The 68,208-nt window shown below is 40.4% G+C and overlaps 3 protein-coding genes across 7 annotated transcripts; 1 reads left to right on the forward strand and 2 right to left on the reverse strand.

Annotated features, from left to right (window-relative positions):
* Nucleotides 1-19,836: 19,836 nt before the first annotated feature.
* Nucleotides 19,837-22,642, forward strand: LOC111232885 (delta-type opioid receptor-like). Of its 2 annotated transcripts, none has more exons than XM_022760570.1 (3): nt 19,837-20,084; nt 21,595-21,950; nt 22,113-22,642. In XM_022760570.1, exons 1-3 carry the CDS (start codon nt 19,837-19,839, stop codon nt 22,640-22,642), a joined length of 1,134 nt encoding a protein of 377 aa, XP_022616291.1. The 2 variants fall into 2 exon arrangements, with proteins under 2 accessions (XP_022616291.1, XP_022616292.1); XM_022760571.1 differs by having other exon boundaries at nt 20,038-20,069.
* A 10,132-nt stretch (nt 22,643-32,774) lies between these two features.
* Nucleotides 32,775-40,892, reverse strand: rcc1 (regulator of chromosome condensation 1). The gene is made up of 10 exons (XM_022760579.1): nt 40,808-40,892; nt 39,433-39,533; nt 38,886-39,073; nt 38,595-38,774; nt 35,706-35,802; nt 35,504-35,626; nt 35,211-35,351; nt 34,912-35,031; nt 34,099-34,251; nt 32,775-33,552 (listed from the first exon to the last, which is right to left on the reverse strand). The coding sequence occupies exons 2-10, from the start codon at nt 39,509-39,511 to the stop codon at nt 33,377-33,379; spliced, it is 1,257 nt and encodes a 418-aa protein (XP_022616300.1). The 5' UTR covers nt 39,512-39,533; nt 40,808-40,892; the 3' UTR covers nt 32,775-33,376.
* Nucleotides 40,893-43,248: 2,356 nt separating this feature from the next.
* phactr4 (phosphatase and actin regulator 4) lies at nt 43,249-60,505 on the reverse strand. 4 transcript variants are annotated; one of them, XM_022760607.1, is made up of 15 exons: nt 60,444-60,505; nt 59,739-59,783; nt 53,441-53,611; nt 53,013-53,093; nt 51,567-52,100; nt 49,822-50,163; nt 48,403-48,534; nt 46,847-47,378; nt 46,088-46,404; nt 45,789-45,987; nt 45,538-45,593; nt 45,090-45,151; nt 44,858-44,995; nt 44,614-44,690; nt 43,249-44,004 (listed from the first exon to the last, which is right to left on the reverse strand). In XM_022760607.1, the coding sequence occupies exons 2-15, from the start codon at nt 59,749-59,751 to the stop codon at nt 43,989-43,991; spliced, it is 2,670 nt and encodes an 889-aa protein (XP_022616328.1). In that variant the 5' UTR covers nt 59,752-59,783; nt 60,444-60,505; the 3' UTR covers nt 43,249-43,988. The 4 variants fall into 4 exon arrangements, with proteins under 4 accessions (XP_022616328.1, XP_022616326.1, XP_022616327.1 ...); XM_022760605.1 differs by lacking the exons at nt 59,739-59,783; nt 60,444-60,505 and adding an exon at nt 56,927-57,049; XM_022760606.1 differs by lacking the exons at nt 59,739-59,783; nt 60,444-60,505 and adding an exon at nt 54,867-55,119.
* Between the last annotated feature and the right edge of the window lie 7,703 nt (nt 60,506-68,208).

Here is a 68,208-nt window from a genome sequence, read left to right on the forward strand (position 1 = left end):
TTATGACCTTTTATACCTTTATATATTATAATGTTTTTGGACATTTTATGCCATACTATACTATGACATTTTTTGACATCTTCATGTCATACTATACTATGATGTTTTTTGGCATTTTTACGCCGCACATGACTTTTTCGTTTGATGCCTTACCTTATTGTGACGTTTTTATGACCTTTTATGCCTTAATATACTATAATGTTTTTTTGACGTTTAATGCCATACTATACTATGACGTTTTTCTTGACATTTTTATGACTTACATTACTATGATGATTTTTGACATTTTTGTGCCTTACTATACTATGTTGTTTGATCCCTTACCATACTGTGACGTTTCTATGACCTTTTCTGCCTTAATATACTATGATGTTTTTTTGATATTTTATGCCATATTACACTATGACGTTTTTTGGCATTTTTATGCCTTACATTACTATTTTATTTGATTCCTTACCATACTGTGACGTTTTTATGACCTTTCATGCCTTAACATACTTTGATATTTTTTTTGAAGTTTTATGAAATACTATACTATGATGTTATTTGACATTTTTATGCCATACCACACTATGATGTTTTTTATAATTTCATGCCTTACATTACTATTTTATTTGATGCCTTACCATACTATGACGTTTTTATGACCTTTTATGCCTTAATATACTATAATGTTTTTTGACATTTTCATGTCATACTATACTATGATGTTTTTTGGCATTTTTTTGCCTCACATTAGTGTTTCGTTTGATGCCTTACCTTATTATGACGTTTTTATGACCTTTAATGCCTTAATATAATGTAATGTTTTTTTGACATTTTATGCCATACTATACTATAACGTTTTTTGACATTTTTATGCCATATTACACTATGACGTTTTTTGGCATTTTTCTGCCTTACATTACTATTTTATTTGATGCTTTACGATACTATGACGTTTTTATGACCTTTAATGCCTTAATATAATGTAATGTTTTTTTGACATTTTATGCCATACTATACTATAACGTTTTTTGACATTTTTATGCCATATTACACTATGACGTTTTTTGGCATTTTTATGCCTCACATTACTATTTTATGTGATGCCTGATCATACTATGACGTTTTTATGACATTTTATGCCTTAACATACTATGATAATTTTTTGACATTTAATGCTATACTATACTATGACGTTTTTTGACATTTTCATGACATACTATATTATGACGTTTTTGTCATTTTTAGGCCTTACATATGATTTCATTTGGTATTTTACCATACTATGATGTTTTTATGACATTTTATGCCTAAATATACTATGATATTTTTTTGACATTTTTATGCCATACTATACTATGACGTTTTTTTGCATTTTTATGCCTCACATTACTATTTCATTTGATGCCTTTCCATACAATGACGTTTTTATGACCTTTTATGCCTTAATATACTATGATGACTTTTTGACGTTTCATGCCATACTATACTATGACGTTTTTTGACATTTTTATGATTTACATTACTATGATGTTTTTTGGCATTTTTGTGCCTTACTATACTATGTTGTTTGATTCCTTACCATACTGTGACGTTTTTATGACCTTTTATGCCTAAATATACTATGACGTTTTTTGGCATTTTTTTTCTATACTATGCTATGATGTTTTTTGGCATTTTTGTGCCTTACCATACTATGTTGTTTGATTCCTTCCCATACTATGACTTTTTTATGACCTTTTATGCCTTAATATAACTTAATGTTTTTTTGACGTTTTATGCCATACTATACTATGACGTTTTTTGACATTTTTATGCCATACTACACTATTACGTTTTTTGGCATTTTTATGCCTCACATTACTGTTTCGTTTGATGCCTTACCTTATTATGACGTTTTTATGATCTTTTATGCCTTAATATACTATGATGTTTTTTTGACGTTTTATGCCATACTATACTATGACGTTTTTTGACATTTTTATGCCACATTACACTATGACATTTTTTGGCATTTTTATGACTTACATTACTATTTCATTTACGGCCTTACATTACTATGATGTTTTATGACCTTCTATGCCTTAATATACTATAATTTTTTTTTTGACATTTTATGCCATACTATACTATGATGTTTTTTGACATTTTTATGCTATACTACACTATGACGTTTTTGTAATTTTATGCCTTAAATTACTATTTCATTTTTATGCCATACTACACTATGACGTTTTTGTAATTTTAAGCCTTAAATTACTATTTCATTTGATGCCTTAACACACTATGACGTTTTTGGGACATTTTATGCCTTAATATACTATGATAAATTTTTGACATTTCTATGCCATACTATAGTATGACATTTTTTTGTCATTTTTATGCCATACTATACTATGACGTTTTTTGGAATTTTTATTTCTCACATTACTATTTCATTTGATGCCTTACCATACTATGACGTTTTTATTACCTTTTATGGCTTAATATCCTATGATGTTTTTTTGACGTTTTATGCCATACTATACTATGACGTTTTTTAAAATTTTCATGCCATACTACATTATGACGTTTTTTGTAATTTTATGCCTTACATTACTATTTTATTTGATGCCTTACCATACAATCACGTTTTTATGACATTTTATGCCTTAATATACTATGATATTTTTTTGACATTTTTATGCCATACTATACTATGATTTTTTTTGTCATTTTTATGCCTTACTATACTATGATGTTTTTTGGCATTTTTGTGCCTTACCATACTATGTTGTTTGATTCCTTACCATACTGTGACTTTTCTACGACCTTTTATGCCTTAATATACTATGATATTTATTTGACATTTTTATGCCATACTATACTATCATGTTTTTTGGCATTTTTCTGCATTACTATACTATGTTGTTTGATTCCTTACCATACTGTGACTTTTCTACGACCTTTTATGCCTTAATATACTATGACGTTTTTTGGCATTTTTATGCCTTACATTTCTAATTTATTTGATGCCTTTCTATACTATGACGTTTTTACGACGTTTTTATGCCTTAATGTACTGATAGTTTTTTGACATTTTATGCCTTAATATACTATGATGTTTTTTGTCATCTGGAAAAATAACTTAAAATGCATTGGAGCAAGTAACTGACAACAGACAAAGGACAAAAGTTTATTTCAGGCAAGCAGTGCTTCCGTTTATCCTCCAAGTGTGTGAGAGAACTCATCTCATATGTCAGTCTTCTTCTTTTGTGTGTCAGCCTTCCTGTGCTCTCTCTGGATGGACAGTTCCTGGACTTTCTGCTGGGCCAGCAACTGGCAGGCCACTGACAGAGTTTCTACCAGATGCTTTACTGTGTATGTGCCCCTCCCTGCGTGCCTTACAATAATATGTGAGTTGATGCCATACTATACCATGACGTATTTTGTCATTTTTATGCCTTACAATAATATATCATTCGATGTCATACCATACTCTGATGTTTTTATGACCTTTTATGCTTTACTATACTATGTTGTTTCATTCCTTACCATACTATTTATACCATATGCCATTATGCCACTATGATGTTTTTTTTGACATTTTTATGCCATACTATACTATGATGTTTTTTTTGGCATTTTTATGCCATACTATTCTATGTTGTTTTATTCCTTACCATACAATGCAATTTTTATGCCATACTATACGATGACATTTTTTGGCATTTTTATGACTTACTATTCTATGTGGTATTATTCATTCCCATACTATGACGTTTCTTTTTTACCTTTTGTGCTTTAATATACTATGTTGTTTTTTTTATGTTTTATGCCATACTATAACTATAACCTTTTTTTGACACTTTTATACCTTACATTACTATTTAATTTGATGCCTTACCATACTATGACGATTTTATGACCTTTTATGCCTCAATATACTATGATGTTTTTTTGACGTTTTATGCCATACTATGACGTTTTATGCCAATTTCATGCCTTATTATAAAATAACATTTCTTTATGTTTTTATGCCTTACTATACTTTGAATTTTTTCTGTCTTAATCCCTCCTATACTATGACTTTTTTTTACTTTTTATGCCTTTCTATATTATGATGTTTTCTTTTTCATTTTCATTCCTTACTATACCATGATGTTTTTTTGTATTTTCATTGCTTTATATACTATGAAATTTTTTTGCATTTGTATGCCTTGCCGTACTATGATGTTTTTTCCCATTTTTATGCCTTACTATACTATAACGTTATTTGATGTTTTATGCCTTTCTATACTATGACGTTTTTTTTTGCATTTTTATGCCCTACTATACTTTGACATTTTATGCCATTTTAATGCCTTCCTATACTCTTAGGTTTTTTTACTATAGTTTGATGGGTTTTTTTACAGTTCTATTACATTTACATTTACTTAGTATCTTATACATTTTTATGACATTTCATGCGTTTCTACACTGTATAGTTTGTATGACTTTTTATGCCTTACTATAGTATGAAGTTTTCTGCCATAATATAGTTTGACTTATTTATGTTTTTATGCCTTACTATACTATGATTTTATCATGACATTTTTATGACATTTTTATGCATTCCTATACAATGACTCTTTTCATGACTTACTACACTAAGATGGAGATGGAGATGTGTGAATTTGTACCTTCTTTGCAGGAACATCCACATTTTAAGCATTGTCTACTGTCATGGCTACAACTTTATGTTCTGTCAGAATCAGCTTTAATGGCCAAGCATGTGAAGTCAAGTCAAATCTGTTTTGTTTACCATGCATTCAGAAAGTATTTCAGTTTTCCCTTCTTAATAAATTTGCAAAAATGTCTAAAATTCTGTTTCTGCTTTTTCATAATGGGGTATTGGGTGTAGATTGATGAGGTAAAAGATGAATTTAAACAATTTTAGCATAAGGCTGCAACATAAAAAAAGTGAAGGGGCCTGAATACTTTCTGAATCCTCTGTATGAATCACAAATAAAAAAAATACACCTTGTACCTTTATTCATATTCCTCAAAAGTCTTCACTACATATATTAAATGAGTCTGAACAAACCTAGATGTAAACTGCAATTTCACTGGCAGAGGCATGCATGGTAAGGGGGTAATTTAATCTGCCTCTGCAATGTATCTTAAAAGCGGTGGTGTCATGCTGACCTGCTGAAAAGAAACATTATCTCCGTATGAAACTTTTCAGTTTAGAAGCAGCCTCCAAAGGATTCAGACTGTCTCACCCCTTTAAATTGTGCACTCCAGCAACCTGCTGGAGTCTTTCAGCCTCTGCTACTGTCTCATTCCCTGAAAGCTCATAATGCTCTAAAATTAAACTTTCAAAAACTCCATTAATGTTAGATATAATGGCCTATTCAAATATGGTGAATCCTATGTTAAAAATGCCATTGCATCACTTCCATCACCTCTTTTAAAAACTAAACCTAAATCTGCTAATTTCTTGGAATTTATTTTATCAGTCTCGCAATCAATATTGCATTGTAGCAATAGAAGCAGGACAATTTCTTTTGAATGTCATCATTTTGAATGTTTCGAGTCGTCTTTGATAACTCTGCATGGGAGGGGGCGTAAAATGTTAAATTTTCACCTTAACTGCTGCTGTGGCTGATGAAAGTGTCACGGTTCTTAAATTGCAAAGAACATGCACTGAGGAAGAGAGGGAAGGGATCATCCATAACTCAGGACTCCTGTGGATCTGCCTCACTCTCAGCCTCCTGCCTTTTGCTCTCAAATAAGCAAATTCTACTTCACTGCATTTGCTCATGAGAAGTGGAACAAAATGCATATGATGTTGATAGCTGTTAGACTTTTGGGAATATTCCCATCCTGGATATACACATGCCTCTTTACTTTAGAAGTTATTTATTTAGGAAAAGCAAGGTTCCCAAGCCAAGAAACTGCCATCTGATCCAAAGCTATAACGGGTGAATAATCTTACACCCTGTAGGGATGAAACTTTGATGGTAATTACCCAGGGGCTGCGATTGCTCTTAAATCTGTTGAGAAACTCCTCTCAGGAGATTGGTGTCAGGGAGATTTTGAACGTGGTACGACAGATGTATGTTTGGTCTGCCCTCACACTCACAGTCCTTTTTGTCAGACTGTCCAGTTTCTCTGTCTTTGCTTGTGACTACAAATGAACAGTTGGTGGACTGAAGATGTCTAAGCAGCAGGAGTGTCTGGACCTGCACCTTGTAAGATGTTTGGAGCAAGTCATGTTTCTCAGGTTCAGGGAGCCAGGGAAGTGGCGTTCAAATAGTACCAGATATAATATGCATGGATGTGCAATGCTGGGTGAAATGACCTGGACCAGACGGGGGCACAGTGCTCTGCTAAAGAGCATTTGAGGACAAGCTGCGGGACTCCATTTGGATGGTGCTGGACTTCACCTAACCTGGCTTTTATTTGCCTTTAGGGTTGTATTAAGACTCACTTCTAAGTACTACAAAATATTTTTTTGTCATTATTGGTTGTTTTACACACTGAACCCACAGACAGAACAACTAAAAATTAGTTATATTTGCAGCTTACAGAACACGCTTATCTGTCTTTTTTCTCTACAACTGTGCTGGCAGGATGTGGGAAAAACTAATTTCCACCCCATCAAAAAGATCCAAGCCTTTAGGCGAGCTGTCTGTGGTCGTACCAAATGTAAACGCTGGATCTGCAGAGCTTAGTGCTGGTAATACAGAGATATCTGACGACTGAAGATTTAAAACGCAAATGCGATCAGCCACTGTCTGAACGGAACATGTAAAGAAGTAAAACATTCTAGAGACTTCCTTACCAAGAAAACAATAACACCTGACGTGTTACAGGATGCAATGAGCTTGACAACAAACCCTATGTCTATAGACATTGGGTTTAATGAAAGAAGCAATGTAAGGCTGGACATCAACCAACAAGACTAAGAGTGTGCTGATGTTTAGCAGGTTCAATGTTCACCATGTTCACTGCTGTTGTTTAGCATATTAGGATGCTAACATTTGCTAATTAGCGCTGAACACAAAGTGCAACTCAGGATGGTAGAAATCCCATTAATTTCGGAGGTGTGTGTGTGTGTGTAGAAAATTCAAACGGAAGGTTATTACAATTTATCCTAAAAGGATCATGAGTGTGTGACCAAATTTCATGGCAATCCAACCAATAGTTGTTGAGATCTGTTTGGACCAAAGTGCTGGAATGAAAGACTGATGTTTGCAGTCATATAGCCACACTGCTAGCATGGCTAAAAATCCAATTTAAAAAAGTCTAATTTAAGAGTACTAGATAAGAGATAAACCTTGGTCAGCCTGTCAGAAGAGAAGTCGTCTCTTCCAGGTGCAGCTGTTTGATTCGAATTTTAAATCAAACCAACAAAATAAACAACCTTTATATGAATATGCAAATGTTCCTGCATGATGTTCAAAATGTCATGTCCATTTCAGATGGTTCTTATCAACACCATTATCATGTGTAATGAGGCTGAAGCCATTCTCATGGAAATTTTACTCCCTTCTCCTCTTCTGCTGAAAATTATTCAATGAGCCTTGTAGAGCCTTGAGAGGGTAAAAAACTGAGACAGAGTGGTGACCAAATGCTGCCTTCTTAACTCAAGCAGGAGGAAGGATGTGAGGCCAATAAAAAGCTTATGTTTTTGTTATTTAAAATTTTGTAGAAGTACAAATGTGATGCACACAGGAACATCTTTATACAACTGGCAACTCTTTTTACAACCTGTGTCAACTGGAAACTGGAAGTGTTTACTTGTTCACATTCAAATAACAACAAGTGCCTCCCTTTTGTGTGTCTCTCCTTTTATCTTGCTCTTTGAGAAACTAACTGCAACAGTTTTTGAATTAGTAATAGTGCCATGGTGGACTTAAAGGTCATGTCAGAAGTACAAATAAGATGTTCACAATAATATCAATAAAATATGCTCGCAGCCATATGTGGCTAGCATTATAATATCAGGTTTCCTCAGAAGTTCAGAAAATCAGTCCACAATCCTATTTTCCTTTTCCTCATGAATTTTCAGCTAGGGGATAAATATAGTATCTATCTCTATCTATCTAAGTCACATTCATCAGAAACCTTGGGATGCCCTTCTCTCCTTTGCTTTTCACAGCTCATCGAGGCCAAGAAGAAACCAAACTCTCAATGAGATGTAGTTTCTAATGATACTGTACTGAAGACTGTAAAAGTGTACTCTATTTTAAAAGACTTCCTCTTGGCAATAGTATAGTGGTGATACAGTCTTGTTTACAACACCATGATGTACCTCGCCCATATTGAGCCAACAAAACTGTGATCTGTTTAAAGGTCGATTAAAGCCCTGGTGGAACCTGGGAAAACACTGTTCCTCGCTGTCCTCTGTTATTGCGGGGACCAACAGGGAAAGGGGAACAGTGTTGACAGGAGCCAGCTACAGCATTCATCTTCACTTCTGTTTTCATGCCTGACTAATCTCACTGCAGTGTGATTTCTGGCTAACAACCCTCTGTCTCTCAGCAAGGACCTAATGAGGGCTTGGGTTTGCAGACGGCCTTTCGCCATTGAACGCTTCGCCTCCAACATTAGCGTTTGAAGGAAAACAGGAAGCTTAGATTGCAATTAGCCGCTCTATTGCCTGCTTTTAAATCTTGCCTTGGAGTCCTGCATTCAACAGTTTTCTTACATGCGCTGCTACAATGTGGGCCTTCTTTGGACTTAATAAATAAAATGGATATAATGCAAAATGTTTGCGCAAACTCGATAACATCCTCTCTCTCTCTCTCTCTGTTTACATATATATATATATATATATATATATATATATATATATATCAGTATAAATGTTCATTTATTTCATGCTGCCTTTTTGTTGTTATATTTTGTTGTACTTTTTGTTGCAGAATCTTTTGTTGTTATATTTTGCTCTCAGGTATCTCATTGTCAGTTCATTTTGTTTGGTGCTACATGTTTTGCTGTTGAAATTTTTGAAATGAAATATTCATTTTCTGTCCCTCCTTTCTGTATCATGTCACTGTTTGATGCTGCAACAACCCAGTCTCTCCACATTCATCATCAAAGTTTCATCTTATCATCTTATGTTTAGTGCCCTGGGAGTTTCTGTCAATCCTAGATGTGCAGAAACTTGATAATATAATCCCTTCTCTTCTCTCCAGAGTGTAACCCGGCTATATGTCACTGCAGTCCTGGGGATTGCTTCCTGCATCAGACATTCATTAAATCTAATCCCCTCCTCTTGCTTTGCAGAGCCTGAAGACTCTTCATAATCCTACAGGCTCTCTGACTGAGAGACAGATGACTCTTGAACAAGACTTATTCTACACAGTTCAAAATGATCTTAAAAATGGCTGAATTATTAAAGTTGGCGCTGAGCACTTAAGATGGAGACAGAATGGGACTGCTGCCAAACCTATGCAGCACCTGTCAGCACACTACCTGTTAGTACATAGGCACTGAGCCAAGTGATACATCTTCAGGTTATTGCCTTGTCCGTCTTAAAAAGGAGACATTGTCAAGGCTGAATGGCGCCATGGCCTTTAGACAGCTGCAAATGTCAGTAGCCACCAGAAGCTTCTAACTCAAATGCTATCATCCAGTGACAATCATACGGTAAGGAACTGGAGCTTTCTGCATGAGCAATGACGACCTGAATGGCATTTACTCTCTAAAATCGATTTTATTTGTAGTACGTGGGCTCCAAACTCCTGCCTCCCCATTTCCTTCTCCTTCAGTCTCCACCTTTTTCTACTCCTCTGCTTCCTTACATCCTTCAAAGTGCCCTCCTGACTACTTAAGGTCACTGCTTCCACTTCAGCTCATTAGCTCGGTTTTAGTCAATCACAGGAGTGAGCAGTGACTCCATTTCAGCTCTGTCGTGGTTTTCACACCTGGAAATATTATTAACATATATCCAGAGGAGCTGCTGTAACACCCTGTCAGACCGTCCTCCTGACATTATCAATGCCACAGTGACTCGGCACCATCTTTTATTTTCTTTTTCTTGTTCAAAACATCTTGAATCATCATTATCATGAAAAACAGTAGGTTTTGTACTGACAAGTTATTGAAACTATTGCCAGATCATGAAGTCAGTTAATTTTAGTCACACCATGTTCATTTAGATTTTTTTTTTTTTGACCCGACGCCCGTGAACCAACCATTAACCATTAATTGACCAGATTAAAATACACTATTTAGAATAGACACACACACACGCGTGCACACACACACACACACAGGCAGGAAAGAAGATTTCATTATAAAGATCAGCTCTACGTGTGATTAAAAAAGAGCGGAGGGGCAGAATCGCTTCTTGACCAGTGCAAAGAAGTGGTCAGAACAGCCAGGCTACTGCTCACAGAATGCAGAGTTGGACTGGCATAAACACTATAAAATAAACAGGCAAGGCCTACCTCAGTCTTCAGCTTAGTGGACAGCGTGTGTACTGTTTTTTATTTAGAAATAGCAACATTATTGTCGGTAAACAGTTGAGTGGTTAATTATGAGCAATCCTAGTCACACCATTTCTCTAGAGATACCAACATTAAAATAATTCTTTCAATTCAGTGCTGTGGTTCTAGTTTTTATTTACTGTAAACACTACATGAGGTAGAACTTTCTAGCATCCTTCAAAAAAAAGGGTTCAATAGTTGTTACTATTAAAGAAATTAATTACCGTACTTGTTAAATCGCAACATCACAATTGAACTAATTGCAGATTACTTACTAACCTTTGCTGATGAGAAAGTTCAAGAAAAAAACTATGACCTGTTATATAATAACTTCATAACCCAAAAGTTGTTCTTATTAATGGCTTGCAACTGATCTTTAAAGCATTAGTGAATGATTTATTCACCACTTACATACAACATTAGATACAGTGCATTGAAACTTCTGAAGTAAGTGCGCCTGATTAAAAAGTTAAAAGCTTATTCAATTCTTACTTTCCAGTACAGCTGCCAACAGGAGCAGAGGTTCATTTGCAAAACTCCTTTTGTAAAACAACACAAAATGTCATTTTCATTTGTAGGTGGGAACAAATCACCAGAAAGTAATTTACTAAAAATATAGCTAACATTAAGAAATTTCACAGAGAGCAGGTAAATACATAAAATTGCAGGGAATGTGAAAAATAGCATTTTTATTTTGTAACCTGGCTTTGTACAGAAAATAGAGAATCAAATAAAGGGCAGAAAAAAAGCATAGACACCATTCAATATTTATGTTTTACATGAAATTTACATCATACTCTGCACCTCATCTCTCATCACTAAAGGTATTAAACACACTTTAATTCATTTTAAATTGAGGGTCAACAGTCTAGCTAGAGAGCGAGTCGCAGGTAGATTCTGACACTCAGTGATATCAGCATTGATCCTCACAGGCACTTCTCTTTTCAGCAAAACTGCAGTTAAAATCCTTTCATATTCACCATGCAGTGTCCTTGTTGGCTGAATGCTGATGTAAACGTCTCAGCAGGTGTCACCGTCCTCCAGGCGTTACAGTGAGGGCAGCAGTCCTCTCAGAGGAAGGCAAAAAGCAGAATTAGAGAAGCAGTCTCCTCTGCTCTTTCAGGGAGAATTCGTATGGAGATTGGGGCCACTGTTTCCTTGACAACCACATTTTACCAACTTACATTTTTTTATATTTGTCACACTGATCAGTGAGGTCCTCTCACTTTTTATTCTCTTTTCCAGCTGCTGAGCATGCATTTTTTTCTCAATCTTCTTCAGACATCTGCTCTCCAACTCATCTTTGCTGTTTTTCATCTCTTCTTGTTCCTTTTCGTCTCTTAGCCTTTTGTCGCCCTGTTACTCATTGAGTCCGTCTTTCTGTTCTTCAGTTGGACCATACTTTTCATTTGCTGCCTTGATTCATATTTCACTCCTCTCAGATCAGTAGCACCGACGTGTATGTTGTCACATTGATCTGTTAGCTTAGCTGTACACCTATTCAAGCGGTGCGAGTACAAATCTAAACTTGACAAAACCTACTGACACAAAGAGACCAAACCTAAAATGGACAATTCCAGGAGCCGTTGGTCTTTTACAATAAAAGAAAATAGCAGTATCCACTGTTTCTATTTATGTTGAAAATCCATTAAAACCTGACATGGTGTTGGAGGATTGAAACCACTGGCCTAGACCTTGACCTAAGGTTGTACAGAGTCCTGGACACTTTGAAAATAAAAATTTGGTGCCGGAGTGCAGGCATCAGGGGATTTTTCAGAGATGGAAGTCAAATCCATTTTCACTCTTTTAGCAGGTTTCTTTTTAGCGAGTCACAGGGAGCGCTGATGATCATCTGCCACTCCAACGGTCATGTGTATAATTAGATGTGATCTGTGCCTCTTTGCAGTGTTGCGTAAGCCTTTCCCCCCCTTGTTTTCTAATGCGAGTAGCATTTTTCTGTTTAGGTAATAACTGTGTTTGTACATTTTTGTGATTTGCTTCTCTTTCTCTCTCTCTGTGCATATGTATGAGTGTGTGTTTGAGAATTAGCATCTAGCGCTGCTGTTCTCTTGTATGTTGTACTCTTTTCCATCTCATTTCACACCTTTCTGACACCCACCCCCATATTGTACCTTCACTGTGAATTAGTGCAGATATCCGGTGACCCTGAAGAAGATTGTGCAGTGAGAGTAACAACAATAAGGGCTGCTACTGCATCAGTGAAATTAAGTTTGTGTGTGTGTATGTTTTCATGTGTGTGTGTGTGTGTGTGTGTGTGTGTGTGTGTGTGTGTGTGTGTGGAGGCCAGCATGTCGAGGACAAACATGCTGTAAAAACCTGTGATTCAGTTGAAAATATCACACAGTCGACAGGAAATTAGAGGAGAATTATGCAGATATCTTCTTTCTGTATTTGCAAACCTGTACACCTAGCCTAAATGTCTGGAAATGTGCTGGAGTATATAATCAATACTAAGATATTTGACCTGTTAGACAACCAGCTTTCACACCAGATTTCAAACTCCTCCATTGACAGTCTAGACTTTGTGTACGTGCTTCAGTCAGTTTGGGTTTTAACCTTCTCTTGTGCAAAAAGCAGTTTAAATCAATATAAGAAGCAGATTGAATATGAATACTGGCTTCTGCATCACCACTCGGCTCTGCACAGTTCTTTTCACAACATTGTTCTAATTTATAACTAGCGTCCTTGGCAGTAACAGAGAGCATACAGTATGACAACACATGAATTGGCTTTGTGTGGGTCAAGGACAGAAGCGCTGCCATCACACATAACCCCCAGTGGATGACTGCGATGGCTAACACTTGCTCTTTCAAAAGAAAAGATGCCTCAGACAGTGACGTGAAGAAGAACTAGATGTAGATGTCTCTCCATACTGAAGACTGTAACCTGTCTCTGCCCCTTTCTGCTTTCTTATGTTGCCATTACTCAGCCACATCACTTTCCCTCAAACAGAGACAATGAATAAGTCACGTTAGCCCTACCTGCCTCACTTCGCCAACCTGCTCTGCTCTGCCACAAAATGGTCAACAAAGTCCATGTATATTCAATAACTGATAGAATTTGTGTTACAGTTACAAACATTTTCAATTAGTGCATGCTGCCTCTGTCTTGTCATATCTAAACTGTGATGACTGCCTCCGCAAGACGGAAATCAGAAAACTAATCAAGTCCCAGACCCAGACAAATCACTGTTGCATAACTAATTGTCAGCTGAAACTGCTGAACCTCTGCCTGTTATTCCCGAATACTGCTGTGAAAGAAAAAGAAAAAAGGTAATTGTGAGATGGAGAGATTCTAATTCAGCAGGTGTACAGAGCTGTACAGAGTGTAAATAATGTATCCGTCAATCACAGCTATCATGTCGGGGGAGGTCTCCTGTTTAAAATTAGTAGCACTTCAATCAGGGAGAACTCATCACATTTTACATTAGGAATGATTTATTACCTCACTAATGATGATAAGAAAAAAGAAACACTAAATGGATTTGTTGAGCATCAGTAACTTTGCAATCGAGGCACTGACATAACGAGTACGATTTGAAGTGATAAACTGTTAGTGTGACTAATTATTTTCTCATAAACCAGCCAACCAATTCTAAATAAATTGTATATTTATAAGATAATATTTTCGTATCAGTCAGGTTCCACGTCTTTATTTAAATTTTTTTTTGTATCTTTCCAATTGTATAGAAAAAGATCACAAACATGAAGCTCATGAAACTTAAGCCTCTCTAAGGCACTACAAATTTAACAATATTCCAATTTCCTCTGAGTGATTGCACAGTTGTGCTGACAACTCAGTAGTTTACAGACTCCTACAGGTTCTCCTAAGAAAAACCTAAGTACATTATTTTCTTTCAGGGTTGCTCATTTAACATTTCACACTCTCTATCCTTCCTCTGACCAAACTAAAAATCCTTAGATGGAGGCAAAAAGAAGAAAAAAGACAAGAACGTACCAGAAGTATATAATCATCATCCTCAACTAAGGGACTGTATGAAAATGATTAGGGTGGGGGCAGAAACTTATATTTCATTTCATAAAAAAGAAAGACTGCGATATCCTCAGTCCAAGATGTCCTCCACACTGAGTTACCATGTAGGTCATTTGTCCCTACCCTCTCATAAGACCCACAGTAGTGTCTAATGAATTAGTGCCCAAACAGTGGCCGAAGGTATACCACAGATACACTGTTAACAATTGTTGAAAAATAAATAACTTACCCTTTAAATTGTGACAATGCTACAGTAAAGGTTTGGCTAGGTTTAGTCACAAAAACGTCTTGGTTAGGTTTATAAAAAAAGATTGTAGTTTGTCTTAAAAGAAGTACTTGGTAGAGGTTAAACCTTCATCTCCTGCTGCAACACCCAGAGGGTTAGGGTTAGGGATTGCCAAGTTGCAAGGAAGTTGATAATGAACGTACAGTATCAGTAAAATAAAACTATGCTAAAACTGCAATAAAACTGTAATTACTGCAGCATTATTAAACTTTTTATGGTTATGTTTAGGCACTCACAGCACTTGGTTAAGGTGAGAGGAAGATTGCGGGCTGGTTTATCACAGAGAAAGTCCACAGTGACTTGAAACACAAACTGTTTAACAAAACTACCATCTAATCTGATTTTGTTGCTTTGGATACAAAACAGTCTTTGGTGTAATAGTCCTCCAAATATCTAGGAAAGGGGTTGATAAACTATACTAGATAGATAGATAGATATTGATACTCATGATTTAAAAAGCACTCCACATTATCCACATGCTTCATGTTCCTCAAGCTTTAAGATACTTTCAAATATTCTGTTTAGATGTGTAAATATCTTGGGTGTGACACAGATTTGCAGGTCACAGCATGCTCCATTTTGTTCTGCACCAGGACTGCATAAATGCCCAGCAGGACATCTTCTGTACACATAAATGTACACGATGCACTGTCACATTTTATACAAGCTGACAGTTGTTTAAAAAAAAACAAAACAAACCTACAACAACGTGATGTTTCAAAGCCTGCATGTGCTCTTGTTTATTTGTGTCACTACGGTACAGTTAATGGCTGTGCTCTATTGATATTAACCAAAAGCACATGCACGTGCACGCTCGCGCACACACACACACACACACACACACACACACACAAACATTTAACTATATGACACAGACTGAAAATGAATCAGATTGCTGGCTGCGCAGTCACACAGTGGTGTTAAGGAAAGGGGGCCTGCTGATTTCTTCTTCTCTGGTCTTTTCCTGATAATTACTATTTTTCTCTGTTTTATTTTTGCTGCTCCTTCAGTCCAAAAGATACGTACAGGACATATTGATCCTACAAAGATACATCTTGTGCATTAATGGGGAATGTGACGTGTAAATAATACAGATGCCCTGTCCCAATTGACAAATACAGCTTCAGGTTTTCAGATTTCTCATGGTTTCTTGCTGTCACAGTGACACTTCCTTTGTCTGTTTCTCAGTGTGTTTAAATTAACTAATAAAGGTCACCTTCACACAGCTATTGACCCTACAAGATGGTAACATTTTGAACGTGTGATGGCACCATTACATGACCACATCGCAAAGAATTCACACAAATTTTTTAATGTAATTATGGCAACCACTGATAGTCCTCGCGTATCTCCCAGTCAAAAGATAACACGAGTTCACACTTGACAGTTGAAAAGGTGATGTGCGATTGTTAGATAACGATGCAATGTGACAGCAGAGGCTCAGCTTTCCTGTGCGCTTCCACACTGACAGCTGCAGAACAAACAAACTTAATACATTACAAAGCCTCAGCAAGTGCAGTTTCTCTCACATCTAATACTGTCTGCGCAGAAAGATACTGGCAATGCGGAGAAATTAAATGTCAGGATATAATATGGTATGTATTCCTTTTCTCTCTGACCTTTCAGATGTTCTGAAGTATATCCAGCGTATATCATAAATGCAGACGTGCATGATATTGCGACCGGATAGCAGATATGAAACATATCCAGTGCAACAAGTATGATTATTCAATTGATAGAAGTGTGTCAGTGTATTAAAAGTCATCAATTAAGAATGAATGAACCACGAGCAGAGTCTTCTTATCTCATTAGAAAATTGATCGTGCATCATCATCACTCAATCCTCGTGCAAAAACCGAACATCAAGTGTGTGCACTCTGTATTCCCTGCCAGGAACATGATGGTTTTGGAGAGGCAGCGTAATGCTTCCCAAGGTTTCCATTGGGCTGATGAGTGATGCGAGTAATCATGCTGCCTGTACAGACTAATCATGAGTGATTCTCCCTGAGGCGAGAAGTGAAAACATAAACACAACAACAGCAACAGCAGCATTTTGTTTCTGTCAGCTACTGTATGTCCAGACCCATTTCAATGTCTTTTATGACACATTTCCTCTGGATCTCAAAATTGTGTGCAGAGAGAGAGAAAGGCTCTTCATACACACTCAGCCTGCTGCCATTACAGAGTGCACCTCTCCTACACTCATACATTATAGTATTTTTAGTCCTCTTCATTAGGACAGATAGATAACCCATCATAGCTCCTGCAGCAGAAGCAGGTATCATATACAGCTGTAGCAGAAATTAAACTTGGTGGATGTTCTTTCTGAACTGCTGTGTAAGTCATTTCACGCTGGTGGGGTAAGCAGTCTCACTTGGACTATTTTTGTTGAGATTGAGTGCTGTGGTCAGAGTTGTGTAGGTATACAGGCCAGAATTTACCGCCGAGGCCTCTGGAGGTTTCGTGGGCTGATCTCAATGAAATATATGTGCAGGGTCTGTCCAATAACTACCGTGACTTCTCCGCCTCCTCTGCATTCCTCCCCTCTTCCTTAACTCACTGAAAACTTACCCTCACATTTTACAACAGACTGTTTCTTGTAAGCACCTTTCAGACTTTCCCCAATTGAAAAGTTGATATAGCACTACCATAACCATACTTTACACTGTGAACTTTTTAAGATGTTAGTCACTGCTCTGCTTCTCTTTCTCTGTCATTGTTTGATGTCATCTTTAGAAAAACTGAAGGAACTCAGACTGAAATTACACCCTTGTGCTGTATTCTTCTTTATTATCTATCAATACACTCGTCCTTTACTCCCACGCATCTGTGGTGCTTTTCACAATCAAATCTTTACAAACACAACTAACAGCCTATAGCCCGGCATCTCCGTGAGCCTGTACTTAGGTACAACAGTGCTTTGAGCTAAATGTTACAAGTTACTATTAACATGCTCACAATGACAGTGCTAACATGCTGATGTTTAGCACATGTAATGTTTGCCATGTTCACCATCTTAGTTAGCATGGTAACATTTGCTAATTGGCACTAAATGGAAAGTAGCCTGCAGCCGATGGGATGTTAATTTTGTATTTGGTCATAAACCAGAATACTTTACAAAGTAAGATTTTTACCTGATGATGGCGCTACATGAAAAGTCTGGAGATCACAAAAGTCATTAAGATACATAGTCTGGGAACCATGAATGTCTGTACTAAATTTAGTGGTAATCCATCTTGTACATCTTTGCATATTTTTTAGGATAAATATAAACTTTGACCTGCTCATGGAACTACAGGAGTAGTCAGAGGATCACCAAAGCCATTTGGATTCATCCTCTGGGGAACATGGATACATGTAGAAAATTTAATAGGAATACTTCCAACAGCTGTCAAAACGTATCAATAAAAATAAAACATGTCAATGTCACAATGGCTTTAGAGGAAAAGGAAAGGATCCCCAGCATCATTAGGATCCATCCTCTGGGGACCATGAGTATTTGTATGAAATTTCATAGCGATCGATTCAAGATTTGTTGAGATATTCCAGTTTGGACCAAAGTAGTGAACCAGCTGAGCAACCAACAGACCAACATTGCCATTCACAGTTTGGCTGAAAATCATTTTGAGAATCATGCTCACCTGTGGATGGCCCGAAATCTAACCGGAAGCTTGCAACAAATATCCTCCAGTAATGATATAGAAATGAGCTCACTGAACTCCCACAGCATGAGCCAGATCATTTTAATTACTGCTCTTCATCTTAGGAAGACGCACATGGTCTATCTTTAGAAGGAACAGTAAAGAGGGAGGCTTCAGAGCTTTTGTTCAGCAAACTGGCCCTATTCTTCTGATTGTCCCCTGCTTTGTACGCCGCTGATGGTGGTTGCTTAAAGGCGGATTTTGTAAAGGTCACTTCGCAGAGTGCATGAAGACTGTTGCAGTTACGAACACTATGCAGCCACAGGAGGATGTTAATCTGTGTTCAAATAAACAATTACCCCTGAGAAATGCTCTCAAACAGGCCTCAAACTTGCATATGCATGCGGCAATTTCAGCAGACCCACACAATCACTTGCAGCTGCATGATCCTAATGGTTTCTGATGTTCACAGTAATGGGCTATGGACGAAAGGCAGCTACAGATAAATAAGTGCTGTGGTGAAAATTGTAAAAAGGCACACCTGCTTGGCATTAAAGTCAAACATTTGTTTAATCAACAATTTGTGCAACATGTTGTGAACTGAACAGGTCGAACATATTGGAATAAACACTGAATGCTTCAACATTTTTACTGCCCAAAAAGCATACTCAACATGATGACAGTGAAACTTTTATCCAGGGATGAGAAATGTTCCAGATGTATTAAAAATCATCTGAGACAGGAAAATAAATATCTTAAATATTTCATCAGCCTTGCTACTGGCAAGTAATTGCATCACTACCATGGTTTAGTAAGGTAATTTCATGGCGGTGACTGTCTGGTGAGAACAGTCAGTCCACTAATGGAGCTCTGCTAACACAGGCCACAGGCCATGGAGAGCAGGAGAAGAAGTACCACAAAGGTGAAAGCTGGCAGACAATGAGAGGAGCTGCTCAATAAAGACGTCTAATTGAGCTGTAAAGCCACAATATGAGAGATTCTTGGGCAGAGATGTTAGGAGCTGTTGGGTGGCAGGTGGAGCAAGAGGCTGTTAATTTTGGATGACAGCCATTAATGAGAATCACAAAAGGGATGTGATGAAGCATTAATCTATGCTCCAATTAAAGCACTTGGACAAACGGCATCCCTTTAGGATAAGAAATAGGCAGGAAAACAGTCCTCATATATTGCCTTGCTTTGTGCGCTTTGCCAAAAGGAGCGCGCGGAAAGGCAGACACACTCTCACACACACACAGCGCAGAGAGAGATAGAGAGAGGGGGGGGGGGGGAGAGAGAGAGAGAGAGAGAGAGAGAGAGAGAGAGAGAGAGAGAAAATGCGACCAAACCTCTTCTGGGCGCCGCGTCACTAATTTGCCGTCCAGTTTCCGTGCGCTCCTGTGCACCTGCCTGACTTCTTAGTAACAAAATCTCACCTGAATTTTAGAGAATGGAGCCTACCACTCTTCCTTCCCTTCTTGGTGATTTTAACGAGCGCTACTCGGTCTCCGTAACTCCTTTCAATGTTACATTCTCCGAGGATCTGCTGCTTCTGCCTTCAAAAAGCAACGACACCATCAGGGCTACAAACAGGGACACTATAAGGCTCATCATCGCCGTGTGTATCACGGCTCTCTACTCTCTCATCTGTGTGGTGGGACTACTAGGAAACGTGCTTGTAATGTACGGGGTGATCAGGTAAGACTAATTAGTAAATGAAAAAAATATTTAAAAGGAGGACAAGTTATTTGTGACTAGTTTAATATTAACTATAATTTGCTGCTGGCTACTTGCTGAACAGTGAAAACCGACACACGCACACACTTAATAGCATAAGATCCAGTATGGAAATTGTAAAAAGCCTATATCTTTCATGAAATGTTTCAAATTGCATTTAAGTGCCCTGCAAACTCACTTATGGCAATATTTGATATTCTAGGATTATAATAATACATTTTAATGATGGGCTATGTCTAAAAATATATTTTTTTAATTGCCCACAGTTCCAGTTGGTGTGAGAGCCACTTTCTAACACACCCACAGGAGCACACACACCTCCTCCTACACATAGGAGAGGAGAGAGGGGATAGAGGGCGGTGTGAGCTACAGCTTAGCCTTGAAATTACTTCATTGCACCTCTCAGGAATGATGTTGTAAACACAGGTGATTAATTTGCATTGGGAATAAGCAGCATGTTGAATCCTTACCTCTAAATCAAAAGCAATGACTGCGCTTCTGTGTGTGTGTGTGTGTGTGTGTGTGTGTGTGTGTGTGTGTGTGTGTGTGTGTGTGTGTGTGTGTGTGTGTGCGTGGCAATTTGTGTCATGTTGATTTGATGCTGAAATAATGCAGCTTAAATGAGAGAGCACTGATGTGGTGGTTCCTCCACTGTCAATCAATCCACTCACTCAACAGCCTGCTAAATCCTGGAGAAATGCGTGGAAGATGAAATGTGACAGGTGTTTTGTTTTGTTTTTTTTTTGTTTTTTTTAAATGTTTTTCACAGTAATCAAAGTGAATATAAAAGGCATTGTTCTCACTCTCTCCCTGGCAAAGGAATGACATACAGAGTGAGATCAGTACATGGTGTGTAATGCAATAAATCTCTTCATGTGGTGGATTAAGAGAAAAGGTAAGGCATCCCTCTGTCTTCCTCCATCCTTTCACAGCCTGTTGCTGCAATTTAATTAAATGTGACCAATTACTGTCACACTGTGGACTCGTGGAGGAATCCATCTTTAACCAGCCAGACAACTGTGCAGCTGGCATTCAGACAAAGCTGGTCACTGGCAAAAGAAAAAAAAAACTACTTTGTGAATCGGAACTCAAGGAGGGAAGTTTTGAAGGATTTCTCAGCTGGAACTGACTCATTACATAGAAGTGCAGTTTAATGGAGGCTTACAGTCACTGTGGCAGAGCATAGAAGCTCTCATGCATTTAGTGTTTGCCATAAAAACATTATACATCTGAAAGGCTCTATTATTTTTCAAGGGGAAAGAGCAGATAATTGGTTTGAAAGTGGAAACAGATTAGATCCAACAATAAATTTGTTTCTAACCTTGAAACGTTTCAATCGAAATCACGAGTCTACCACACAAGGTATTTTCTCTGCCACACAGCAGTAGGCAGACCTTGAAAAAACAGCTGTCGCCACATGTGAGACCGAATCAATTAAAACCGCTCAGTGCTTTTTCTTCCAAACAACCAGGTACACCAAGATGAAGACCGCCACCAACATCTACATCTTCAACCTTGCTCTTGCTGATGCTCTCGCCACCAGCACCCTCCCCTTCCAGAGCGCCAAGTACCTGATGAGAACATGGCCCTTTGGGGAGCTGTTGTGTAAAGTGGTTATTGCCATCGACTACTACAACATGTTCACCAGCATCTTCACTCTCACCATGATGAGCGTGGACCGCTACATTGCTGTATGTCATCCTGTGAGGGCCCTGGACTTCCGCACGCCTGCCAAAGCCAAACTCATCAACGTCTGCATCTGGATCCTCTCCTCTGCTGTCGGAGTACCTGTGATGATCATAGCTGTTACCAAGGTGATGGATAAAGGTGAGGGACTTTTATTGTTGCAAGAGAAATGCTGGAAATTACCATAATTTCTCCTCACAGGCTTATTTAGCAAGTGTTGATTTCAGGGAGCTTTAAAAGAGAAAACATTTGAGCTTCTCCACATGGCCCTCTATTAAAATTGTAATTGTTGTAACTCCTCAGGAAACACTGTCTGCACACTCGGATTTCCCGAACCTGACTGGTACTGGGACACAGTGATGAAAATCTGCGTGTTCATCTTTGCCTTTGTGGTACCTGTCCTGGTCATCACTGTCTGCTATGGTCTGATGATCCTGCGACTCAAGAGCGTCCGTCTGCTCTCTGGCTCTAAAGAGAAAGACAGGAACCTGCGGCGCATCACCCGCATGGTCCTGGTGGTCGTGGCAGCCTTCATCATCTGCTGGACTCCCATCCACATCTTCATCATTGTCAAGACCATGGTGAAAATTGACAACAAGGACCTCCTTGTAATGGCCAGCTGGCATCTGTGCATTGCACTGGGCTACACCAACAGCAGTCTCAACCCTGTGCTGTACGCCTTCTTGGATGAGAACTTCAAGAGGTGCTTCAGGGATTTCTGCCTGCCCTATCGCTCCCGCCAGGACCAGAGCAGCTTCTCCAGAGCGCGCAACAGCACGCGAGAGCCTGTGTCTGTTTGTGCTCCTGCGACGAGAGAGAGACAGCCGGCCTGACTAGGCATGGATCAGTGCGGCGGGGGAACAGTTCAGGATGACCTCCAGAGCGAGGTCACACAGTTGTCCACCACAGGAGTCTGAGTCTGCAGACATAAAGTGGGCTTTTGACTTGCTGCATAAATTGTTCAGTTGTGTTTTTGAATTCATGTAATGAAATGAAACTGTATAACCTGTGCATAAGGAAATGGATACAATCTTGGAGTGTATACACACACTCACACACACACATCCACACACCCATTTAAACTTGCAGGGTCCTGCAATTTGGTCCCCACAAAGCTGTTGGACCCTGCAAGTATAGTGCGCTCCTGGTTTTTGGACTGCATAAATATAGTAAAACAAAGCCACCAACACACACAGACCAAACTACAGAGAGAATTCCAAGAGTTATATGTTTTTTACTGTTTTGGCTCGACTTCAGCAGAATACAAGATAAATACAAGGTTAAAATGCTGACTCTCTAAGCTTTAAAAATCATTGTGGGTCTTCACATCCATATAAGGTGAACAATGGAGGACTCATTGCCACGTTTATACATAGTCTCACCATGATCACTTTGCCAAGCAGGACATTGATCCTAAACACACAGACAAGGCCACCAAAGAGTCTTTTTATGGCCAAACACTGGCCAGTGTATGATTGGACGAGTCAGTCACCTGACCTCATCCCCACAGACAATTTGTTGCACTTGAAGGAGACCAGACTGACTGAGAAAATCCTCTGTAGCAGCAAGAAGTGAAGACAGCTGCAGTCCAGGCTTGGCCTCGCGTCAGCAGTGAAGATACTTCTGGGAATCAGACACTTCAGCCTGTCATTGATTTACAGCTAGATATTACACATGATGACTTTATTTAACTTTAGACTGGCTTGTGAAATTAATTTCTATTCCCTAAAACTGGGGGACTGCTATGGCTGAAAACAAAGCTATGCGAGTAGTGAGAGAGAACCCAAAACCAAACCAATGAGCCGACAGACACTGTAATGCTCTGTAGAGCTGAGAGGAACTGCAGAGTTAAGTGATAATTATCTGTGGTTTTATGACTACAAGCTGCTCCTTTCACATTACACATAGTCACTGAATCCATTGTTAATATAAAGTATTATAGAGCAGCTTTAAAGCTGAATTTGCTTTAACCTGAGGGTTCAAGTTCACATCCAGTGCACTGGAGTATAGAGCCAACACAGTGAAACACGTCTCTGCACTTATTCTTTCTGACTACATCTCGACTGGTAATAGTATTTTCATTCAACCTCACTGGGGAGGTAAATGAGAATCCAATAATGTGAATGTTTAGCTGAGACTGTTTTCATTGTCTCTCTGTGATGTTTAGATTAGAGGATGTATCCAATTTCATGCACTTCCTTGCAGCAGTAGGAGGAGAAATAATAAGAGACGAAGGCCACACATATAATTGAGGAAGATTTTAAAAGAGGTGAAATTCAAAATGACCACTGCGCCATGTTTCAGTGTCATTTTTCCACTTTTACTGAACCAATACATTATGAAAGACGCTTGTAAAAGACACCTTAAATAAAATGAAAACTAAAATATGGCCTTCATGATTAAGCAGGGATGACGAGTGCTTCGGGCATATATTCACAATGAACATCAGTGCTCAGCTGACTCACCGTTTCCACTCCTCTAGCAGTTAGGCTGCTCTATTTCTTTTTGTGCAAACAAAATATTCAGCTCACAGTAAACTGAGGAGCTGAGGAGGAAGAAACTGGCACTGCAGTTCAGTTTCAACTCATAGAGAGGTGAGTGAATGATCCCAAACTGGCATGGAGGCAAGTCTGAATCGGATCCAATGCATTAGCATGCCACAAGAATCTTCCCATACATACTACAGCTAATGGACAATTTTCCACTGATCGTTGGACACTTGCTGCGGTAGATATGGACTTTTTTTTTTGCACATTTTGAGAGAACAGTCAAATTGTTGTCGGTCATCTTTCCACTGCAGCAATGCAGCTTTGTTAGAAAGGCAGGCATCTACAGTATATACTGTATCAAGTGTAAAATTAGTATCGTTATGTAACAGCATATTAGGTGATAATGTGATTTTTTTTTCTCTTTTGTTTTAATGTGCCGTCAAACTGTTGTACCATTAAGCTTCACTTGTAACCTATTAGTTAAGTCAAATATTATATAACTATGTATTTACACCAAGTGCTATAAGTAATAAGTGAAGCATTTGAAATTTTAAAAAAAAAAGAAGAAAAAGTTCCTGTCTGCAGTCTGAATTGTCTCTAACTTTTTTTTTTTTTTTTTAATACAGCCATCACTGTAAGAAAAGCATTTATAAATGTTTTCTGCAATGTGGTCGACAATATGTTCAGCTGAATGAAAATCTGTACCATAATGCCTTATTCAGCGTTATGTTTAGTTCTCGTTGCAACAAGTGAATTGTTGTGTAGAAAAAAAGTGCTTGATCTTTATAAATTTCTCACATTTTTTTCTTTCATCAAATGTAATATATAAAGTAATTTATTATATAAATGTAATTAATTTTGTCTTTTGAAAACATTGATACAACTATTATATGGAATAGCATAAGTTGTATCTTGTAAGTGCTTTTATTTTGAAATATTGTTGTTGATAACTTTTAGTTTGAATCCAGTAATTTGTTTTCCGTGGTTGTTATTACAAATGTTGTTTACACTTCTACTCTGTAAATGCCAGTGAGGCCTCATGGGAGTTACACATGTAATTAGTTGGTACAATGATGTATGGATTACTGATTGGGATATGTGGACGGGGGCCCAGGGGGCCTTTGACCTGGAAGCCCCTTGTGGTCACAGGTCACGGGGTGAATAAGATGCTTCTAAAATGCGTGTGTAAATGTGACTGAACAAATGAAAGCACAATGTGAAATAAGTCAGGGATGATATCGGGGTGTCTGGACTCCAGATGCCCTGAAGAAATAACTCATATTACAGTGTAACAATTAAAGGATAAGGCTGGTGATATATTATATTTCTGTTATTGTCAACAAATCCTATGAACCTCCACAACCTGTCTGTGGCTCTCACCATGAGCACATTCACTCCTACTGAAGACATATATCTTTATATCTTTACAAATGAGACACAAATATATATTTAATAAAAAAAAAAAAAAAAAGTTACACAGTGTATTTCTTATGGGCGATTTGCTCTATTAAGTATTTACAACAGCAGCACAGTGTATGAGGGATTCACTCAAAATAAATTACAGTTCCCATGTTCTTGATAATGAAGGAACATAACGCCCAGTACACAGTGTGGCTCACTCATGTGCTTTTAATATTTTTTGGACCGTAACGGAGCTCTATGGCACAGAGGAGTATGTTACATCAGGCTTTGGCTACATAGACACGAACAATTTATTATTGTTTCTTGTCCTTCTACACAATTTATTGACACTAAGGCAAATGTAGAATAACACAAGCCTTATCATTTAAATTACACAGGCCCAAAGCCCACGACTGACACGAAGTCAGACTACCACTTTATTCACACTTTTTGTACACTCATTGTGGAAAAATAAATAATAAAATAAACCACTGTACAATCTTTTTAAAAGAATTAATTTTCATTGAGTGGAGACTGTGCACACTCAACTGGACGGGTCACATTGGAGTGCAAGTCGAGTACAAACAGCCATGACTGGTTGATAAGGACTGTGACATTATTGCAGATGCAGTTAACACTTGAATGAGACATTCTTACTGTAAATGCCAGTGAGGCTCACAGAAGATGTGCTGAAAATCACAAACCTTGGCTATTTTTATGTCATGGTCCATAGATGACATGTGTGAGTGGTATTTCACTGAAATTCTTACACACATTAAAGGGCTGAAATCACTCTCTGCTGAAAGACTGATGATGTGTCGGAGAACAGACACTGTTTAGATGGCATCGCTCTCCCGCATTCCTCTTTCAGAGTCTTGTGGATGTTGAAATATCCCACTCAAATGACGGTAAACTCAGAAGCTCTTATACAAAGCTGGTATCAGGCAGAGCAGACAGAAAGTGACATTTGTGATGATGGCGTAGGGGGTAGGGGGGGCTACGGGACTTGCTGAAGATTTCCTCTCTGCTACAGAGCAGAACATACAGCATGTTCCCTATGAAATATACATGCCTATATGTTCGCTGTGTAAAAGACAAATGAAAAAACAAAATGAATAATTTAGTCAAACACTATGAGTGGGCTGAGGTGTTCTGGGAGCCTGAATGCACATGCAACAGGCATTTTTAAAAAAAATAATAATTTGCACAGATCACACACATATGTCCTGTAGACCAGTTCCAGAGTGACAAGAAGAAATTGAAAGCTTTCATCTTCTGACCCTTACTAATGGTCGCACATGCACTTAAACAAATCAACAGAGGGAAACGAGAACAGAGAGTGGATCTTGCTGCAGCTTTAATAACAGCTCTTACTGCTGCGATGCTAGTATTTCCTTACTAACATCAAAAGCTTGGAACAGCCAATAGTTTTGAAGTAAGATTTTCTTTTCTGTTTCATCTAGGTGACATTTGTTATGTGACTTCCCCTTTTCATTTGTCGGTGAGGGGAACTTTGCGAGGAGATCTAAGTGAGTGAGGGAGATGTCTTGCTCCTCACTAACACTGCAAAGGCAGATTTGCTGCTTGGCCTGATGGAACACAATTATCTTGTTTGGCAGCTTGAACAGAAGCACGACTTGAGCTCCATTACACCAAAGCATTGCAGCCATGTAATTCTTTCATCATAACAGCAGACATCTACATAGTGAAAGTGAGGCTTTTCACACAACAGAGGATCTTGGTAAGCAGTGCACAACCTGCCAGCGCTGAGTCAAAACCACATAACCCAAAATTACAGACATACCCATAAGGAATCAGTTAATGAGCTGATGATTATGCAGAGATTTGGATAATGCATTTGATGAGCTGTCCTGCTGTTCTGTATGATAGACTGACAGATCATCAAACTTTCAAGTTCCCTGAGGTGTTTACAAAATGCCAGAAGTACAAAACATTCTGGAGCAAGTTTTTCTTGATGTTTTACAAGGCGCCAAATACTCGGGTAATCCCTGCTGAGGAGCTGTGACGGGGATTCAAACTGGGTGCCATCTGCCAGCTGAGAGCCGTAAGGGACTGGATGAGAATTATTGGGATGAGGGTGGGGGGGCTGAACCTAAGACCTCACTTTCTAAAAGAGCAAGCCTCACCCCATGGTTAAAAATGTCTTCTTTTAACCCTGCTCTTGATTTGTCAAAATGTGATATAATAAATAAATATATGTAAATATAATAATGTTAAATTGGTACATTTATAAATCATATAACCCAGTTTAAATCTTAATACCTTAATGGAACTTCTAATGTGTGCGATTAGTGTACACTTTAAAGGGCAACTCCCCTAATTTTACTCCTCAAATACTGTTTACAGGTGTTGGGGAGTACGACTGCGTGTGTGAACAAAGTTATGAACTTTTTTGTGGCCTTTTGGTTGGGGCTGAGGACTACAAGACTGTATGGAGTAAGTAAGATGAAAGTATTCCAGACCTGTGAAGCCTGTTCCTCATCTTTGCTTGAGGCTCGCGGCGCCCACCAGGATTTGTCCTGGTGCTCCTGATGGCCAGTGTGACTCTGGTATCTGGAACTGATTGGGCAGTGTCAAGGTGCTGTAGCTGTAAACAAAACAAAACTGTCATCACAAATAAAGCATTATTTATTTACATTTAATAATCAGAGCATTCACAAAATCAGCATAGGGAGACATGTAGCAACAGTTGTTTATGGCTTGCAGCTCTCTCTCTCTCTATATCTCTCGATGACTGGCCCTTCACTTCCTTGTCATTTCCTTCTGCGGACTGCCGATGGGGGGAAATGGAATTAGGGCTGAAAGCTCTATTTACAACCCAGAGAATCAAGCAGGTTAAGGAACCAAACTAATTGGCATGTTTACATCTGTCTGACTATCAATCTCCTCTGCCAGAGATCCATCAAATATGTGTCAGTCCCAATCTGGGATCCCATTCTGGCAAGTTTTGGCACAAATTAAGCCCTGTATTTATGTAGCTATTTTGCAAAAGAGGGCTGAAATAAAATATAAATTGAGAGCATCCTCTGGTCCCCCAAAAATTTAGACTGCCCCTACTTCTACCCAAAAAAATAATCTCAGTACCATCCCCTACAAGTCTGGACAGGCAAACTCCTTCACTGGACCCATCCCTTTGTAACAGCTGCATCTCTCCTCAGCTTCCATCCATAAAGGTGTTTAATAAGATCATAGTTTACGTGGGCGTCTCTAAGTCATTAGCACACAATCAATATGACACAGACGTCAAGTAAATAACAAGAAAAGTCCATTAAAGGGATGAGTCACACACTGCGGTGCTTCATTAACAGGGTTTAATGCCCAGTGTCATCCGGTGAACATAACAAATGTGTAAATATGCATCACATCAAGCAATTGGCTCTTCTTACCAGCTCCTGCACAGCTGTTGGTCCTCCGCTGTGGGGCTCAAGTGAAGCCCTCAACCCACCGGACGAGGAGTCCAATCTATCAAGGCAATCTCCAGTAATTATAAGTATGGTCCACAGGCAATGGAGTACCAGCAGCTTAACAGCAAGAGAGATATTCATTTGCTAATAATACCCTGTTTAGTTTCCTGTGCACACGCTCACAGAAATGCATGTTTTCTCACAGTAGACTGTTCTCTTATTAGAGCTTTCAAAAAGCTGAAGCAAAACAACATCTCCTCTGCCATGGAAACATTTGAGTTTTTCATTTAGTATTTCATACATTAATTAATGCATCAGCCACAGGTATTCATTGTTGTTGTTGTTGTTGTTGTGTGGCACAAGACACAGGATGGGTGAGGGAATTGGACAGAATTGTGTGCTTGTTTAAAGATAACATTTACAAATGTTTTTGAGGGGTTTGGAGAATTCCCTGAAGGTACAGAGCAGCATTCCTCTTGTGTTTTAATCTCCAATTGCAAAATGTAACCTATTAAACGGTATTAAATGGATGTTAAGCCTTTTAAAACTGTTTTGCAGGTAATGCATTGATGTGGTTGAGGCTACATTTGCTCTCTATCGATCAAATCACTCAATGTTAAACTTTCCACATACACACATACATTTAAACTTTATATTTTCTCCAGAATAAGTTATTTCCCTGTGTGTAACAGAGAGACTGTGAAGAAAGTATGAAGGAAATTATTTGGACAGGAGCTTCCCGCTGCATCATATTCAACAGGTTGCCACCATGATGGACCACTTGATGAAAACAACGCTGAGTAAAGCCCCTCCAGAGCATTCAAATCATCATAAAACTTTGGATGTCTTGATTAAGACATACTTGAGAAAAAGCACTCAATGCTATCTGAAATGACAAGTTAATTAAAAAAAACAGCAGGGTGACTCAAAGGCCGCCACATCCCAATCAAGGCAGCGCTAAATGGTGAAGGATGTGTTTCATTGTAAAGGTTAGAATTTTAATAGTGTGACACTATCGTTCATGAATGCACCATGCAGCCTTTCACGAGTCTGTTTCAGGCTGTACTGTGTACTGTAAAGTGCACACAAAGGCAATGTTATCAAAACAAAAGCTCATGAAAGCCCTGTGCACAGCTCTGAATGGAGCAGCCAATAGCTGTGATTAATTTGGCTCTCTTCATTATTAGAGTGAATGTGTGGCAGTGCAGGTGCCTGAGACTCTTTCGGTCTCCTGTGTGATTAGTTCAACAAGAGGAAGATTAGAGCCGAGGTGCATTATGAAAAATCCTGTTATACTTTCTATGAGTGAAAGGAATTAATCACAGGATGTCTGAATTCCTGCATGAATCTCTCTCGTTCTGCTCGGAATGTATGAGGTGTCTGTGGATCTTTGACATCTGTGAAGCTGTTAACGGATGTCATAGACAACCATCTTTACCCCGCGCCTTATATCAGTCCCATTTAACTTTCAGTATGTTTACGCAGAGAATGGTTTTGTTTGGAGGTCTGAGGTCTTGGAGGTTTTTAAGGTGCAGAACCAAAGAGAGGTAACACAACAACTACATTTTATAACAGGTTTAAAACATCTAATGTGGTTTGGAGGTTTCAGGAAATTATCCAAAAACAAAATGTGACTTAAAATTCACACGCTGAGTTAAAAAAAAAAATGATGCATGTCTAAAGGTCATTTAAACGGTTTCATTACTTCCAAGTATTTGCATGCATCATAATATGACTGAATGTTTTCCTCAGCTTGGTGTTTGGCACTAGAGCAGCTCATTACTGAACTGAGGCAAAATTTCAAGCAAGATAATGTTAATGTCTAAAAAATATTAAGGGGTTGGTTGACTCATCAGTGAAAGTATCCAAAACTGCAGTCACAGTACACAGAGTGAAATGTCAAATTATCTTTTTGGTTGAGTTATTTCCAAAGCAGACTATATGGCTTTCGTTCAGTTAAAAATGTTTAAGACAATATCTTTTTGTGAGGTATTATAGTGGGTCTTTAGTAGTTACTATGATAGAAAAAGAAAAAAAATGTATGATGATGACCTCGAACCTCTTAAAACATTTGCAGAATACATTCCAGCTGTGATATAGAAAGCTGACTTTCCTTCAGTATCCAGAATCATTTCAGATTCAAGTGTTTACACCGAAACGAAACAGAAGCCTCGGAAACAGTTAAGCACAATCATCGATCTTGTTTTAAAAACAGCCACTGTACAAGATCCATCGCCGGGCAGAGAAACAAACAAGGGAAGAGATTCACTCTGATCAATTAACTGCTTATGAAAAACACTTTAGCATTTCAAAGCTTTTTGAGAAGCTTTTTGCCACAAGGGCTTTTCACAGAACTCAGCCCTTGTACTTCATCATCGGCTCTTTTGGTCAGATGAAAGCAAGATGAGACAAACAAGGACCCTGTGCATTTCACCCCAGATAAAACACAAAGGCATGTAGCTTTGATGTATGTACTTGTACCATCATTTGCATCCTTAAGTGTTTCTGATTTACATTCATGACTCCACGCGTATGGAATGCGGTGTTTCCATCCATAATAGACTTAAAGCAACTAGGGTGCAACTGCTGGGCAGCTGTGCCCATACGCAAGCAAAGCAGATGTTTTTTCCAGTGGCTGAAAATTGACATGTCTGTAGAACTGATGATAATGCCCTGTACTAATGAACATATAATTGTCTAAATTAAATTAGCTCTGTTGCAAAGATGAAAGGCACTGATAATCAGATCGGACTGAAACGCAACTGTGTTTCGCTCCTTCCCTGCAGCGGTGGTTTCAGCAATAAGGTCAGACCTAACTTTAAAGTTTTTTTCTTTAAAGGAGCTATTTGTATATTTTGCTATTGGTATATTTTGCTATTGGTACATAGCCAAGCTAAGCTTTAATAGCTGTTTACTTACCAGTCTTGCCAAGAGCTTCAGCCATCCTTGCATTCACAAGACAAGAGGTCATAAAACACCCTCTGAGAGGTGCTACTTCTTCAGTGCAGACTGGATGGCACAGTGACTCAGTATCTAAAAGTGACAACGCTTACCGAGTGGCCCTGGGATAGCTGGTTAGCTTGTTTACTTCAGTAGAAGAAAAGAGACAGAAATAGATGCAAAACAAGAGGGTTGCTCTCCACCGCTGGAGACAGCTCTAGGCAAGTAAAGGAATGAAGTTTGATGCTTCATGTTTCTTCAAGACTGGTAAGAAAATAGATGTTAATGCTAATGTTGGCTATGTAGCAATAGTCAAACAGCTCCTCTAAGGTAGTAAAGATGTGAACAACAAACTGTGCCCGCATCCTCAAACTGGAGATATTAAAAGTTACTATGGATACTATGGATTAGTCAACTTACTGTTGTCAACATGTCAGAAACTGGTTCAAAATGTCCATCACATTTTCCCAGAGTTGAAAATACACTTCTTGTCCAACCAATGGTCTAAACCTAAAGACATCCTGCATATTGTCATATAAGTCAAGGAAAAGCAGCAAATCCTCACATCTGATAAGCTGGAACCAGTGAATTTTTGGTATTTTAGATTGGAAAATAACTATCATTACTACTACTACAATTAAAAATATCACGTAATTGATTACGAAAATAGTCACAACATAGTTGATGCATAGGCTAAGAAAAGGCTTAAAAACTTAAAATGTTATCTTTATTTTCAGACAGGGAAACCAACAAAATGCAGGATACACGTTACCAAATGTCCAAATAGCCACAACAATTTCGTGTGCCCTAGGTAGAATAACAGTAGTCTCACATATTAAACTCACCGAGTATAAATGTCCTGTCTGAACCAAGGTCAATGAAATTATTGCTTTAAAGAAAAGGAAAAAAACACATTAAAAAGACTATTGTTTGGGGAAGTCATTAAAAGGCTTGCGCTCTCTTTTCCTTTACGTACATGCAGTCACATTCACAAACACGTCACATATGCCATCTTACAGTCATACTGGTGAATTTTAATGAGATTAATTCAAAGGGAACATCAAAAACTAGATTTAAAAAAATAGTCTCTCATTTGTCATGATCTACCGAACATCCACAAAAATTTTCCCCACTAGGAAGAACAGAGTTCTTGTAAAAGGGGCTGAACCTCTCCCCTCGCCCTGCACCTCTCACACTCCCTCGGCTCAGCACAGGAAGTCACGTACAGATTAACCCCCTCCCTACATATAGGCAAGGCCCCACCTTGAAAAAGATCAAAAGCTCCCCCGTCATTCTCTGCCAGAGATGGACATCAGCTCTCCTGCTTGTCTTTAACCAAAAGGACTGTGTGCTGCCCTCCACTGGAGGCCATCATTACTGCACGGTTCTCCAGCTGTTTGCCTGTCATCTTCACGGGGCTCCACTCGTCGTCCTCCTCTCCCGTGCCAAGCTGCATGTTGGTGCCCATGCCCCAGGCATACACAGATCCTGGAAGCACAGCCAACATTAAGAGGACTGAGCATCCTTTTTTGTTTACCCACATAGCTCAAATATTGCACAAATACAGCTGACACACAGCTGGAAAAATCCAATTCATATCAGCTAGCAGTACAGAGAATTTGCAGTAATAACGGATATTTGCTTTACATCGAACTATACTTGAAACGGATGTTTGTTTTCCTGACAAAGAACAGCTTGCTATCGAGTGATTAATGATGGGCCTATGTAAATAACAAAGGCAGAAGAAGCAGGCTGCTATTTTACTGTTGTAAAACCTGTCAGAGAGTAGTTCATTGGGAATGGTTGTGCGTAGAAAAAGTGTGACTGACACAAGAGGCTGTTTGTCTGTGCTGTATTTTGCTGTACTGAAAGAATGGTGACCGTTTCCTCACCTGAACTGTAGAAATGACAAATCTAATTTTTAAAGTATGAGGACTTGTTGCAGTTCGCCACCTTAAAAGCAAGCAGTAAACACTCACACAGACTCAGAAAGCAGTCACTCAGCTCCCTGCTGCACTTTGCTTTGTTTCTCACCTTCTCTGGTGACAGCGTAGCTGACTGATGCCCCACATGTCACACCACTAGCCAGCTCCATCCCCATCACAGGTGTGGGCTCACTCTTCTCTTCAGCCCCTTGGCCAAGACCAAGACGACCATACTCTGCTCTGCCCAGGCTATATACCTGTCCTGAGAGATGAGGAAGAGAGAATCATTTCAACATGGTCCAATTTTTACTTGTGTTTTTATATAATTTTGAAACTTTCAACGTGACTTATGCCTCATGTTTTGTTTGTATATTGCCTTTTTTCCAACCATTCTGTTTGGGTTATATTGTTGAATCACAAACTAGAATTACCGCCTCATGGTTCTATGCCTCTGCCGACCAGCCAAGTTGCAGGAAATTTAGTTACTGCATTAATTAGTGGCCATTTATTAATGGCCAGAAGAGTATGAATTAATGAGTTATGGCTGAAAACAAAAGTTTTGTGAGGTCACAGTGACCTTGACCACCAAATTGTAATCAGTTCATCCTTAAGTCCAAGTGAATGTCTGTGCTAAATTTGAAAACATTGTGGCATTACTGAAATATCATGTTCATGAGAATGGGACGGACGGACGGACAAACCAAAAACATAATGTCTGGAGCCCAGGCTGTTACCAGAGCCTCTGCTGAGACCCGTGTTAGTGCTAGAACATGACTTCTAACATCAGTTGTATATTACTTTTGTACTTAAAACTCGTAAGTTGTAATAGATACTTATCAGTCTTTGTAATTCTTTCCGGACAGATTTTAAGTGTCAGTCAATAAATGTCTGAGTCAAATATGGTCAGTTAATTGCATTTTACCTTCAGCATCAAGGCAAAGAGTGTGATGTTGTCCTCCAGAGAAATCAACCCAAGACGTGGTAGAGTTCTTGAAGCACGTCAGTTTTACTGGGACAAAACACATCTTGGTGCTTTTAGTGCCTAGTCAGTCGAATAAAAAATAGGTGTAAGGACACACACAATAAACACATAATGTCTGATTCAATAGAGTGTGAGCAACTGACTTCTAGCTAACCATAAACTCAGGTTAGATAGCACTATAGTTAAAGTTGCATCAATTCACATTATCAAATGACTACACACTGACGTGCCATACTGACCCAACTGGTGATAGTTGGAGAGGCCAAATCCATACACATGTCCCTCTTTTGATACAGCAAAAGTGAAGTACGCCCCACAGAAGGCATCAGTGAAGTGAACTTTCCCTTTGACTTTTACCATCTGTGGTACCAGCAGCCGGCCTGAAATCACAGGACAGAAATCACAGTAAATAAGAACACCACCTAACATACATAACACACAAGGAAAGAAAACATCTATGGTCAATGACAAATCATAGAGTAATGTCAATGTAAAATCTTCCACGCTTTTATAAGCGGCTTATGATACTTACCAAGGCCTTTCCTGCCTCCTCTGTTTGAAAAATGCTCAGGCACTCTTCCCAGCTGCCCCTGTTCTGCTGTGCCTGATGTGTAAAGATTTCCCTCGACTGTTACCAGTACCAGGTGATCATTACCTATTAAAGAAACATTGTTAGAAGTTAATACGCAACGAACAAATAAAAGCATATGGCACAGAAGTGGACTATTTCTTACCTGATGCAATTTTCACAACAGGTTCTGTCATGGGGACTTTAACTGGAAGAGGAGATGTTTTCATGGGCTCAAGAAGACCTATGACACCATTGTTATCCTGGGAAAAAAATGGTCCAGAATATTATGGGTTTAACCCAGAGATATGCAATGCTCATATTGAGTTATAAAAAATACAGGCTGTAAATGTGACTATTCTGGTGTTTGCTGTAATGTTATGATGATACATCATACTGGGAACATCGCTTCATCTTCAGGGGACATTTGCAGTGCTACTGTATGTTTTTCCAAAAAATGTTATGATTTTCTTTTTTTTGGATTCTTCCATTAACAATAACAACCGAGCTGGGTCAAGCAGTACACGACTTGCACATACTTGCAATGAACATACAACACCATTCAAAATACCTTTAATGGTGCATTAGTAGTAGTAGTAGTAGTAGTAGTAGTAGTAGTAGCAGCAGCAGTAGTTGAGTAGTGCATTAATGCAAGATTGCAAACAGGAAAATCAGACTATGGTATTAATAAATGCAATTTAGTCTATGTAGTCATTTTTTGTATTCACTACTTGTGTCAATGTCAATATTACAGTATTTCCTAGTACTGTAATACCCACATAAAAACATTGTTTGAAGAATTTTTCAAAGCAGAGGTTACAGAGTTTCACACAGAGTCAATTTTATCACCCTCAAAAATCAAGAGGGAATGTTGAAGGTAGGCAGAGGTAATAGAGATGTAATTGCCAGTGTGCCACTGAGTATAATAATGAAACTCCGATGAGCTCTCTCACAGGAGGAGTGATAAGTGCTGAGAGAGGAAAACAGTGAGGACTGGCTTTACGAAAGGTCGTCAAACTATGGTTGAATTGCTTCACTTTTCTCTTTCATGAGTTAAAATGTGAAGTCCTATTTTTCCCAAGCCCATAGCATGCTGCATTTGGGGAGGTCTGAGCTACAGGGTATAAATAGGTGTGTAGGGTTATGAAAATAAACTGATGTGTAATAGACAAGAAGATATATTACATATACACACATACATCATATACATATATAAACACACACACACACACACACACACACACACACACACACACACACACACACACACACACACACACACACACACACACACACTTCAAACACTATGTTGGGTAAAAAACTGGATCGAGAGTTTATACTGCAGTAGGAGATGTGTAGCTGACCAAGAAATTGTTATATTCAAGTATAACAACCAATAGAACAGAAAAGATTTCCAAGGATTTTTCCATACTAAGATTTGGGGGAGCGAGATAATTTGGGGGTGGCATTAGCAAGGCATGCAATTGGTTTGATAATTGAGGAGGGGGCAGAGAGAGCCTGGAGTACTTGAATGATGGTGAGATGCCTAGAAGAGATGTTATTACAGGAAATGAATCTGCTCTTGCGCTCACATTAAGAGGAATGAAAGTTAATTGGAATCAAAGTGATACAAGTCATTTACTGTTCACCATAATGATCAAGGATATTTTTCCTATAGCTCTGTGAGAAAAGGGAGGGTGGACAGATTAACAAGTCATGACAATAAAAGAATTGATGAAGTGAAAAGGAGGAGAATATGTGAGGATTCAAGTTGTCAGTGGTGATAAAAGCTTGATGTTAGAAAAAATATGAAATTGAGGATAAAGTGATTGAGCTGGAAAAAGCTGAAAAGCTGATTTAGGTTTTGTATTTGTAAGACTGTTTAAGGCTTCCCAGCTCCTGCTGTGCAGGCTGAGGTGGGAGGGTTGGAATTAGAAATCAAAGAAAACCAGCAAAGTGCTAAACATTAAGTTAGGCTGCACTGTTGTTATGAGCTGGAGAGAAAGAGAGAAACATTTTGATTGGTTTATTGCAAACAGTAATAATAATAGAAATGATGATGATAATAAGGAGGAGGAGAAGGAGCTACTGGTTAATTATACATCCAAATGTCTGCAAAATTGTTGATGTTGTACTGAGTAGAGATGGACAAGCCCTGGACGGGAAAGGATTAATATGTTCAGACTCAAGTTCACAACAGTCAGCAGGTTATTCTGTGTAATTTTCTGGGGTTCCAGTCAAGAGTAATTCTACTTTCATTTCAGCTTTTACGTAAATATTTATATAGGGCCTACCCCAAATGGGGCTGAAAGGAAATAAGATACTGATACCACTGACATAGAACAAATAATAATAATACTAAAAAAAAAAAAAATTAATTAATTATTTAATTAATTTAATTAATTATTAAAAAAATAATTAAACATGCAGAAAAGTTGGGACAGGAAAAAAAGTGATGAGGTGACTGTTACAAGAAAATGCACCTGAACAATATACTGCAGATTATAAATCGTCATTCATCGAGTCAGTTGAGTATAACTGAAGTTGGTTGCTTGACTCTATCAAAAGCCAGAAAGACAATATTGGAGACTGCCGTATTTAGGTCATGCATAATACATGATGGTATGGTGCTTGGCTTTTTAAAATTATCAGCTCACTCCTTTTTAAACATGGGATATGATATCATTTAAATACATTATATAGAATATGTCAATTGTCATGATTCAGAAAATGCTGCAAAATAGAGACATACCTCAAAGAATAGTGAATTATTCTGACCAGCTGTGTGCCAGCTGATAAGTGCTTTGTATCTATCCTGAAGGAAAATGTCTTTTGAAAAGACTGGCCTCAAACTGCGCATACTGAGCGTCTGTGACGGTCAGGCATATGTGCAAGGTGAACATTAGTACTGGTGCTCCTAAGTTTTGTGGGTAGAGGAAGCTACAAAACGTTATAAAAATAGTAGTTAAATGGTTGTAGGAAAAATCTTGCTCACACACAAACATACACACTTCCAAACACAGGCCTCTGTGGCTGAAAACAGCAGGTAACTAACCCTGAAGGAGCCCCAGATGTACACAGTTCCATCCTCTGTGAGTGCAGCTGTGTGGCTGTCCCCTGCTGACACCTGGACCACCTTCTCCTCCAGTGTTACCTTTGCTGGAACCATCTCAGACCCCTCCTCTGTTGTGTCCCGACCAAGGGCCCCTTCATCATTACAGCCAAATGTATAGACCTTGGAGGGAACAAAAACCAAATCACTTTATCTAAATTAAAACCCTTAGTTAAATTATTAGAAGGAAATTAGACATGCAATTTTTAAAAGAAATAAGACATATTCACTTACATGGCCAGTGTCGCTGAGGCACACAGTATGCATGCCTCCAGCTATCACTTGCACAATTTTCTCTGGCAAGGAAACAAGGGCTGGCTTCTTCCTCTCAATGATGTCCTCACCTAAACCCAACTGTCCAACATCACCCTGGCCCAAAACAAGAACCTGACCCGCTTCCTTGGAATGACTCCTATGGGAAACTGGCACATACACACATACACACACACATTATTGGTCTTACAAACTTGACTGTAGCATAAATGAAAAATAAAAATACAGTCCCGGTACATGAGGCAGCTTGTTGAAGCTGTGATGGTGCAGTGCAACATTCTTATAGCCACATGTTTTCCTAACATAAACTGGGTGTGTATTGTTATCTTAACAGCTCTTTAATTTGATTCCTCAAGTTAGAAATACATCTATAGCATATTTTTATGTCTCAGTTGGGCTAGCAAGTTAATAAACGTACAAAAAAACATTGTTTTGTTATCCATGAGCAGAGACATTGATCCAGTCAAGCCTTTTTCAACCCCCTTTTTACAAAAGGCCATTAACTTACCTTTCACTTTCTTGGGGTCTTTATCATCCTCCACAATAGCCTCAGACTTCCTCTTGATGGCAGTCTTTTTAGCAGGCATGACAGCAACTCTTCAAGAAAAGCTTTGGGAGAAACATAAGAAGAGACTGGTGTAAGATTTTAAGAACCTACCAGGGGTTAAAGTCACTGAATTGCACAGCTGGTGGTGCTAAATGCAACAAAAGTCTAAAAAATACAACAGAATTGTATCAGAACCTCTATGGCCCAATCTAAGCAAACACTATGCGTGGGGAGCTTTGTCTTTTCCTCAAAGGCCAGTGGACAAAGACACATGATAGATTGGATGGATATTGAACATAAAATATTTAATATGGTCTACCTTCTATGTACATAGGTTTACATTCAGAGAAAACCATAGGATAGTTTCAAACAATAATGTATGTTGCCAGCTGAACAATATTACTGATGATCTGTAATGGCATCAAGCAAAAATGCCCTTTTTTCCTCTATTTAAAAATCACTGTAAATGGAATGTCCTTGGGTTTTAGACTGATGGCTGGACAAAACAAGCTCATGCTAATATAAAAATGTCACCTTCCTGCATACAACACTGAATATCAATAACAATGATGTGGGGCTTTATGTGCAAGGCATAACCATGTGGAGTAATATAGACCTTCTCATAAACTCACAAGCCTACAACAAACCAAGTGGACCCACAGGCACAATCAGTCTTTATTTTGGTCATAGCATTGACCAGATCCTGTTAGGATTCAACAGCTGTCAGAGGCTCATTTCAATGGCTGGCAGTGTCAGGTTCCTTTACCCCACAGACAGTTGTGCTTCCTCTGCCACCATGCTGGCATGAACATGACCACTTCGGGTACAATCTACATTGGAACCACACTCAGCTTTCATGTTAGACACTAACTTTTCCCAAGGACATGTTTAGAGAGGGTTGTCAGTGCATTAACATTTAACTTAAGCGCACAGTGTAAAATAAGCAGCGTGATCTAACGTTGGCAGTTTTCCATGTGTCCTTGCTAACATTTTTACCTAACGTTAGCTGCACACGGCTGCCCTTCAGTCTAATTCTTGACCATAAATAAAGGTGACACAGCCGGCTAATAAAAAATCTGAACGTAAGATACAAAAGTCACGTTTTAAACTCATAACCAATGTTAGTGGACTCGCATTTAAGTATAGCTAGTCTACATAACACTGGCTAACTGTCTGCGAGCCAGCTAACTAGCTAGCGGAATTAGCATGACATTCGGAAATGAATGAACCACAATAATATAATTTATTGAATGAACTGCATATACATCGATTAAGTAGTGTTTATTATTATATGTCTTTCCCAGTTGGACAGTTTATGAGCTGATAATTTACCAACCTGAGATATGTAGAAGTCTGTAGTTTGCCTAGTAGCGAACGTGCGCAATTCCCGGTCTTGAGGCACGCACCACACGCGAGACGTCACTTTTTTTGGAACCTTAAAGAGACAGTAGCATTCAAACCTGTAGTCAGTGGTACTTATTTAATGAAGTGAAAGTACTAATAACCAGCGGTGAAAGAAGTACTCCGACCATTTACTGAAGTGAAAGTACTAATAATCAATGGTGGAAGAAGTACTCAGACCATTTACTGAAGTAAAAGTACTAATAATCAGTGGTGGAGGAAGTACTCAGACCATTTACTGAAATAAAAATAATAATAATCAGTGTTGGAGGAAGTACTCAGACCATTAACTGAAGTAAAAGTACTAATAATCAGTGGTTGAAGAACTACTCAGTACTAATAATCAATGGTGAATGAAGTATGATCATTTACCAATGTAAATGCTTTAACTGTAATTACAAAGATTAATAGTACATGAAGACATTCAACTTTAAATTTCAGTAAAAACTGGAAAAATGGAGGTGTTCTAAATCTTTTGACCAGTAGTATATAAGATCATGATTTGAAAAGTAAGTTGGAACTTCAGCTGTGAAATACATGTAGTGAAGTCAAAAGGACAATAATTACAGTATGTCTGAAATTTTGTGGAGTTAAAGTATAGTATAGCCTACAGTATTATTGACCTAATCAGGTAAAATACAAGTAGCCTTCCTTAGAGTTGTACTTAAAACTAGTAATAAAAGTACTGATTATGTAGTAATGTTAATGCTTTTTAAACCACTGTTATGTAGTGCAATCTATAATCTTTATCTCTTATAATGTAGATCTCTATTGTCAATAATTATATATTAAACTATAACTTCTTTTGTATTTCAGAAGTTTGTATGTGCTATATTAAAACTTTAATCTGCAAAGTAATTAGTCACTATAGTTGTCAAATATATGTGGTAGAGTAAAAGTAAAAGAAGAGGAAAACAGAGACACTCGAGTTACGTGCAATCACCCCAGACTGGCAAATTACAAACAAGAGTATACATGACATGGTGAACTGTGGCCAGCATATACCTGGATGTAATCCAATTGGTTCTAGTTCAGTTCAGTCACTATTTTGAGACTGTTTATTTCACTCCTTATATGTTATGCATGAATATTTTCCTATACTAAGTCATTTATTTTTTGTATCATCACGCAGTGAGTCTACATTCTAGTCCTGTTTTGCAATTGCAAATATATGTTGTCATAATTTGTCAATTTACTCTGCTGCTGAAAATACGCAACTTTGTTACCTCCCATTATTGCCTCATCATAGGATTTCCATTTCACTGTTTGCAAAATGTATTGCTGTAAACCTCAGGGGTGTATATTTAGAATACCAAATGTATTCCAAGGTTCAGATAGACACTCTCTTTATTCATAATGCATCTAAAGCCATCTCCAGGGAAGGTTTGGCTCTTCACAATAATGGACCCCCCCCCCTCAACTCACCTGCCACCAGGTGTCACTGCAGCCTCATATTTTCACTTTTTGGTTCCAATTTAAATTGTCCCTACAACATCAATAGGTAAGATGGATCTATTGATTTGAGCCAGGGACAGTCATTGCACATAAGATTCAAGGAATTGTAAGATTTTTAATTAGATCCAGATGTGACTATTTACAATTAAAAAGAAAACTGTCAGTCCATACAATTCCACATTCAATTAAAAATGAACTTAGTTTTACAGAAAAGGTACACTTTCATATTCCCATTCTTGTAGCATTTAATCATAAACTAATATTCTGTGCTTAAAAAAATAGCAACCTATAATACTTTTATATTTAAAATTTCTTTTCAAATGAAAGGAAGACAAGATATACACAAGCATCAGTTAAACCTATATCAACCTGTACACAGCATAGAGAACCCTGTAAGCTACTGGCCAGACAACAATACAAGATAAATCACTTCTGCATTGTCAGAAGGTTCCAGCCAAAATTACTCCCTGTTGACCGTTTATACATTTTCTGATTTTTTGATAAATCCCTGATCTATACTCACAGCAACTTACATTTAACTCTTAGTATAGACACTACTAGCATGACCTTATTCAAAATGGCTACAGAATGCATTGCATGGTTGATCTTTAAAGGGAAGTACAAAAACTCATAAAAAAGTATAAATGAAGAGAGATTATCCAGAACCAGTGGCGCTGGATTCTGTGTTGGCTCATGCAGTGGATTGCAGAAATCAGTGATATGAAAACCAGCCTTCTATAGTCCTTTAGGCATTGAGTATGTTGGCACAAATAAAAACACCAACAGCCTCCTGACCTGCACCTTTTTTTATACCTAGATTGATGCTTAAATGGCCACCTCACATCACAACCATAAATACAGGCAAGCCAAAAAAAAAAAAAAAACAAACCAAGAAAAAAAAAAAAAAAAAAATGGCTCAAATAAAAGCTGTCACTACTCATGTGATCAAAATTACAATATAAAATATCTTGTGCATTACAGATTATTTTGTAATTATATCGCTCCAAGTTTCATTCTAAGGTATCACAATAGCAGTCTGTACACAATTAATATAAAACACATACAATATCCCAGAGATGTCCAGTCCTAAAACAGAATATCCCAGTCTTCATTCTCCAGCCTGCTCTCGCTGCTGCCGTTTGTCCCTATTATCTATTATTACTGTGTGGAGTATTATAAGTCATCATCATTATTATTACTATTATTATTGTATGTTATTAGATTAACAAGATGAATTAGCTTTTCCATATACAGTAAAGAAGAAAAAAGGCAACACAGAATGAGGCCGCATTAAAGGTTGTAACTAGATCCAAGTCCCTGAGGGGTACCACATAACAGCAGAGTGAGAATAAGCCCTGTAGGTCCTCTGCCACTTCTCCACTTCATTGGCACGTGGTTCCCCCTGTCGTCCGGGAGAAATACTGCATCTGGGGGCCTCACCCACCACCGCCTCAGTTAAGTGATAGCAATGTAGTGAGAGGGCGATGGAGGGCAAGCGAGAAGCATTCTTGTTTTGAGTCAGTTCCAGGCTTTTCCTGATGATCTGTACAGTACATTCGAGAAACATAAAGGGCCATCAGTCTGCATAGGGAGCAGCCTCTTGCCACAGAGATCTTAAGTGCTTCACTATCCATGAAGAAGGGGCGGGGGGGACGCAGACGCTAAGGCCGATGAAACCTAAATGAAACAAAACAAAGATCTCATGAGGCATTAACAGACGTTCAAGTTCTGTTAGAAGTTATCATCCTTTAGATTTTCAATGAAATCACACCCTTTTTGTTGCTTTTTATGGTGAGCATATTTGAGAAATAGCCATTCAATGTATAAACATTCTGTAATTACGTCTCATTATAGTAGTTTTCCTTGTTAGTGGCGCAGTCCGCCATTGCCATTCTGGATTTAAATTTCCTTCACATGCATGAGGGAATCATTCACAAGAAACGATGCATGTGTGTAATCCAGTGTTATAGTATCACTATCAGCCTCACTAGAGCAGTATTGTTACTGCTAATGCAAACTTTTCCCACTGATAATTCACATTAAAAGTGTTTAGCTGAAACACAGGGTGGATTTTATTGTGAAACAGTCACAGGAAACACGGTGTATTTGTTATTGAGGATAGGCCTGTAAATAGATACACCAGCTGTTCTTCTGTCGTATTTCTGATAAAGTACTTAAGAGTAACAAGGTGTATTTGCTGTAGTATGAAACCGCAGGTGTCACCAAATCGACCAGGACTGAAATCTGAAGGATATTAATGTCACGATCCCACTGATGAAGGTATACCTTGTGTAAATTCTGCTCTCTTCATGAACTTCCATTTCAGTGCTCTTATAATCATTGAGCTCTTTCCGGATAGCCGCCTTGCCGAAACAACAGGAAAGAAATTGTCAGTTAAAAGTGATTTTAAAAAGGAACCATTGCACTGATGCTAATATGATGTGAAACACAATCTTTTACAGGGAAATGAATTGGGTGCATTTACTGAGTTTGTTTAGCAGTTGCTGGAGATGACACACTGAATGCATACCTTGTCAGCTGGAGTCAGCTTAGTCCACGGCTTGTCTGCTCTCCGATCATAGTCTTGGGCGTCTGTGACTTCCACGTACTCGTGGAACCGCAGGATTTTTCTCGCCTGTAGTTCTGCGACTGTGGGTCTTTGACTCAGCTACAATAAACAAAGTTTTTTTTGTATCTCTGTTTAATATCAAGCAAATCCATGATTTGACACTTGGATGTCTGTTGTGGATGTGTTGCCTCACCTTCCTGGTCAGCCGCCGCTTGATCTCTCTAACCTCAGCTTGTCTGTCAGCCTGATTCTTGGCTGAAGAAAGAACAAGGGGGGAGAAAAAACAATCAGCAGAGCTTAATTTAACTCGGGTATGAAAGCCTGGTTTGATGTGCAGGAAAGGTAAAGTAAAAGCTGCTTCCAAAATTAGACATCTAAACTGTGATCCATGTTTCAAACAATCTTTTCAAGTGTCATTATTGTGTGTAAAAATCTGATTTTGTTATACATTGCAAAGAAATGGCTCAGGAATATTAAGATTTTGGCTATAATTACAAAAACAAGACAAAACAATCAGGCTGGACTAAGCTGAGCTGTGAGTTTTGTTTAAGTGTACGTCAAGCAATCAACACAGAATCTTTTTCACTGGTGGCATTATTAGGTTCAGTAATGGATAAAAAAAGGGAAGATTTGATACTGACGCTGAAGGATGTTTCTTTGCTCGAGCTCCTCGGCTGTGGGTCTCTGACTAAGTCGTCTGAAGAAAAAAGAAAATAAGAGCAGCACTATTTTTACACAGTTTCATCACTTTGTCATTCAGGCAATAAGTAGGACAAAGATCTGAGAGACGATCGCCTGAGTTATTCAGGAAATGCACATTCACTCTCGTTGGTTTAAAGGATACAAAAAGGCAATGGAATATGCACAGAAGTACGACAATGCCTGTCTTTACCTTGTGAGTGCAGTGCCGATCTGTGTGCGGATGGCCTCCCACTGCTCCCTGCTCTGCCAGGTGAGGCCGGTCTGTCCTGGAGGCTGGTCGTCTCTGCTGCTCCTGTCCTGGGTGAACCTGTCCCTGTTTGGAGCACAGGGACGGCTGCTCAGCTTCAGAGCCAGAGTGTCCTTCCTCTTGACCCTGCTGGCCAGGGCACCTGGATCAAAGCCAAGCAGAGAGATGTGGTCAGGAGCACAAATCACTGCAAAAACTCTAAATAATGTTTTAATATTTTGATTAAATTTGGTCATGCTTACTAGGTGGGGGTTCATCCTCCTCATCCTCATCTGAGTCTTCATCTTTATGAAGCACAGGACCGTCCGAGTCGCTGTCTTCCTCGTGCATGTCATGCTCGTCTTCCTCATCCTCTTCCTCTTCTTCTTCTTCATCCTCCTCCTCATCGCTGCTATTTCCCCCTGGGATGACACAAACACCCGCATCACCGACCAAGCACCGGCGACTCCGTGGCTCCAGCTCCGGCTGGGGGATCTCCCCATCGTACTCCTCCTCTTCTTCGTCATCTTCCTCCTCTTCCTCCTCCTCCTCCTCCTCCTCTGAGTAGTCATCTTCAGATCTAATGGAAAGAGAAATTTAATATATACATAATCATTATGGATCCGTTTGTGTGTATTTATTTGAGCACTTTTGCACCTAAACAAGACTGACACATTTTACATTAGTTTTTCCAAATTAAAATTTATGGATCCAAACAACAAGATTAAATACTCAAGTCTAACCATAAGACGTGTCACACCCTCACTCTTCTAGCTACACGTGACTTTGCAATGATTACGGTAAGATTTTTTTCCCAGCTCTAAATGGCTTAAAAATGGATGTGGAGGTTATGTAAGGTCACATGCAAAGCTGGCTCATATGTATATAGAAACACTGCAGAAAGACATAATATTAAATTAATATTTCCCTCCTCTTTGTTCATTGACCTTGTTTTTGGTTGCACTGACTTGTGATTCTGTTTCGACAGAAGTTCTGCCATTATCACGTGCAGAGAGACTCACAGTTTTAGTGGTTGGATGCTGACAGGCAGGGGGCGACTGCGATCTCCTTGGTACTCCGGAGGGGTTTCAAAAAGCAGAGTGTGTGCACGCTGTAACCCGTCTGGATGCGGCTGAGCCGGGCCGGGGCTGGACAGGGCTCGCTGGATCATGATATGCAGCGGGACAGGAGCCGGGCGCTGGGGAGACTCATTGGTCGGGCTTGGTGGGTCAAACAGCATGGGTATAGGTTGAGGCAGGGGGTGGGGGTAGGAATGCTGATGGTGGAGGTGGTGGGTGTGTATGTGTTGCCGGGGTGGAGAAGGTGGTATGTGAGTTGGCAGGGGAGGGGAGGGAGGAGGTGGAGGCAGCTGGAAGCCCACAGGGAGGCTGCTGTGGTCCTCCAGAGAGAGCGGTGAGGGGTTAATGGGATGGCTCGAGGCAGAGGAGTCCTCCATATTGCGTTTGGTGACGGGGGTTGTCCTTTTCGGGGGCATCGGTGGAGAGGGCTTGGCTGGCATAAGACTGGCACCCCCGGTGGCTTGGCTGAAGTCACCTGCAAATGAAAAACTGTTCACTCATCCAATCATAAGGCAAAACAGTCTATCTAGTTTGCTGCTGTGACTTGAGTGCACATACATCAGCCATACATGTAACCAACATGGCAGAATACACATGAGCGGATAGAAATACTGGGATTACATGTGTGACTGAGCATTATTGCGTACATACAGTGGGGTCACATCACATGACCGTGTGAACATGAATGCACACACTGCCCTAACAGACCAGTGTGCAGCATGTGCCCCAGGTCACAGAGACAAAGGAGATACATTCAGCCTACATGCTCTACACAGCCAGATTATAAACCTGCTGTCACATCTCGTTTATTAGCATATTTAAAGTGCAAAAAGCTCAAATGCAAACCCTCAAATTATTTGCATGCACATTTGTATATTTGCCATTAGATTCTTAAAACTCTGAAGAATGGCTTTAAAGCAGCATCAATGTTAAAAGCCATAGCCGTGCTCCTGAGACATAATAAGAGATCAGTAGTGCCGGACTTGAAACATGCAGCAGACAAGACTGAACTGGATTACATCTTTCTCTCTAAATTAAGTCAAGCCCTTATGTTAGAACCCTTTCGCCCCACCACACATCCATCCATACATATCCACCCATCCATCCCAGTTGAGCAGGAGCTGAGTGGATTAGCGCTATAAAATTCACTTGATGCATTGCAGACCACAGCTGGAACCCGCCAAAGCCTCTTTCTCATTCACATGCCAAATAGTACAGCATTGAAAACACTCAACTGCTCTCTCACACAGAAGTTCTCTCTCAGATTCACAAAGCACCCAGCACACTCATTATCAGCTCATTATGTGCATGCGGCTCTTGTATACCACACCCAAAGAGAAGCAATCAAGGCCAGTCAACAAGATAAAGGCAGTGGGGGGAGGGGGGGATTTGTTGGCAGCTAAAAAGGACGCAACATGATGAAGAACGCAGACTCTGAAGGAGGACATTCCAGACAAGGGCACCCCGGCCACAGAGATACCAGAGGGCATCTTTTTTACCTGAGCGCAGGCCTCCGGCCCGTCGGCACAGGTAGACGGGCAGGGACAGGTAGACATCATAGTCGCACTCTCGCTTCCAGCAGGACCAGTAGAGCGGAAGCTGAGCGTTCTCTCCCCCCTGCAGGGCGGAGACTAACAGGGAGGAGACGGAGGCCTTCAGCTGGTGTGTTTAATGAATGCAGGTACATGGTGTAGTGTATATGTTGGGGTATCATTAAGCTAAATGCTCTTCTTTCTTTCATTCATTCACAAAAATTCCAACCGTACTCTTAATTACTATTGTTCTTTCTCAAAGGATTGTGGAAAATACACCCACGTCTTTTCTTGTTGAGAGCTAGATGAGAAGATCAACACCACACTCATGCCTGTGTGTTAAATATGAACCAGGAGAAGGTTAGCTTAGCTAAGCCTAAAGATTGGAAGAAGGAGGAGGGAGCTAGCCTTCACACAATACATACAAAACCAAAGTGTAAAAACATCAAACTGTGGTTTCATATTTAACAGACATGATATGAGAGTGGTATCGATTCTCTCATCTAACCCTCAGCAAGGAAGCAAATATATGAATTTCCCAAGTTGCTGGAATATTTCTTTAAAATATTTAGTATCTTTTACTTTATGGGACAGCTCCAGTAAACTGTCAACAACTTTATCACCAGGTTTTTGTTCTCTAAACTAGATTTCTGGTTGGCCTACTCTTAGTAGTCAAATTTTGAGAAGCTGAAAATGCTGTTGGTTTCGAGGTGAGTCGCACTGTAATCCATTTCTATCCTCAAGTGACGACAAAAAGGAAATTTTATAATATTTCTTTCCCATTGACTAGCCACATGACTATCTGATGACATGACTGATAAACATCTGAGAAAGACCTCACAGCAAATCATAACTAAAATACACCCTGCATGATACAATCATACGGAAGTGCACACACTTGTAAGGTACCAAAGTCATCAGATCTGCTGTTAAGATAAAAATGAATCAAAGCAGACAGCCGTGCCCGAGTGGGAATTAAGGAAAGATGAGACAAACCCCCAGTAAACAACAACAACCACTACTCTGCATCTGAGCAGCGGCCCACAGCCACAAGAGTCCCTGTTATCTTCAGAGTGTAAAACACTGGAAAAGTGGCAGCTAAAATAGTCCAGGCGTAATAAGTAATTAGCTGGGGAAAAGCTGCTCAAGCTGTTCAGATAACATCATTACCAGGACGTGTGTGCTAGTGTGTGTTTGTGTTGTGTTGAAGGCTTCTCTTCGCCAACGGACTCATAAATGTACACACTGCATTCGACTGTGAGGAAAACTACATGCTAAGTGAGCAGACATTTGAGCGTTCATTGTGACCGTTGATGTAGACTGCAAGTGATAACGTCCACTTCCTCCATCACCGAGCAGCAGCAGCCACTACTCAGCAGAACTTACCCAGCATGGCGGCGTTGTTCCTGTTCACCGGCTTGGGTGGAGGCAGCGGGGGCTGCTTGGTGGCCTGAGAGGTGGAGGTCGGGGCTGCGGAAGACGGCTGAGTGGACGCACCCGCAGAGGAGATGCACCGAACAGGTTTGGACGCCGCCGCCAAGGAGGCGGAGGGAGAGGAGTACTGGGTCGCGGGGTGGTTGGATGGGGTGCGCGGCAGACCCTCGCTGTCTGGGTCAGGGGCCGGGCTCACCAGCCATTTTGGAGGCATGACAGGCTGTTTAGGTGGCAGAGGTTCACGCAGGGTGTTCCGCAGGGCTTCCGGGTCAGGGATAAAATGGCTGTCTGACTCTATGAAAACACAGTATCATGAGGATATGTTATAAAGTGAAACTCATTCCACATAAATAACTTTAAAACTACAGCCCTCCATTCCACTGAGACTGAGAAATTTAAACAAACTTTAAAATCAGTGTCCAGCTGTGGCACGCACACAATATTCTACATTTACAAAGTGTACTTCTATCTTTTCCATTATTGAATTAGCGACATTTCATTATGAAATACTTCCGTACATGGCTATAAATGTTTCAGCTCAGGGACTGAGCAGTGAGCCATTTTTTTGCTGCTTCACCACTCCAAGCGCTCTCTGTGATAGCACTTGTTTGAGAATTGCATTATCTAGGGATCAGCTGTGAAGATAAACAGAGTAGGCGGCTGCAATTACCACCACAAACCCACCTCCCTCTGCCCACCCCACCACACCCCCGAGCTGCTGCTGCTGCTGCTGCTGCTGCTGCCACCCCATCCATCAAAGCTGCAACTCTGAAGTTGAGGGTTATTTATTTACAGACGAGCCTTTATCACTGTGATGTAATACAACCAAAGAGGAAATAATCCAGAGGAAAGGAGGAAGTAAGCATGAAGCCCAGAGAAGAGAGAGAGAGAGAGAGAGAGAGAGAGAGAGAGAGAGAGAGAGAGAGAGAGAGAAAAGGAGGACAGAAAGCAGGAGTTGTGATAAAGATAGAAAGAGAGTGGGAGAGGGAGAGAAAAGCAGCATCAGAGAAAAAGAAAAAAAAGAAAAAAAAAAAAAAAGGGAAAAAAACAAGGTGAGACAGAAAAAAGAGCCGAGCAGTGACACATGAGGGAAAGTGGGGAGAGGATCTGTTCACCTCAAAATCTGTCGATAGAAAGAATTCTCTTTTCTTATAGTAGTTCTGTACTGGTGTTTTCAATATGACAGAAGTTCATGCGTCAGATACATGACAATGGACGACTTATGTCTAAAAACAGCACAACACACATATCATTTGTGTAAGTGTAATGTTTGAGTGAAATCAATTAGCTCTGGCTCTTCACCCATTATCACTGAACTGACAGTGTTAAAGCGTTAAAGGGCAATAATGGGTGTAGTGATTGTGCCACATTAATTAGGAGAGGAGAAGAGAGGACGAGCTATTCCCTCATGTTCCTGAATAAGAAGCGTAGCTGGAGCAGGGCCCCTGGGAGCCGACAGGAGCCTGTCTATATCTGGGAGGACAGCACATAAGCAGGAAAGTGACAGCAAGAGGGAGGAAGAAAAAAATACATCGAGTGAAGAATCGCCTTCTATCAAACACGTATGAAGGAGGTCAAGTTGTAAAATGAACACTTTATCTCCTTCTCACAGTGAGGGAAAAGTCAACAGGGATCTTATGATTACAGCTTCTCAGAATTGGAGGAAGATCTCAGATGGCGTATTGGAAATGACTCACCTCTGTGGGCCCTTCCCTCCTCGGCTGATGCATGTCGAGGGAGTGTGGGCTTCCAGTCCGCTTCCATAGGCCGACTCCTCCTGCAGTCCTCCGATGGGGCCTTCTGCAGCCCGGGCCTCTTCTGCCCGTCCTCGGGGTGAAGCCGGCCTCCACGTCTGCCCTCCTCCATGTGGCTGTGAATCTGGCCCTGCCAGACCATGTTAGGCTTCCACTCGCCCTCCCCGTGTGCACGTGCCCCCATCACCCCTCCCCCTCTCCGCCCGTCTTCATGCAGTCCTGTACCCCGGGAGCACAGAGCTCCCCGGCGGTCTACGTCCGAGGGAGGGCGGCCCCTGCGTTCGTCTGGCTGGGTGAGCCAGGCCGGGTTCATCCTAAAGTCTGACTCAGGTGGGAGTTTACTCTGGTTGCATGGGCTCCTGGCACTGCTGACGACTCCTCCGCCTCCGCCTCCACCTCCGACCCCGGCGCTCACAGGCAGAGTGTGACCATTTTTCACGTAGGGAGGCTTCAGGTTTTGTGAATCTGCATCTGCGTCTTGAAAGGGTGGACGAAAGAACAAAAGCATAAAACTGAGAGGATCCAATATTATTCTGAGTCATTAAGCAAGAGTTGAATGAGATGTTCACCCAATCTAAATCATTCATGTTTAATACTGGAAGTGTCATGTTTGATAGTGTAGAATATTCATGTGATTTACTGTTCCCTCCCTTGTTCAACCTAGATGTGATACACATAAAGATTAGTTGATTAATCCATTATTTCATTGACAGAACATAAAAAGCCCCAATTTTGATGCAGAGTGGTTCATCTTCTTGCTTTTCTGTGGTTTATATGATTGTAAATTGAATACTTTCTGGTTTCCAACTGTTGGGCTCCGAGATATTGTGATTAGCATTTCTCACTATTTCCTGACATTTTATAAAATCACAATAGAAAAATGAATCACCTGATTAATCGGGAATAAAATAATCTTTAGTTTGAGCCAGGTCACCCACTAGAACAGAAAGGTGCCCTTAACCCAAGCCCTGTTGACAGAGTGTGTGTTTGTTGGTGTGATGAAGGAGCAGCTGTAGGTTTAATAAATGGGCCTCTGCAACAGTGAGGCCAGCAGAACCCTTGCACACACCCCTCTCAAAGCTGTTTTGCTGCAGGGCACAATTCGCTCCACTTTTCCTCGGCTCTTGAGAGGGGCATACCATTTTAAACAGACGTTACATTACTTTGGAACAACAGCAAGGTGAGAGGAAAATTACCTTTTTGTTTTTTTTATTTTTTATTTTTTTAAATGTCTGAGACACCTGCTGGAGAGAAGGATGGTGTTCCTGCCATAATGTACTGATGACTTAACTGTACTGTCTGTGTGGGTGTGATAACCTCAGGGCTGCTACTGTCAGATGCAGACACCACTGTGCAGAGAGATCAGATGAATAACAGAAGCACTCTTACCATTGTCCGGGACCTCCTTCAGCACTCCCTGTTCTATAAGCTCCTGCCTCGTACGCCTTGTCGACATCTTTCTCTCCAGCTCTGCCGTCAATAAAGAGAAGTCACGTTACACACTGTGTTTTCTTTTTCAAGATCACCACGAGGGAAAACATACTGCAGGAAAAATCGGTCATATTTAGTGTGTGACCTCATGCTCCAGAATCCAAAGGTGCAAGTTCAGGATATTTTGTTAGCAGCTCATTGTCTTATTGTAGGTGGACTGAAAACACAGGGAGAGCCAAGGGGACCGTAACATTCAGGCAGGAACACATGCATTGAGGAATTCTGATGAAAGCTGAATGCAACTGATATGACCAGTGAGAAAGAAGGTGGGGGGGGGGGGGGGGGGTTTACTCGCACTACAAACACAATGAGTTCACAACACAAACCTTCTGAAGTTTCCTTGAACTTCTCGCTGCTTTTCTTCTTCCGCCACTTCCATGGCTTGAAGATCTTGCCAAGGGTAGAGAACTTGCCCTTGCGCTTTGGGGGAGGGGTGCTGTCCCCCGTGCTGCCCCCCTCTCCCACCATTGTGCCGTGGTGCTGCTCAGCTTCATCATCTACAAAAGGAGGAAGAGCAGCATTAACAAGATTTGCACAACTTAAAACGAGACGTGGAAAAATAAAGAGCGTAGATCCGTCGGCAGTCACAATGTTCTGACGGAGGGCTTTCTAACCGAGCTCATCTGCTGCCTTTGTGAAGAAGGCCGTGCTCATTACGGCTGTTATTATCTTTAGCTGTTAGTTCACGGGGACTGAGTGTGCTTTGGCAGGGTGATGCTGAGAGCTCATGGACTCCTCCACATATCCACAGTTAACAGGAGAAGTCTGACGCTGGCGTTCAGCCAGGATTTCTCTCTGTCAAGTGTTCACATTCCTTGGCTGGATGGAGACTAGTGCCTTATCAGCCTTTCAGCCCTCACTGCCTCTATAGGGAAGAGAGGCACACACATGGATGCAATCACGCAGTAGCAAAAAGCTGTCAATCATGATGCACATGTACAGCTAACATTCGAGGTGCAAAAGCTTTTAAAGAACACTGATCATTATGAGATGCCATTAGGACCTGAAGCACTCCAATAAATGGCATGCTGGAGTCATGGTTACATATTCTGGGTTATGCACTTGACAGACCGACTGACAGGGTGCTGAGCTCAGAGAGAGAGAGAGAGTTTCAAACATTAGCTCTCTCAAGGCTGCAGCTGCTGCATTCGGCAGACATAATATTTACCATTGGAGAGAGAGTAGGGTCCGATTTAAAACATCCAGTCTCAAGCACACACAGGATGTCGTGGCGACAATAATGCCTCGCAGTCTGATTCCCACAACAATATACTCCTCACACAATACTGATGTGGCTTGCTAAGCAGTCCAGTAAAGAAAAACGGAACATAATAACAACAACAGTCATTCTTGAGTGGAAACTGACTCTTCGTTTGACACAGACAGCGGGGGAAGTCAGGGTTAGCTACGGACCAGCACCCCTGGAGCTGGCAGGGATTCAGTATCTTTGCTAAGGGACATTTTAGCATGGTGGATGGTTGCTGACACAGGATTCAAACCCATTTTGCAGCTGAAGGACAGAGTCTTTAACCGCTGCTCCAAAGTGCTACCTCAATGCTGCTGGCAGGGTAAAAATCTGAACTGAATGCTTACGTAGTGTTTAGAAGCCTGACTGGGACTAAAACCTCCAAAACAGATCTGATTAAAATTGTCCAAGTCTATGCATTACTGACGATTTAAAAAATAGTTTCTCTGTATGTTCTGAAAAGTTTCATTTTTGACAAGCCTATCAAAAAACAGACACTAGTCTACCTGGAAGAGGAGTGTTGAGCGTCCAGCTTCCATGGTGGTGGGACTTGAAACAGCATGCCATGGGGAAGCAGGGAGCCCCCAGATCAACTATCCTGTATATATCCCAACAGTCAAATCAGCAAGGAAGGAAATGCCAGAAGGACAAGTTGCAGGAAACTGTTCGAAACTACAGCAGAGGGTCCTGGTTCAAGGAACATGTCCGCACCATGGAAATCCAGCTTATCTTGGCGAGGTAGAAATCTGAGGATTCAGACCAGCTGCCATAACATCCAGATTAAGCATTGCTTAAGGCAGCCTCCCTGTGATCCAGAACTGAGGTTCTCACACAGCAGACTGCTCTGACACAGTGGCTCAGCTGAAGCCAGTGAAGCAGGATAAGAGCTGGCCGTGCCAGGCCTGCACACTCCAAAGCACTGCAGAGATGACGATCGCAGACGACTCAGCCCATGCAGCAGGCATCTGTTTGAAAAAGATGACTGGCCGTATCCTTAGAAGATTTGTACATTAGCCAGTGATGCCTGATTATAAAATGTGTCAATCCACTGACACAAAAAAAAAAAAAAACCCAAAAAGTACATCCAACTCACTTACCACATTCAAGAGAAATGTGGATCAACTCAAAATGATTCTGCAAAGATACAGAGAAAAGCTCTAAAACATTGTTTTAGCTGTAGCGAGGAGAGGTCTGGGAATGGGAGTAAAGGGTAAAAAGAGCTACAAAAGACAGAAAAAGTACAGGACTTATGGAGGGGGACCAGCCTGGAAACACAGGGAGGAAACAGCACTCCACCCTGATTCTGTGACCGAGAACAAAGACAACCTCTTCCCCTCACACTCAATAACACAGTCCACTGTACAGCTCATGGAAACTCAGTTCAGAAAGGTACAATACAGTGACACCACTGAAACTAATTAACAAAACATCCAGATAAAATAAAACAAGTTTCCATTCAGAACAAAGCCAGAACCAGAACACTAGTTGTCATGCTCTGTAATCAGTAGGTCTGCCAAGATAAGGCATACCAGTCAGGAAACACAGGGGTGTGTGACACTGTGTGTGTGTATGTGTGTGTGTGTGTGTGTGTGTGTGTGTGTGTGTGTTCCTCTGATGTACCCCTATCATGAAGCCACACCTACCGCTCTCTTAAACATGTCCTGGAGAGGCCAGATTTGCCTCTAACCTCATGATTCAATGAGTCATGGCAGCCCAGTCAGGTGAGCATGTGGTTAAAGGAGACTGTTGTTTTAAAGGGCCCCCGGCCTCTGGCCAATCGACCAGCCAAGCCAACCCGATCACTTACATAAGAAACCTGCTTCCACGCGGTGCAATGGTTGGGAAACACTTCCGACCTTATTATAACCCTAACCCTTGCCAGGGCAGATTATGAAATGTAATCTATTTAATTGACAGCACAAAGAGGTATCTCGTGTGCCCTAAAATCAGTCAACCGTTTAAAACCCAATAGCATAGTAGCGCTACGTCAAATAAATACAATTAGAGCAAGCTATTTAAGGTAAGAAATGTTTTAATCTGTCGTATAAATTCATCTTTGTCAAACTCAATGCAACTCATGATCTCTGATTAAAGATTAATGAGGTCTGTTTACACTCTGTAATATGAAAAACTGCAATATTCAAAAGGGAAAATGTTGGAATGGCTCCAAACTTATGTAAAGTCTCATCCAGTCAGACACAATCCCTATTTCCAAAAGTCCCCGAACAAAAAAAACATCACTCCAATATCTAAGGTCACCTTCCTGTGTATTGTAAGATAAGAAAATAAGTGCGCAACACATGCATGAGAGTGTAAAAACACAGCTGAGATTCATCCACGTGATCCCAGTGATTTAACATTCCTTGTGGTGGTGAAAGTGAAGGGGGTAGAGAGAGAGAGAGAGAGAGAGAGAGAGAGAGGAGACTGTGCAGAGTTGATTATACAATCTCCAAACCTTGTTTCTCCTCGATGCTTAAAGGCATTGAATAACTCGAAAACAGTAAGAATGGAATGCAATAAGTGCACACAGTACACAAAGAGTGCATGAGTGAGTCCAGAAACTCACCACCATAGTTGTGTTTTTGTGGGTCCTGAGCTGGGGTCTCCACACGAAGGCTCTGTCCCATGATCCAGCCCCTGAGGGGCCTCTACCTGTCCTGCACCCAGAAATGTGGACACTACACTGGGACAGATCAGCAGCTGCACCTGCCTTCCTCCTCCGTCAACAAAGTCCCCTGATCTCCTCTATCTCAGGTCTTTTCTTCTTCTTTGTCTTTTTCTCTTCTGCGCTTCTTCTACGCCTTTCACTTCAGACCTTCCTCTGTCCCTCCCTCTCGCAATCTCCTTAAGACCTTCCCTCCCTCCAGGAGCCGGACTCCCTCTCCCCCTCTCGTACTGACCCTCCCTCCTTGGCTCATAGCACAGGTCAGCATTCACTGAAAGATGCCTACCATTCCAGGGAGAAAGACGAGTTATGTTTTCAATTTCATGTGTGTGCTGTGGTATGTGGTGCAATGTGTGCACCCAATAATGTATGTACAATGTGATGCATGCTATGTGGTGCAGTGGGTCTCAAGAAAACAAGGACTTGCATGATCATAACACTGATCTAGGCTAAACGTTGCAATAAAAGTACTTAACCACCACAAAAAAAAACTCAACTTAAAACCACAGAGCTCAGACCACATTGTTTGCCTTGAAAACGATTATGTGCCAAACACACTGGTGTCAGTGCTTTTTGTCTTCCTAGACCTGACGAGGAGAACAGAAGATAGAGATATAGATAGTATCTATATAAGCCATTCCTAAATTAGTAAACCACCTTAACTGACAAGCAAAAACCTTGTTACCTTGTTTTTGTCTCGATGTGAAGGATGAATGAGAGAAAATTGGAGCAATTTCAATCAATTTCCTCAATCAGGAGAAATGTCCCACAAGATCAGTGACATGACTTTTTTGTGGGAGCAGCATGAAGGTGCGCCTGAGATGCTGCTCCATTCCAAAATTTGATCATGAATCCCAGCAGCAGTACAGCTGCTACTATGACACTGAACTTGTTAAAAGAAGGAATGAAGGATCACAAGCCAATCTGGCAAATAGGAAGATGTGTTGATCACACATGCCATTTCTATATCTAGTATGCATGCTAATATTAGGCCACTACTGTTGTTCAGAGCTAGCGGAGGGCGTTTATCATGCTGCTCACCTCTCTTAATGCCTCCAGACACCATTTTATGCACATCTCCGAGTCTCTTATCACAATATGAACAGTCTCTGAGGCATTAGCATGACTTTGAAACATGTTTGCCAAGGAGAGCCGCCTGTTTGGGGCCCTGAATATAGAGAGGCAGAGCAAGAAAGAAAGAGAAACCACCTTCTCTAAACTAGTAGAAAAGAAGGAGTACAGACTGGACCCCCTGAATTAGTGCTTTGATTCCTTTTGAGGTTCGAGTGTCTTCAGAAAAACCTTGTCCGACCGCACCTCAGAAGAATCCAGAGCATCGAGCTGTGTCATTATGCCTGGATAGATCAGAGTTTTCTGAGCGTTTGGCTGCATCTCGAGCTGTTTCTAAAGATGGAGAGCTAGTGTGTTCGGCAACGTTTCTTTTCTCTCCCTGTGCCCCACATACAGCCTCCACATCGGGCCGGCTTCCAGAGAGAGCTGAGCCAATCCGCATGAGCCCAGAACCTGTTGGCCTGACCTGGATAACAGACTGGGCCAGGCCACTTTAGCAGGCAGACTGACTGAGCCAGGTACACACAGACATGTACATGCATGGCCCCGTCCAACATGGGGAGAGTATGGAACGTGCCTTTTGGATCGAGCTCTGTGTCACTGCTGCAAGTCTCATTTGTGACAGAAAATGAGCCATTTTAAAAATGTCTTAACATATACTTCACATTTTTGTATAAGGGCAAATTTGAACTATTTATGTATATAGACATTTTCTTTGATTGGGCTAAAATAAGATAAATTAAATGCTAGCAACATGGGGAACAACAAACTGTTGTTATTACATGTTTTTTTATGGAAATAAATAAATGAGCTACAGTGTTTTAGACAGTGAGCTATACTGGCTGGAGTCAATCTTCTCATCCCATCTCTTGGCAGGAAAGCGAATAAGTGTATTTCCCAAAATGTTACTCTGTTACACTCTAATGCAAATCCCACACATTTACAACACACCTGTAGATGTTTTTCCACAGCCTTGTAGTGAAGAGAATTGTACATGGCTTTTATTGTGAAGTAGCCACAGGAAGTCTTAAGTGACGGTCACAAAGGACGGTTTAGCATGTGGACATTTGGACATGTTTACCTACTTTTTCTTTCTGGCAGATACATTTTACAAAAGGGAACTACTTAACTGAAGAGATCCCAGTGCCAAAAAAAAATAAACAAAAAAACTGAACATAATCGAGGTTCCTTTTCCTGCACAGCTGTTATGAGAGTGGGAGTGCTCAGTGTTGCCTGTGAAGGCGGTTAACACCAGCAGACAAAACCTGCTCATCCTATTACACGGCAACTCATATTCTAAATATTCACAACTTAAACAATGATACAAAACAGATTCACGAAAACAAGTCTTCTGCAGCGCCACACACACACACACACACACACACACACACACGCACACACGCACACGCGCCGACCAGGGAAAACCCTGAAAAGCCAAGATTTGAAAGGGGAAAATGAAGATCAGTCAGGCCCCGAGGTTGAGGAGATGTATGGCTGAAGTCTTGAGTGGCTCATAAAAACGTGCAAGGCAAGACAGACCCCATAAACACGGTGAATGTACAGCGGGATGAGTGGATCTACAGCTCTCTCCACAGCGTTAACACTGCACTTAACAAACCACAACGAGCAACTTGGTACTCACCACGATTTTCCATTACAGAGTTTGAGGCACACCAGTCAACGGTTCCTGAAAAACAACAATTTGATCATCAACACCAGTTCAAGATGTGAGCCGAGACACTTTCAGTTACACCAGTGGTAATTAGTTTTTTCCTGAAACTGTTTTTTTTCTTTTTTTGCAAGTGATGCTCCAAAAAAAACATCAACACTGTGGTCTTGAATTCATGAGTCTGAAATGTTTTGATTAAAATTCCTCATGATAAAAGCATCTGAAGCATCTAAAGATAAACCCAATAATTCCTAGCCACTATCAAGCCAGATTTATGTGGAAGAAATTACATTTTAAACACAGTTTATTATCAGTATGTATAGATATGATAGACATGCTAACTGCTCCACTGGTCTGGTTCAATGTTTGTCAGTAGCTGGTCATTTTGGATGCAATTATTATAATATTTTTACCATCTACAAAGTATTCATGACTGTGTTTCTGATGGAAAATATTGCCGCTGATGTGGGTTTTTTTTTTTCCCTTTATTAACACATAAAAGAAATCTCTGAGCTTTTTCTTTCATTCTACAAGACTTAATAGCCAAGTGATGCATCTTTCAAAAATACTTTTAATACACATTTTGTATATAATTTTACGATATGTGACACTGTTCTCTTAATAAATGACCATCATTAACTGTGGATTTGTGGAAATATATAAAATGTGTAGACGTACACTGTAGAAAGTCATGGGTGGGGTGGGGGTGGTAGCAGTACAGTATTTATTCAGGTCTCCTGACGATGATGACAGCTCCACCCATCTTAACCCCTCTGATAAAGAACAAAGAAGAAGATTAGATCATGGTTAGTCATATAAACTGAGAGCATTGCCAAGAAGGACTGAAAATTAAAGATTAATGGCCCACAGATTCCCAGAAACTTGGATGTATAACTACCAAAAAAAAGAAACACCCAACATTTTCAAACCAGAAAGTCTGGGCTGAACAGTAAGACCTCATTTACACCTGGTATTAAGTGTGATCTGCATCTGGATATCTTATGTGTCAGTAGAGCAAAATACAAGGTGTAAATGGGCTCTAAAGGCCAACAGCATAAAGGTGAAATCAAGCGTCATTTAGAAGAAGCAACAAAAACATCCACATTCCCTTCCCTGCCTATCGTGTAGCAAAGCTTCCATGTTACAGCTGGGTTTAAGAGTCAACACCAGATACACGTTTAGTCCGGTCAGAGTCCAGCTCACGCACTACCTGAAGCTGCAGCACCATGTATAGGTGTCACAGCCAGAGGGACAATATTAAACCTCAAGAACGAATGTGAACACGTTACGTTTGCTACTTATTTTTAGAGTCACTACCTTGAGCTGTAACCGTATTTTTTTCCCAAGGACAATAAAAGGCCAGATGAAAAAAAGACGTGTGCATTATTTGCAGCAGGACATGGTGAGGAGAAACTTGTATGTATCTCGGAGCGCACCCAGTCTGATGAAATGTGAATTAGATGGACTACAGCAGAGAACTACTGCGGTCAACTAAAAAAAGACAATGATGCTATTGCGATCCTCAGAACTGGATGAATGAAGTGTGAATCGATTTCTGTTACATCGTACTGATGGTGGTGTTAAAATCTGGTGGGAGAGTGGTTTCCAGGCACGCACACAGATTTTGGTTCCATCTGGGCATTGTTCAAACTACTCGCATATAAAAAGTCAAAGCACTCTCATCAAAACACTTCAGTAATGTAATTATGCACTTATGTTGGCTAAGTGCATCACTTCATAACCACAGACTAACCCTTTCAGTACCTGAAGTGGATCATTTATGTTGATTATTTTGGTTACTGACAAAGCAACTGCCTGACAAATAGTGTTTATTAATTTTAGAAATATAGAAGATATTAATTGCAAGAGATGCTCGTGTGATCTTGACATGCAGCTATGATCTATTCTCCTTCAAAATAAAAGAGGAAACGATGTGACTGTTTCACTGGTCCTAGGACTGTGCAGCTGTAGTTGATGCTGCATACCTAGCTAAGCTTTGTGGGACTAAAGTTTACAATACTTGTGCTTCTCTGCATCTTTTTGTTCATCCTCTCTTTGTTTTGGCACAAGTTCTACCTTTGTGCTTTCAAACCGTGACCCAGGACAAATTTAACTCAGAACAGTGCAGACTTTAACAGCGGAGCGGTTTCCAATTTTCAGCAACTGTTTTATGCAACTGCAGACAATGTGGGATAAAACGCATATAAAAGTGTTTTATTTGCAAATTAGTTTTTTTTTTCTTTTGGGATTCCAGATAACCAGTATTTAGCTATGTTGCAGAATAAAAAGACTGCATGGTCCTCAAAGATATGCAAGTTTACTGACTCTGACTGACTCTGTTCAGAGAGGAGACTGAGTTTGGCACCACCAGACAGAGGCTGTTTCCAGTAGACCTCTTAGACTGGAACACAAAAGACTCTCGTAAAAGTAACTGAGAAACTGAGCTTTACTTTGCTGCACCTATTGGACCTGTTGCATACGCTCACCAGAATGGAAATATCAACATCTGCTCTTCTCATTTCATAGAGAAAAATGGAATGGACTATGGACAGACAACAGAAAGCAGTGAATGATCCATTTCTCGTAGCGCTGAAACTACAACAAACTTTGATTGATTGATTAGTCGATTGATAATCCAACAATTGTCAATTTTAAGCAAAAATGCCAAATATGTGTTGGTTCTATCTCCTTTCTTTGCCAGACATGAGAGTAAACTAAATCTCTGTGTTTCTGACTGTTGGTTAGACAAAACAAGAGATGTGACAATGCCCCCTTGAGTTGTGGGGAATTATAACTGGCATTTTTCATTATTGTCTGACATTTTTTAGATAATCATTAAAGAAAATAATCAACAGATTCATTAAAATTAAAAATAATCATTCGTTTCAGCTCTACCTTTAATATCGATTAATTGATAAGTTGGCAACACTATTGTTGATCAATTAATCATTTAAATAGTTTATAAAGGTAAAAATCCCAAACTTTCGCTTTCAGCTGCCTTTCTGTGTTTTATATCACTGTAAATTCACCCTGGGCTCTGGGGAATTAACGCGTGCATTTTACAACAAACATTTGCCTGATAAAAACATAAAATAAAAATAATAATTGCAGCCCTAAATTATAGACTTAACAGCATCATTACAAACTTGACTGAAAAACAGCTGCAGTACTATGAAAGCCACATCTTTTGCAACCATTGAGATAAAAAAGCAAAGAGATTTGCTTTGCATGAGAAACCAAAAATCTAAATAAAGTGCGTGAAAAAAACAAACAAAAAAAACAATGCTGGTTATAAGTAGCAGTGAAGACAGTAGCCCCAAACCCAAACCTAAACGGGACCACAAAATTCCTTCAGTTCCTTTCGCAACATTACTGGTCCTTCTGGTGGTCTAATGGACCTCCATATCATCTCACATTTCAGTGAATTACTGCTCTAACCAAATTGCAGCATCCATGTCTTGTGGGCTAATGTTATTTTCAATGAAAAGGGGATAAGAGCAAAAGCCCCTTTAGACTGTGTGATGGTGTCCAGGCTGATGCCAAGCGAGGCCCTGTGACACAAACTATTGATGTAATCAGTGATGATCAATGTCCTGCCATGAAGGAAAGCTCTGCGCACACGCATGGCTGTACGGCATTGTGATACAGAAGTCAATCGCGTAAACTCAGAAATTGTTTTCTACCCTTATAATTATATTCTGCATTTTGGTATTCTTCCCTGTTCCAATTTACTGGCAGGGTCAGAGGTGAACTTCCCTATCAAAAAAAAAAAAAAAAAAAAAAAAAAAAAAAAAAAAAGAAGTGCCAGTATCGACACTCGGGCCAATCATCCTGCCTTAAACCACATAAAATGGGCTTTAAAGTATAGTAGTTTTTGTTGTACAGCCATACAAACAGACTGGAGGAGAACCCTGACACCACTGAGAGGAGTCAGATGTATCCGTGGTGGGAGATGAAATTTTTTGCACTCCCGCCCAGTGCCACAGCCTTGGCTGGGTGACTCAAAATAATCGAGCCGAGTGGTGAGCTTTTCTTTCTATCCAGGGAAAGAGAAAATATCTTTGGTGTCTGAAAGTAAGAGCGGATTTGAGGCAGCGAGGGGGTAGAGCTACAAATACAGTTTTCCACCATTTCAGCCACAGCCTCATACGTTATGTATGCATAACACTTGCTTGCCTCGCCGCATGTCAACTACAACATATTCTATCCAAAAGGAAAAAAGAACTGGCTTGAACAGATGCATTCCACAATCAAATATTGCTTGGTTTCACTTGCTGTTTGTGTCACGCTCACAGCCAGTCTCAAAATGTGCCCATGAAAAAGGGATGTTGATGGCCTAGTTCCCTTTTGAGTTGTTAACCCTCTCCCTGCTCTCTGCCGTACAGAACAGATCAATATGAAAATGATTAGTCTGTCCAAACTATGCAGGACGTCTTCACCATGAAAGATATATTCTCTGAAGCCTTTGACAGGCATCGCAAGTCACTCTACAGCAATGGGCAAACAGATCTAAGAAGACATGACGCACATCACCAATTAATGACACAAACACCCAATTAGAGCTTATTAGACCTCAGTTCCCAAGATTCTCCATCACTACCTAAACTATGATCTTGTCAAAAGTCTGTACAATCAGGACGAACTACCTTGTTTGAAAACTCCCGTTAAAGAATCCACATCCTTCTTCGTGGATAACAGTTTTAGGACGGATGACACCAGCTGCGATTTTGTCCTTTTCCCAGCTTCTGTCCCACAAACACAACTCACCAGGAATAGGAGCCACCAATCAGGTATGCGAAAGTAGCCGTTACAGCCCGCCTAGATGTCCCGACTGTATAATCTTCTGTGGAGCGCACACACCCACACTGGCGCACATTACTAGCGCTGATTCAATTACGATGGGAGCGGAAACGGCAGCAGCTGGCTGGGTTATGCCATCTTTAAATAGAAGTTCAGCTCTTGGGTTTTGGGCACAAAATGCCGCCAAGTCAGTGGAGAAAAATCATTACCCCCACACTTTAGGCCTCTGTCTGAAACAGGCTCCTGAACAATTCACATTCTTACAAACAAAAATGGTGGAGAACTGATTTAGGACCAGTTAATACCTGAGACAGGTGGACTGAGCTGAAGCATACTCACAGGCCTGCTCCACAGAGGTATCAGCGACAGATTTGTCAGTCAGACGAGCAGCCTCTCTGCTTGGACCTTTCTGCAGTGTGTATCCGAGCTGCACAGTTTCCGCACCCCTCTCCGAAAAGGATGGACGAGGGTGTCTGTTCCCAATCCGGGCCGGGTGAGCGTCATCACCGAGCCTGCCCCAGAAAAGCATCATTCACCACAGGGACCAGTGGCCCACTTTCACAAGGAGCCCAAAATGCTCCGCGCCTTTGCTAAACTTTTCTTCCTCAGTGTCCCTCCACCTGTGTGAAGAGGACTGCACTGCAGGGGGATGGAGCAGAACTCATCATCATGCAACACAATGCACTACACTGAAGGCAACTGATTGTACACGCCAAGCGTTAACATGGCACCGCTTGTATGCTCACTTTACATTCAGCGCCTCCAGCTTGAAGCAAGGCTATCCACCTCAGCTCCCTGCCTGAAGAAGGGTGGGGGTGGAGGAGAGACATTTAGCTGAGAGCTCCGGAGGAATCTCAGTCTCATCTGTGGTCTAAGCGAATCAATCAGGCCCAGCTGACAGCTTAACCATCCTGGTTGCCTCTTAATGGCCCATTAAAGGGGAAGGGATTGGGGGGGGGGGTTCCAATTGGAAGTGGAAAGAGCTAAGATACAACACAAACCATGAGGCAGCATTTTTTTCCTCAGAAGAGCAAATTAACTTCAGCAGCTGTTGCGCCACGGGCAGATGAAACCAGAGGAAATGCATGTTACTGTATAGGAGAGGAGAGGCAGGTTCAAGATGGAGAGGAGGCAGCTGACCACGCTGATAGCCAGGCTCTCAAATTTATGAATGTGAATAAAATAAACACAATAAAAAGAGATACTGACAACAATTACGAACACACCCATACACACTTTTTATGCCTGTTGAAAACACAGTTTAACAAAAAAAAAAAAAAAAAAAAAAAAAAAAAAAAGAGAGAGCTTCCATCAATAGGTTTTGACAGGAAGTGTCTTAGTCTGCTCTTAAATTGTCACTTGTAATTTGAATAAATCACTGTTGGTTCCTTGTGGCATTCAATATCTGGTGGTGTCCTTGGAAAAAAAACCTCTCTCCTTCGCCTATAATGAATAAGAAATGTAAGTATGTGTGGGGGGGGAAAAAAGCTTAGCTCGGCTGCCGTCTCTCGAATTACACTTTAATATCAGTGCAAGCGCGACCTCCGCCGTGAAGATGTAGAGGCGAGAGTATCACGTCTTCCATCTTTGCCCTAACAATCCATGTCCTAATTAGATCTAAATGGAGCGCTGATTTCTAATTGTATCGCCGAGATTAGACTGACTTATTATTTCACCGCTTTTTAAAAAAAAAAAAAAAAAAAAAAATCCTGAGGCAAAATACAAATTACCTGAGAGGTTGACTCGGTCTATCGTGTGAAAAGCATCAAATGAAACAGCTGTTACTCCCGGTGCAGGAGGAGAGCACGGAGACGTCCGTGTGTGAGGGCTTCATGAGGGCTTCAACATGGACCTGCCTCCCTCTCCCTCTCTCTCTCTCTCTCCCCGGATCTCGCGCCAGTGGACTCAAGATACTGATGAGTGAATGGGAGACCAGAGTCAAGCCAGCCTTAGTGAATACGGCGTATTCCGGTCACACATTTCAAAATAAAACTACTGTCATTAAACGTATATAGTGACGTTTTGTACAGAACACAATTAAAAGAGCCTATAATGAAGCAAATGAAGTGGTATTTGTTGTGCATGGGCTTCTCATTGTTGCTGACATTTGAAAATGGGTTTTTCCACGTGTATGCAGATAGACCATGAAGCAAATATCCATTTGGTAATTTGCCAATTATTATTTTGGAGAACAGGTTTTAGGTGTTTTCTTTAAATGTGCAAGAACAAGCGCCTAAGAATAAAGCAATAGATTACAATTCAAACAAAATATATTTGGAAATTGATCATTTTTTTCAGGTGCAAGCAGCATCCTTGTCTGACGGCTGGAGACAAGATAACATACGCAGGGGAAAGCGTGTCTAGAGGCCTCTAAATGGGTTTTTTTCCCTACAATATGACGCCACCGTAATGAGGGAAAAAAACAACACAAGGACCTTTAAGGTGCAACCCACTAGAGTTATCCGACTACAAACATCGACACACACCATCTACATCCCGGAGACCGCACGCATCCTTTGTTGTGCGCGGACGCCTCTGCAGAGCATCCGTGGAAAATGGAGTTTCAGGTGGTGAAGCAGCGGCAGTGATTTCAGCGAAAAGCCAGAACAAAACACGTGCACCGTGTGACACCCGGGATCCGCAGACAACCAAGATATTCACGCGCAGCACCCCATTGTAAAGGTGCAGTTTACTAACGGTATCGGCTTGTTTTGTACCGGCCAAGTTGGAGCGCAACTTCGGTTATTGTCTGCGGAGAGATCTTCCCCCATAACTCTGTGGCTTATTTGCTCCCACAGGACCTCAGCACTCACGTTACCTCGCTCCTGATTTCACCTCCTCCTCCTCCGCCTCCTCCTTTGAAATTAGTTACAGGCGATTTAAAAATAGCAGCCCGGTCATTTCCTCACCTCACTTTCCCCCTCTTCCAGCGCCCGGTCCAAACATTTTACGCACTTACCGGAAACTGTCCCGAGCCGGGCATCTCGGTACCGGTAGTTCTCGGTGGAAGCTGCATCTCCACTGTGGGCGTTGCAAACACGCTCCTCTTTGTGTTGTGAAGACTTCAGTACCCACCAGGCATTGCAGTGCATTGATCTGGGGTGGGAAGGGGGGTGGAGGGGTGGAGCAGCATACCGTTATATTATCCAGCTTGTGATAATGAAGATTGAGGTGGTATTCACTAACATAACTTTATTTATGAAAACAAAAGATTATAGAAAGACAGCTCCCACATAGAGGTAGTGCTTGCTATCATAATTTACCCTCAAATTAGCATCACACAAATTTATAATACAGTTTGAATTGGATCAAGTTTAGCTTAAAGAGTTAGATAACATGAAATGTAAGTGACAACTATATAGTTTCTTTATTTCCAGTAAGTCTACAGAGGCTTCACTCCTTCACATCGAAAAATATTAGAGAGATATTCAACGGGCTGTTTCTCAATTTTATGAGTTAATTGTGTTGTTGTTGCTGTTGTTTCTCTGTTCTGCTTTTAACTTGGTTCTGTCTTTTCCAACCAAATGTGTTAAAATGAAACAAGCCTACAAACCCACAATCTGGTTTACTCGCCAGAAATGAATCTGGAAGAGTGAGTGTCGATGTTCCAATGATGCACATTTCATTTCAGAAATAAAACTCT

This window comes from Seriola dumerili, unplaced genomic scaffold (genome assembly GCF_002260705.1).
Source record: "Seriola dumerili isolate Sdu_G_001 unplaced genomic scaffold, Sdu_1.0 BDQW01000341.1, whole genome shotgun sequence".
Lineage (NCBI taxonomy): Eukaryota > Metazoa > Chordata > Actinopteri > Carangiformes > Carangidae > Seriola > Seriola dumerili.

Bases quoted from the DNA above. Each gene is read 5' to 3' on its own strand.
- LOC111232885 (XM_022760570.1), top strand. From the start codon at position 19,837: ATGGAGCCTACCACTCTTCCTTCCCTTCTTGGTGATTTTAACGAGCGC. The intron at 20,085-21,594 runs GTAAGACTAATT...CCAAACAACCAG, and splicing joins GTAATGTACGGGGTGATCAG to GTACACCAAGATGAAGACCG. The intron at 21,951-22,112 runs GTGAGGGACTTT...GTAACTCCTCAG, and splicing joins TACCAAGGTGATGGATAAAG to GAAACACTGTCTGCACACTC.
- rcc1 (XM_022760579.1), bottom strand. From the start codon at position 39,511: ATGCCTGCTAAAAAGACTGCCATCAAGAGGAAGTCTGAGGCTATTGTG. The intron at 35,352-35,503 runs GTAAGTATCATA...CTGTGATTTCAG, and splicing joins AGGAGGCAGGAAAGGCCTTG to GCCGGCTGCTGGTACCACAG. The intron at 35,032-35,210 runs GTCAGTATGGCA...TCGACTGACTAG, and splicing joins CTCCAACTATCACCAGTTGG to GCACTAAAAGCACCAAGATG.
- phactr4 (XM_022760605.1), bottom strand. From the start codon at position 56,987: ATGGGACAGAGCCTTCGTGTGGAGACCCCAGCTCAGGACCCACAAAAA. The intron at 47,379-48,402 runs GTAAAAAAGATG...TTTCATTTGCAG, and splicing joins GGCCGGAGGCCTGCGCTCAG to GTGACTTCAGCCAAGCCACC. The intron at 44,691-44,857 runs GTATGCATTCAG...TGTTTCGGCAAG, and splicing joins AGCTGACTCCAGCTGACAAG to GCGGCTATCCGGAAAGAGCT.